The following is a 64,732-nucleotide window of genomic DNA, read 5'->3' as shown; positions in this document are numbered from 1 at the left end:
CCATTATAGTGCACAGAATATATTACACTTAATGTGTTAAACATTATTATTGATACGCAGACCTATATAATCTATTTATATATATATTTATTAAGACAAAAATGTATTAATACATCAATATGAACAACTACAAATAATAATCGTCAACTTATTAGTTTGGTAAAAAAAAGCAAGTCCAGATGATGAAATGTATTTACATTAACAGTTAACCTTAGATATGAAAACTCAATAAACAAAGAAAAAGTAAGAATCCAACATATACCAATAGCATACAATGGATTAGAACTAACCATTGATGTCAGGTTCTTAAGAAAAACTCTATCTGCGTTCATTTTTCGAATATGTTAACGTGTCAACTACCGCGCAATTTGGCGCTTTTTTTAACATCGCTCTGAAAAATACTGGACTTACGGTATGCCGTAAAGTGGCCGCACAGGCTAATGAAGGACGACAATGTCCGCTTAAACTGGATATTCGCTTGGAAGAGACTTTCTTTATACACAAAAAAAATCATACAATATTTGTCCCTGATTGGTACCATAGCTAATCTGGGATGAAACTTTAGGCATATGCATTAAGGTCAAATTTCCCAAAACGAGGCTCTTTAAAAACAATATCAGTCGCGTTCTGAGAAAACCGGACTAAATGCATGTGCGTAAAGTGTCGTCCCAGATAAGCCTGTGCAGTCCGCACAGGCTAATCAGGGACGACACTTTCAAATTTATGACATTTTTTGTTAAAATGAAGCCTCTTTTTAGCAAAAATCCAATTAAGGCGGAAAGTGTCGTCCCTGTTTAGCGTGTGCACACTGCACAGGCTAATCAGGGACGACGCTTCACGCACATGTATTATGCCCAGTTTTCTCAGAACGCGACTCAGTTATTAACTATTTAAGGTTAACACCTAATGGGTCTAGCGGAAGTATTGCATAACCTGCCTCTGTTTTCCGCTTACAGAACGATGAAGTACCGGAAGCTCTTCCGGTTGTTTGACAAGAACGCGGACTGCACGGCATGCAAACAGGAAATCATCCATGGAATTGAGTCAGTACGTAGTGCCTCACCATGTCTTGCTCATAATGTTTTTGTATACCTTGTAAATACTAAACGAGCCGATGGTACTACACCCGAGGCGGCGTAAAGGACCTGACGTGTTTAACCCTTTCCCACTTTGAAGCAAAGTGTAAATGGCTATGTGCAAACAGCATAAAATCAGAATAGCCTGCGAGTAACTCGCATTCTGTTCATGTTTTATGTTGTTTGCTGCTTATCAGTATCTAATAAATAACCTTAAAATATTCAGAATAAAAATGTTTTCACACGGAAGCTCGAGTAGGCTTCATAAAATCATACGTGGACTGTCGATTATGATGTTATTCCTTCATGGCTTGATTAATTATTTGATTAAAATAATTAGAGATTGTATGGACAAATATATTTTTTAACTAAGCTGTTCAGGCCTATCATTTCCTTGTATATTTCTTGAATAGCTAATATAACCCATATATAGCTATGAGGGGTTGGGGATACATAATGATACTGCATGGCTCTGAAGTGTTGATGCTACAAAATGAAACTAGAGTCTACATATAAAGGAATTATGTAAACAAATGTAGAAAGCATTTCAATGTCTCTGGACAAACTCAACAATATGTTGGTTTGGGCGAACTGGTTTTAACTCCGAACTGTGTTCTTATCTGCAATCTCTTTGTCCTAAATATGCGTGGTCTTGTGAAAAAATGTTTCTGTCTTTATGACAGTCACATGACTGATGAGTGTAGTTATGCTTATAAAAAAGTTTATACTTATGAACAAATGTCCAATTTATTAATAATAAACTCTAGAAACTCGACAACACATATTGTATTATTGCAGCAATTCATTCTAAAGTAAAGGCAATATTAGCGCTTTGATAAAGTATTTAAATTATTTATTTGTTTTGCCATATTTAATGATTGTATGAAATATACTCGTATCCATTTTTGTTTCAGATATGCTTAGAGGTAATATGAATGTTCATATGTATTGTTTTCAGTGTCGTGTTTTTGTATTATTTTGTAATGGCATCATACAGTGTTTTGTTCTTCGTAGAAAACAGGACGTTTAATTCGATCAACATTTAGACTGTAACATACATATTTGTCTTTTATATGAATAATTTGTCTTCGACATAAAATGGCGAAGATTCCATTTATGCCTAGCGTGTAGAAAAAAAGGCATTGACAAACAGCGTAGACCCAGATGAGACGCCGCATGATGCGGCGTCTCATCAGGGTCTGCGCTGTTAGCTCAAAGGAATTTCTGTTCGAAATAGTATAAATATAAAAAATAAATATACTAGACATTCCTTATTTTGGAAATAAATTGATCCAATGTAGAAGGATGGGAGAGTCCACTTAGCATAAATGGGTTAATGAGAGCCGCGTCGTTCATAATAATGCAATACCGTAATGCAGAAGCGTAGCTCCATACAGGCCTTCGCATTTTGTCCGCTATCGAGGCCTCCCAGAGTCGTGTTCTGAGAAAACTGGGCATACTGCATGTGCGTAAAGTGTCGTCCCAGATTAGCCTGTGCAGTCAGCACAGGCTAATCAGGGACGATACTGTTCGCATAAATTCGATTTTTGTAAAGGAGATACTTCATTTAAACAAAAAATGTCATAAAAGCGGAAAGTGTCGTCCCTGATTAGCCTGTGCGGACTGCACAGGCAAATCCGGGACGACACTTTACGCAAATGCATTATGCCCAGTTGTCTCAGAACGCGACTCTACCAGCCTTCCGGGACCTTACAGAAGCCATAGTAGCTCGTCTAGAGCTATATTAGTTTGTGTTATATCCATATTCACACGCGGCTCATGTGCAATATGCTTGTTCTTGTGTTAATTTTATTAGCATCATATTAATTGTCAACGCTTGAAAAAAATAATTTTAAAATATTAAACTAACGACTTAACCGCAATATCAGGCAAACTGGACGTTATTACACCGTATGCTATATAAATTAAATGTATTTGATATTCAGTAATCATGTAACAAAATCTTGTTTTACGATTGACATTGAATTCAATGGCAGATTATTATCCCCGCCGAAAAAAACTCGGAGGGGATATAGTAATTGGTCCCGTCCGTCCGTCCGTCCGAAACTTTGTCCGGAGCATAACTCCAAATCTATTGAATGGATTTACTTTAAACATAGAATATAAACAGATGGCAACTAGGAGAAGTGCAGTGACAAAGAACCATAACTCTATCTACCTTAGTTTTTGAATTATCTCCCCTTTTATATAACTTTAAAGTATTTATTTGTCCGGAGCATAACTCTAAATATACTAAAGGGATTTACTTGACACTTGAATTATAAACAGATGGCAAGTAGGAGAAGTGCAGTGACCAAGAACTATAACTCTATCTACCTTAGTTTTTTAATTATCTCCCCTTTTATATAATTTTAAAGAAAATGTTTGTCCGGAGCAAAAATCTAAATCTACCGAAGGGATTTACTTGAAACTTGAGATATCAACAGATGGCAAGTTGGAAAAGTGCAGTGATTAAGAACCATAAATCTATCTACCTTAGTTTTTTAATTATCTCCCTTTTTAATTTAAAAGTAAGTTTTTGTCCGGAGCAAAACTCTAAATCTACTGACGGGATTTACTTGAAACTTTAAATATGAACAGATGGCAAGTAGGAGAAGTGCAGTGACTAAGAACCATAACACTATCTACCTTAGTTTTTAAATTATCTCCCTTTATTTAATTTCAAGGTAAATTTTTGTCCGGCGCATAACTCTAAATCTACTGAAGGGATTTGCTTGAAACTTTAAATCTAAACAGATGGCAAGTAGGAAAAGTGCAGTGACTTAGGACCATAACACTATCTACCTTAGTTTTTGAATTATCTCCCTTTCTTAATTACAAAGTAAATTTTTGTCCGGAGCATAACTCTAAATCTACTGAAGGAATTTACTTGAAACTACAAATATAAACTAATGGCAAGTAGGAGAAGTGCAGTGACTAAAAAACCATAACATTATCTACCTTAGTTTTTGAATTATCTCCCTTTCTTAATTACAAAGTAAATTTTTGTCCGGAGCATAACTCTAAATCTACTGAAGGGATTTACTTGAAACTACAAATATAAACAGATGGCAAGTAGGAGAAGAGCAGTGAACATGAACTATAACTCTTTCAGCCATAGTATTTTAATTATCTCCCTTTATATGTTTAACAACTATTATTATATTCTTTAAAACAAACGTTGTCATACAAACAAACACATTTCGGCTGGGATTTGGCACTACCGTGAACAGCTCTTGTATTGTATTGTAATAGCGGCTGTTATAACAAAATTTACAAATTAAAACTAAAAAAATGTAACGAATCCGGGTTTTGAAACTAAATATCAAAATACTCGATTTCATTTGTTATCTCGCATCAACAACAATTACACCGGCACTGGAATAAACATAAATATTGTTTGAAGTACAATCGAAAGATTTTCATTTCAATGTTGTTGAAATAAAGTTTTGTGTTGTATTTTCGCCGGTTTCAACATTATTTACCCGAAAAGAAACTTTCAACTGCCTTATTCGAATCAGAGATAATGGTGGAATGGCCCTAAAAAGACATTTTGGCCAATGCTGACACAAGTTATGTCGCTTGACATGACGATCGTACCCGCCTTTCACGGATAAGTAGTCCAAAGCTTCACCAAATTAAGCCGAATGTGTACCCTTTTGAGAGCAGAGGAATTATTTAAGAATTGTTAACCGCATTTTAACTTCGTGGATGTGTTGCTGTATTTCATTCACGTTATTTTTACCTATACAGAATAACAGGTTACAGTCTTATCTTTTTGTAATATATCAGGCAATGCTCAAAATAATCTAACGGCGAGGTTTGCCTCGATTTTTTTTCGCGTTATTCTCTAATCCCATGACCATCTAGTACGCTTCGCATATACATGTTTATGACAATATGTCATACCCGTATTTTCTCCTCGCTCCAATAAAGACCCTTACAAATTAATTGCCATCTTTTTAAGAGGGGGTAATCACGTGACAAACAAGATGCCGACGTCCATGCCGAGGCAGGTATTTTTCGTCGTTTTAAACCCTTTATTACTTGTATTATTATTTTTAATTCCGCTCACTTTCCAGCCATATTAAGAAGAAAGTTACTGACTTTCATTGTATAGTAATATGCGCTCTAAATCTCGACATTACTGGGTGCGAAATTTTTTAGCGGATGACCTAATTAGGGCTCCACTCAGAAAATTTGCGTGGAGTAAAGTCGAGATATCAAGCGAATTTAAATACGAAATAAACGTCATAACCGTTTTACTGATTTGGCTGGAAAGTGAGCGTCATTCAAAAAATAAACAGAAGTTATAAAGGGCATACAACTTCGAAAAATGACTGTCTCGGTATGGACGTCGCCATCATGACTATCACTGTCAAATAAGTTGATTATATGTGAGTTTTGAGACACGCTGTGTGCCCACGCATAATGCAACATATGGCGCGGAAGGAATTTATTAAATTCAAAATACACAACTTTACTTCGCAAAAAAATAATCTATGAGAAGTAAATCCGAACTATTACACAAATTGTCATGTTTTCCATTGCTTTGCGGATGGCCAACAAAAAATGATCGACTCCAGAGAACAGCTTATCGATATGGTTTTCATTTTAGCAACTGGATTTCGAGGTCGACGGCGACATTTTGAAGATTGTCGAGCAGATGCTACCAGACGCCGACGGCCGAATCACGTACAAGGATTTCATAAAGAAGAGGTTCAAAACGTATAGCGAGAGAGGACCCTCTAACGGTGTGAACGGCAACCTCGCCGGGAGTAAGGCTTCAATTGCAACCGTCAGTGGCAACGTTTATGACGGAACTCGCGTTGAATAGAAGTTGCCGTTGTTTCTATGTTGTTGTTTTTTTAATCTTGTTTATGGTGTGTGATTTTATTAACTTTTCCTGCCTTATATGCCCGTCTTAGTGTAGTCGGATGAATAATTAGGTTTGAAATGTGCAAGAGATTGCTGAAACACATCGGTTGCTTCTTTTTCTGTCTACATAAGAAAAAATAAACTTTTTGGTAGCTTTGTTAAGAATATCTACATTAAATTTTGAATATTAAAATTCATTGTTTGCTTCGTTTTATATTTCTAAATTTGATAATTGAAATTTATTGGTGGCTTTGTTTGCAATTTCTGCATTTAAATATTAAAACGAATACATTGCTTCTTTTGCCATTTCTATATTTGTATTTCGAAATGTATCGTTTGAATTTTTAAGATTTTTACATTCATACATTGAAATTTTCCTGCTGCTTTGTTTTCGATGTCTACATTTTAATATTGATATGTATTTGATGCCTCGTTTGCAATTTCTTAATTTGTATAAGGAAATATATCTGTTGCTACGTTTGCAATTTCTGCATGCGTATATTGAGATTCATCTCTTGCTTCATCTGCAATTTTTGCATTTGTTGTTTATTGAAGTATAACGCTGGCTTCGTTTGCAATTTGTTGTTTTATATATTTAAAATATCACCTGCTTTGTTTGCGATTTTTGTATTTTAGATTCCAAATTTATCGCTCGCTTCTTTTGCAATTTCTAAATTTGAAAATAAAAATTAATCGCTTGCTTCTTTTTCAATATATATATTTTTATATTGAAATTTATCGCTTGCTTCGTGAGAAAAAGTCTTAATTGTAATATGGAAATTTATCGCCGGCTTTATTCAATTGATATAAATGTTAAAATGTATCGCTTGCTTTGTTTGCAATTTTAGGCATTTTATTGCTGAAATCTTTCGGTGGCTTCGTTTACAATATATACATTTGATTATTAAAATATCGCTGTTTCTTCGTTTGCAATTCCTATATTTGAATATTGAAATGTATCGTTTGCAAATTCTACATGTGAATGGTAAAATTGGTTGATTCGTTTACAACGTCATACAAAAGAACGCGGGAACAATAATACTAATAATAACAATCTTTATTTAAAGAAGATAGACTTGTTGAGAAAGACATCAGATTAAATTACATTATATGCAATTTATAGAATACTTTTTTCTATTTTTCAACAAGGTCTCCTAACACAATACAATTTATAACAAATACATAATATTTCATCTTGAGCAATAAGAACAAAACATGAATAATCATACATGCATGCAAACTTACAATGATGCATATCATAACAAATGACAGAAATAAAACTACAATTACCAGTTATGCAAGAACAGTATTCAAACATTAAACTAACTAAAGGTTATTTACTAAAAAAACACGAAGCATGTTCAGTTTATTTCATAAAGTGTGGTAGAAAGATAAGCTTTTAATTTTTGCTTTAATGTCATTAAATTGTTTGTTTGACGTATAGATTGGGGTAAAGCATTCCAAATTTTTGTGCTAGAAAATTCAAACGATCGTTTGAAATAGTTTGTTTTGGGTAGTCGTACCGGGAGGCGGAAAACTACAACGGGCGAGGCATGGTCAGGGGTGATGACCCCAAAAAAGGGTAAGGGTAAGGGTTAGGGTTAGGGGTCGGGTTAGGGTTAGGGTTGGGTTTAGGCTAACCCAAACCCTAACCCGACCCCTAACACTAACCCTTACCCTAACCCTAACCATCTAACCACCCCCCCCCCTTGCGCAATACCATACCATGCCTCGCCCGTTGTCGTTTTCCGCCTACCATTCGTACCAGCTTTAAATCCCCCTATTCGCAAGATCGCAAGTTATAGTGATTATTTTTTGAAGATGTAAAAAGGTCACGTATGTATGTTGGGGTTTGATTGTGAAATGCTTTAAATACCATAACTGACGTGAAATATTGATTACGCTGTTCGAAAGTCAACCATTTTATATATTTAAATAGCGTTTTTAAATTGGTGTTGTACTTTTTATTTAAAATATGTGCACCACAACGCGTTTGTAGTTTGACTATTCTATTAATTTCCGTTGTGGCGGCTGAACGCCAGGTAACGCATGCGTAGTCGGATATAGGTGAGATATAACCATTATAGAAGAGCTTACGCATATCAAGGGTTAAATATGGTTTTATTTGTTTGCAGAAGAAACATTCGAGACGACATTTGGAACAAACGTTGTTAATGTGTAGTTTCCAGGATAGAGTATTGTCAATATAAAGGCAAAGAAGTTTTTGACAATTTACTGTTTTGATCACCGTATGTGAAATTTTAAGTCCTAGATTTGTTAAGTTTTGAGCTTTCCGTTCGACCCTAATACATACAAGTAGTTTAGTGGATTAATAATCAATAACGTTATTAGTTTGGCAACATTCATTTACAATCGAAAGATTTGTTTGTAGCTTATTTTGAATTATTTGAATATGTGTTCCCACTGTGTGCAATGTTGTATCATCAGGATACATTGCAGAATTACATGTAAGATTTAGCGAAAGATCATTAACGTAAATAAGAAATACAAGAGGTCCTAAAATAGATCCTTCGGGAATACCAGCAATGATGAGTTTACAAGTACAGGTAGTTTTTTCTGCTTAGATATACTGAACTCGATTGCGGAGATATGAACAAAATAGGTCGCATGACCTATGATTAAAATGATAAAGTTTTAATTTGTATAAAAGAACGCTATGGTCCACAAGATCAAATGCTTTTTTTTAATCCAAGAAAATTGTACCTACCGGATTACCATTATCAATTTGTTTAAGCCATGAATCAACTATATTAATCAATGCTGTTTGACAAGAATGATATTTGCGAAAACCCGACCGAGTTTTGTTTAATAGACCTGTAGATTCTAGATATATATGCAATTGTTTAGCTATATGCTTTTCAAATATTTTAGATATAGCAAGTAAAAGTGATATTATATAGTCTATAATTATATGGATCTTCTACCGATCCCCCCTTGTATAAGGGTATAACGTTTGCAATTTTAAGCATGTCTGGAAAGGTTCCATGTGATATACAGTTATTTATAAGAGCAGTGATTGGTTGTATTATGAATTATTTGCAAAGTTTAATAATGCTGCGCCCTATACCATCAGCCCAAGCAGATTTGTTTGAATGTAGATGATCACTTAAAGTACTAACTTGTAATGAAGTAATAAACTGAACAGAGAAATGCTTAAAATCTAGCTGAGCATCTAGATATATATTTAGTTAGTTGAAATTGTGTTCAGTAAATTCAGTCTTTTTAATACGATTCGAGATGTCAACAAAGTGGTCATTAAGTGCATTAGCTACATTTGTTTTGCCAGATATTATCTGATCATCCTTCCTTATTACGTTTGGCAAAATAGTGGATTCTTCGTGTTCATTTGATGCTAATTTAATAGTTTTCCAGAGCGATTTCGCACTTGTTTTGTTATGTACCGCATTCGTAAAATATTCTTTTTTAGCCATTTTGATTGCACTGTTACATTTATTACGCCACAGCCTATATTATAATTAATGTTAATTTATAAACAAAAATGTCGACATATGAACCTCGAAACGCCAATGTTGATTCATCAACAATTCTCTACATTTATGAACTCCGAAAACGAATGTTCATTTCTTAATAATGCCTACATTTAAACGATGAATCACTAATGTTACTTTATTTATAATGTCTACATTTGAACGCTAAAATACAAATGTTGATTAACTTACAATGTCTTGTTATACATTTGAACGCTGAATTACTAATTTTGATGCATTTACAATATCTACAAGCTGCTCAAATAAGATTGATTTATCTTTAATAAATGCATAATGCTGATTGACATTTATTCGTTATTTATGACATAATTATATTGGTATAAATATATGAAAAAGCCGAAGCATAAATGGTGCTCTACCTATTTGTATTGCTATTTTATTCAAATGTATAGTGCATGTCTTTTATGGTTCATAATATTTTATTCTTTTTATGAAAACATACAAAGATGCAAACTAGAATGGCCTGCTTTGATTTGTAAGACATTCTAGAATGGTGAAAGACATACTTTTTAGAGCTGAAAATGCAGCATTTTACGACTTAAAAGACTGATGGAACTAGTTCAATACATCGATCGAAAACGCTTTTTAAAACGTTTTAGTTTTTACCAATAATACAATGCCAGGATATATCAGAATGTCTTTGCAGACAAGACAATTTCAATTGAGAAAAAGCAGGTAATGTATCGCTCAATTGCTGATCAATCATTGATATGGCTATAGCATACCACGCAAAATGAATTTTTTCACACATATTGATAGATAGATAGATGTAAAAGCAATATGATTCAAACTATTCGTATTGATTTCTTACGAACATCAAAGCGATGCTTCTGGGAAATTATAGAGTGATATCGATTCATTATTATAAAAAAGGTGTTTCATGTTGTTTAGATAGCTTTAAACAAATATATTTGATACGTGCATATTAAAATTAAATATACTTCTTCTACTTCGCACTTCCTTCAGTCAATTGCTGCCTATTACAGGAAGGCAGATATGGACACTGTCGAGTGCGTTTCCTGGGAAGAACCAGTTCTTGGTGTCTATGGAGGAGATAATGAGAACGCTTGCCGAGTAGAGAGCGAACCCACGAACTCCCGATCGCTAGGCGGACACCTCATCCACTACATTCGATTAAAAAACAAACATTGCAATTACATTTAGAAGTAAAAGGTTGTATCTATTCCAAAACGTGGCGGTATAGATCATTTTCACAGTACATGTATTGCATAATTATAATTATGATAGTTCAACATCTGCTGGTCATTAAGTGCATTAGCTACATGTGTGATACCAGATATTATCTGATCATCCTTCCTTATTACGTTTGGCAAAATAGTGGAATCTTCGTGTTCATTTGATGCTAATTTAAAAGTTTTCCAGAGCGATTTCGCACTTGTTTTGTTTTGTACCGCATTCGTAAAATATTCCTTTTCAGCCATTTTGATTGCACTGTTACATTTATTACGCCACAGCTTATATTATAATTAATGTTAATTCATAAACAAAAATGTCGACATATGAACCTAGAAACGCCAATGTTGATTTATTACATTAAACATTACAACTAAACATAAGCAATAAATAAACATGTAATGCTTAAATAACACATTTGTGAAAGCTATTGTAAAAGCAATAATTGGAAATCAGAAAATCTGTTCACAGTAATTAAAAAAATTGTGCCAATCATAAAATATATAAATAACGCACACCAATAAATCAAAGAAACATGTTTATATATAATATAACACTATAAAAAAAACATCATCCAAAAAGCCAGGAAACAGCATTGTTAAAGATAATGTAGGGGAAAAAGATGCCCACATTAGCTTTTTTTTTAAAGATTTCAAGAATCAGACTTTAACAATTGGATATTACTAAATATAATTCAAATAAATACAAATAAAAAAGAAGAAAAACCGAGTTCACACATCTTGAAAGACGTTGTATTATTGTTTAAGATGCACGAAAAAACGTATAGAAGCACATACTTTTCCTTGAGCAGATACAATAATATAATTAAATCACCGGTATATACGAATTCTTTAATTGTATTGCACCTGCAAAGAAAAATACCAAACTATATAAATCATTCCAAAAAATGCGTTTAGTTTATTTATATAGCGGGGGGAGGATACATTCGATTGATATATTTACCAACAAATTTGGATTGACAAATATTGATATTTAACAAACTGGGGAAAATTTCATAAAAAAAGGATTAGATCAATAGGCAACAATATCAAAACATCCTGTATCATAAATAGTGACTTTTCATAGGATGTGATCGTAAGCGAACGAAAAATGTAAAATAAAATGTTAGAAAAAAATTAGCTTACGTGGTATGTAAACTTTTACATCAGAGATATACTTATACAATATGTATACAGTAAGCGGTTAAAAATTATTATGATTATAATTATTCACCAACTTCGAGTACGTACGACGACGAAAAATATGTGCATTAACCTCCGGTGTGTTTCGCTTTAATCTGGAACAAAGAGGAATAACTTTGAGACATTTCCGATGCCCTCGTATTAACCCATTAAAGCATAGTAGACTCTCCCATCCTTCTCAATTGGATCAATTTATTTCCATAATTAGGGATGTCTAGTATATTTATTTCTATATAAAGCATACTTCTTTCAGAAAGTCTATTAAGCAAACAGCGCAGATCATGATGAGACGCCGCATCATGCGGTGTCTCATCTGGTTCTACGCTGTTTGCCAATGCCTTTTTCTAGACGTTCGGCATAAATCGGTTAACATGTATACAAATTAGAATAAATTATCAAAGATATTGTCAGTTACGTCACATTTAGCATTTGAATGCAATTCTACGAGAACACAACCATGGCAAAACTTATCCAATTACTATTGATACGTTTTCCCAATAAATGTGTGTGTTTTAATGACATTATGTTTTTGTAATTAAAACAGTTTTTGTTATTCATATATAAAGTGTGAAATATGGTTCGGTATAAACTCTTGTCATTCACAGTACATATATGAACAAAATAAGGAACAGGCAAGACAAAGGATCTATAATCACTTTCATGAGCTATTGTGGTCTATATGTCATGCATCCGTCGTCATGTTTCGTTGGTCGTGTAATGTAAACTTTACCCCACTACCACTCGTATGGCCACATGTTCACCAAAACTTGACGATATTGCGTCAGAATGCTTAGCTCGACAATATCTTGGAGAAGTTCGAGTCTGGGTTGAATGTTTTTACAAACGATGTTACAATGTAAAATCTCAGAGAAAAAAAACATACTTCTACTCTAGAAGTAACATAATAATTATATCACTAAATGTCCATTAAAGTGTAATTATCGGAATATATATCTCATAAAATGAAAGTCTTCGACGATATGTGTCTCTAAAACGTCATCAAAGCAAAAGACCTTTTGCACTTTGTTTATCTTTAACGTTGCATCTTCATCGCATAGTTGTTCGCACTTGTCAATTTATCGTAGACCTATTCGTGCTTATCAAAGTAAAGATCTGACAAAAACATCGATCGCTTAGAATTCAATCTACCATTTGACTGTGGGGTCAGACTTTAAATTCCGAGTTTTGACACGATAATTTGTTTAAGCCTTGTAAGCATGCTGGTCCCTTCTTATAAATTAATGGCAACAGAATCCGTGCTGGACAAAGATTTTCTACGGACTACCACTGTGTGGTTTAATTTATTATAATTGAAATATACAATGTCACATAACCGTTTGCCAAATTAACTTGATTCGTCGTGTAATTTATTGTGCATTTGGCACAACATCACGAAGTGCCCTTCGTTTAAGTCTATGTTTTCTGTCGCATTCAGAGATGCATTGGTTTGATGTAAAGTGCGTTTCAAACAGTGAAAAGAAACAATACAACTACTCAGTAACATTTTTCTTTTATTGTTTCTCATCCGTTCACATACTAATATTCAAAATAAATTTTTAAAATTCATTTCAGTGCTATTTGACATTCGAATGACGTGTTATCCAATTTGAAAGTGTTAAGTCTGCAACGAGTTGTCGTTGGGGATGCAGCGTCTAGATCATGTTTGTGTTTAAAAAACGATTTAATTGAAGCAAACAATTCCATCAACGCGGAGCGTGCTCTCCCAAATTGCACTTGTAGGACTGCATTGGTAATTGTGTCGTTTATCAAGGGCGCAGCCTGATTGTTTATACAGGACTAGACAGTTTTAAATAGTCAGAGAAATCTACTGGGTGAGTACGTTTCATATTGAGGTTTTGCAATACATTTTTAAAACTTTTAAAAATCGGACAATGTATTGCTTCGCAGCGAAGATTCATGCATCCACATAGATGTAGAACATACAATCACAACAAATTTGGTAACATGGGATCTTTACATGGTGTTACAATGTGGAGTTTTAAATAGCAAATCAATGTGGTTTGCCTGTGTGACTTTCAACCTATTAAATTGCTAACGAGATTAAAATATCGCATTCAGCATAAATTATACAAAGTGCTGCATCAAAACAGACACTGGCTTATTGTCGATATAATATATACTTCTGAATTCTTCCAAAAGAGACGGAGCCATTGCCTTAAATTTGATAGATAATTTTCCATTTGTTGACATTAAATTATTTATTGCCTAAACAAGCAATATGTTTCAATTGAACGGTTTTGACATAATAGTGATCAAATGCATTTTCGCTACTGGAATATAATGAATAAAGTGCTACAATTATTTTATTTTAATGATCATGTCGGTAATCGAATGGTTCATTCTATAATTTATTGTTCCTTTAAATGCATGAATCAAACCAAACTCGGACGTTTAAATTTCCCCAAATATCATTAAGCATCAAAGGCCTGTGCCTTTATTCAAATAAAGAACATGTCTGACATAGAAATACTGATATTAAGTTCACCCAATTAAGTAAGAAAAAGGGAGGAACGGTGTGCATCTCCTGACTCGTTAACATATTTTCGTCATATAGACATATTTTGTATTAATACTAAATTATAAATGTATATTTTTCTTCATATGACACTCTTCGGCATTATTTCGTTGTAAATGTCATCACTTAAGGAAATATTAATTTAGCAGTTTATGAAAAACTTTAACTTGTTTAGTTCATAATGAACTGTTCAATATGCGTTCAAATACTGGTTGATTACTCTACATATTAATCGATTTATGCCTAGCGTCTAGCAAAAAGGCCTTGGCAAACAGCGTAGACCCAGATGAGACGCCGCATAATGCGGCGTCTCATCTGGGTCTGCGCTGTTTGCTTAAAGGAATTTTGTAAGAGATATTCTTAATATAGAAATGAATATACCAGACATCCCCAATTTTGGAAATAAATTGATCCAATTTTGAAGGATGGGAGAGTCCACTAGGCATAAATGGGTTAATCTCACGCACTTCGCGCGTCAAGGTGTGTTCGCTATTGTTTGTTGCTTCATACGTCATAAGCTTCTATTTATATTCATATTATCAGTTGATTACATCGTGGATTACATTTCCTATTGTAACATCTTGTCATATAGATTATGTTTTGAGGATCGGTTCTTGCTAATGAATTCGACATTTGGACCGTTCGGCAAATCAATATTATAATTATTGTATCAGCCTTTGTATACGTTAATTTGACAGAAAATAAAAGTCTTGATTGTTTCTGGCTGAAAAGAAAATGTTTCAAGTAAATGCGAATATTTTTTTCATCCCCAACTGTTTAATCTGTATCATACATACACATTACCAACAGTTTTTATTATATTTTACAGGCTGGATATAGATCTTATTGACGAAAATGTATATATTGTTTGTTTTTAGGAAACACTTGTTTCAGATATAGAACAATCACACGCGTGACAGCAGAGGTTCATTCTTGGTCGATTACCCGAATAATATTTCTTTTAATGTAGTTTATTATGTTTTTAAATAAGATGATCTGCTTATATATGTGAATATCCTTATACAGTCGTGAAAATTGTAAATGAAATTGAGCAAAATTACGGAGACTACTAAAAGGTTGTAAAGCTGTAAACGTAGCGGACGTATTAAAGAAAGCAATCAAGTTTTTTTAATAACAAAAAAACTAAACTTAAAGAAAATAGGAAAATAAAAATCATAAAAACTTATCATTATAATATAAAACTTACGTCTTTTATTTATCCTAACATCTCAATTATTATTTATAGCGAAAGGACGGGTCAAAGAAAGCGTAAAAAAATAGTTTATAATAGTCAATCGATAATTCACGTCAGATGCGTTGTAAACATATCGTCTATTTCACTTGTTGATAGTTTTTGTGTTGGAATCACAAAATCTGCATGTTTGTCTCTTTTGTCTCATTTCGTCCCTGTAATAGAAAAAAATGGATTTTATAAGGAATAAAAGGCATTGTATAATAAACGGCACTGTATCGTATTTATTAGGCATTGAATCGCGATATATACATTGTTGTGGTATTATATGCGATGGTTTTACACACGTGTGTTTCCGTTAATATTAATAGTGATTTAGTTTGCTAGATGCTGCAACTCGTTATCATTATAAGGTATGATTCTTTACATTCGGACCAATACAAGCTACACGTAAAAATAATTTTAAAAATCAAAATAACTGACCCTGTATGAACAACATCAAAACGAACAGGATCTTGCAAAAGGTCGTGACTGGTATCAGTCAGGGCGTCATCTTGCTCAAAACCTAATTTTAATTATATAAGAGAGTATAAACGATTTCAGTGTCGACGTTTTATAATTGCAATCTTTACATGTGAATGTGAACGATATACTTACAACGAATTGTATCGTATATGGCATTATATATCAAATATGTAGTTAAATTAATAACTAACAACTGTACCAGGGTGCAGGATCAATGGGGTTTACACACGGGCTGGATAGAATAAAAAACTACAGTTAAGAACTTTGTAACTTTTAACAATTGTTGACAATATTTTATGAACGAGTAGGTTTTTATGATTTAGAGTGAGTTTTATTTATCAGATTTCATCAATTATTCACACAACATTGTACGGAACCAATATACACATACATGAAATGTGGATTAATCCTCGAGACAACACCAGAAAACACAAGTATATTACAACGCCCCGCATAGTTGCACAGTGAACCTTTCCAGAAACAATAGGTACAGGATTCCTCATTAATCGATGCGTATGATTATATACCATTTAAAACGAAGGATTGTCCCAACTTTACTCAAATTGTTTTTGCGTTATATGATATATTTATCTTATAGGAAAATAATTTCAAACAAAGAAACTATAGATATAGATTCCATCACTTCACAATGTTATCGATTTTTCAAATAACCTGTAAAAAAGGAATTGCGTTTGAAAACTTTGAGCGTGATAGTTATAGTTAATGACCTTACTTAGGTAATTTCAATTGCATGTTCGACTCTAAGGAAATGCTGTTGTTTCTATACAAACGTTTTTAAACACTTCATCAAATTATTAAATGAACGAGATTGCCAAACTATCACAAGATACGCCCGTTTGAAGGTTTCGGACAACTTGATACAATGGTGATTGTTTTAAACGCTCTAAGTGACCCTGTGACCTATTTTTTGAACCAGCATGACCTATATTTGAACTTGACCTAGATATCATCTAGACACAACTTCTGACCATATTTGGTAAAGATCGGATGAAAACTACTTCAATTAGAGAGCGGACGACATCCGAAATCCTTGAGATGCACAAAGTGACCCCCGTGACCGAGATTTTGACCCAGCATGACCCATATTCGAGCTTGACCTAAATATCGTCTCAATACAACTTCTGACCAAATTTGGTAACGATCGGGTGAAAACTACTTCAATTAGAGAGCGGACACCATGCTAAATCCTTGAAATGCACTAAGTGACCTCGTGACCTAGTTTTTGACCCTCATGACCCATATTTGAACCTGACCTACTTATCATCCTGACACAACATCTAATCAAATTTGGTGAAGATTGGATGAAAACTAATTGAATTAGAGAGCGGACACCATGCTAAATGCTTGAAATGCACTAAGTGACCTCGTGTCCTAGTTTTTGACCCAGTATGACCCATAATTAAACTTTACCTAGATATCATTTAGACATAAATTCTAACCAAATTTGGTGAAGATCGGATGGGATGAAAACTACTTCAATTAGAGAGCGGACACCATTCTTAATCCTTAAATGCACTACGTGACCCCGTGACCTAATTTTTGACCCGGCATGACCCATATTCAAACTTAAACTAGACTTTTGTCTAGATACAACTTCTGACCAAGTTTGGTGAAGATCGGATGAAAACTATTTGAATTAGAGAGCGGACACTGCTGTGGACACCGACGCCACCGCCCGCCGCCGCCGACCGCTCGCCGCCCGCCAAGGGTGAATCTATAAAACGTCCCGTTTTGAAAACGGGCGTTTAAAAATGATCGTCTTAAATGTCTCTGAAAAGTTTGGATTTCGTACAACTAACTCATATAGGTTTTGAAGCAGGTTGATACCTTGAAGTACGTCAAAAAATTGACCGTGCTCTGTGAAAAGGGTTTTTATGCAAGTACGTAATGTGTTGTCCCATATTAGCCTGTGCAGTCCACACTAGCTGATCATGGACGACACTTTCCGCTTTTATAATATATTTCGTTTAAAGAAAGTCTCTGGTTAGAAAATATGTAGTTTAGGCGGAAAGTGTCGTTCCTGATTAGCCTGTGTGCACTGCGTTAAACCCATTTTCACAAAGCGCGGCTAATTAAAAATGTATTTAGAATATGCTTTCATTTAAATCATCCCCCTTTAAGGTGATGATTAAGTTTCACTGTTTCGTAAATGATGCCCCAATCGCTAACGTATTAATGTCGTTTTACAAAAGGAACTTCGAATTATGTAAATTTCGTCTTAAAGCCAATTAATAATTGCGTTCATTAAAAAAATTAAAGGATGGTTTAAATATTTCATTCACAATTTATAATCAATATATTTAGTGTAAGGAAAATTTATAAATTGCGTAGTTCTTATAATTATTACCACGGCTTTATTAGAAAATATGTATATACGCGTTTAATATTAATTCCGTGATTGACTTTGATGATAAGTTGCAATTTCTGAAGATTCATTTTGATATGAGTGTAATTAAATTCATTTTATATAATCACCAGAAAAAAGATCAACGATATTTTGTGTCATCCCTCGTATAAGGCACTCCATATAGCGCGACTGGTCGATACGTGTATCTTTATTAATCTCTTGTAATATGTATAGTGTTCTGCTGAACAACTATTGTTTGCACATATGTTTCCACATAATAAGTTATATATTTGTTGCAAAACAACAAAGACATTGTGTTTTAGAATATAAGAACAGCTTTTTGGTACGCATATCTGCGCTTTAAATTGGTAACATTTTGAAATTACAAAATTTTGCCACAAAACCTTTAAATTAAAAGTTTACTACTGAAGTCGATTCAAGTATTTTTCAATTAACTATATAATGGTCACGCGTACATGTAAACGGATATAAACCAAGCAGATATCGGGATATATTATATGTTCTGCAGGGGGTTCTAATGGATGATTTCTGCAGTGCATGATGATTTCTTAACTGACAGGGTGTTTGCTCTGACTGATGATTTCTTCTCTGACTGATGACTTCTTCTCTGACTGATGATTTCTTCTCTGACTGATTATTTCTTCTCTGACTGATGATTTCTGCTCTTACTGATTTCCTCTCTGACTGATGATTTCTGCTCTGACTGATGATTTCTTCTCCGACTGATGATTTCTTCTCTGACTGATGATTTCTGCTCTGACTGATGATTTCTGCTCTGACCGATGATTTCTGCTCTGACTGATGATTTCTCCTTTGACTGATGCTTTCAGCTCTGACTGATGGTTTCTTCTCCGACTGATGATTTCTTCTCTGACCAATGATTTCTGCTGACTGATTTCCTCTCTTACTGATGATTTCAGCTCTGACTGATAATTTCTGCTCTGACTGATGATTTCTTCTCCGACTGATGATTTCTTCTCTGACCGATGATTTCTGCTCTGACTGATTTCCTCTCTGACTGATGATTTCTGCTCTGACTGATAATTTCTGCTCTGACTGATGATTTCTTCTCTAACCGATGATTTATTCTCTGACTGATGATTTTCTGCTCTGACGAATTTCTTCTCTGACTGATGCTTTCTGCTCTGATTGATAATTTCTGCTCTGTCTGAGAATTTCTTTTCTGACTGATGATTTCTCCTCTGACTGATGATTTCAGCTCTTACTGATAATTTCTTCTCTGTCTGATGCTTTCAGCTCTGACTGATGCTTTCAGCTCTGACTGATGATTTCTTCTCTGACTGATGATTTCTTTTCTGACTGATGCTTTCAGCTCTGACTGATGATTTCTTCTATGACTGATGATTTCTTTTCTGACTGATGCTTTCAGCTCTGATTGATGCTTTCAGCTCTGACTGATGATTTCTTCTCTGACTGATGATTTCTTTTCTGACTGATGCTTCCTACTCTGACTGATGATTTCTTCTCTGACTGATGATTTTTCCTCTGACTGATGATTTCTGATCTCACAGGTGCTTTCAGCTCTGACTGGTGATTTCTGCTCTGATTGATAATTTCTCCTCTGACTGATAATTTCTGCTCTGACTGATAATTTCTTCTCTGACTGATGATTTCTACTCTGACTGATGATTTCTGCTCTGTCTGATAATTTCTGGTCTGACTGATAATTTCTGCTCTGACTGATGATTTCTGCTCTGACTGATAATTTCAGCTCGGATGATTTCTTCTCTGACTGATAAGTTCTGCTCTAACTGATGCTTTCATCTCTGACTGATGATTTCTTCTCTGACTGATGATTTCTCCTCTGACTAATGATTTCTGCTCTAACTGATGATTTCAGCTCTGACTTATTAGTTCTTCTCTGACTGATGATTTCTTCTCTAACTGATGATTTCTCCTTTGACTAATGATTTCTGCTCTAACTGATGCTTTCAGCTCTGACTTATGATTTCTTCTCTGACTGATGATTTCTTCTCTGACTGATGATTTCTGATCTTACGGATGTGTTCTGCTCCGATTGATGATTTATGTTCTGACAAATGAAGATGCATTACATTTGTTTTGACGGACTGCAACTTAATTTTTTCTCAGTTTTGTTTGTTGTCATTTTTCGGAAAAATAAAACGACTTCAAACAAAAGTTTACTTACAAATATTTATATTTTGCTAAATATGTGAAATATACATTTGCATTGCGAACAGTACAGAAATATGCGTAAGCCAATTTCTGAAAATCGAAGATGATGTTTCTAAGCATGCATGATTCAGCAGATAAGCTATGTAATAATAATACATCACGTTTTCAACTCGATTAAAATAGTATGTTGCACTGCAGCTTATTTCAGGCAAATTATCTTAATATAAATCAATGCAAATCAAAGTTTAAGACCACACGATGTCAAGATGACTGTAACAGTTCAATGCGTTAAACAAGTCTTTATATTTAGCAAGTAATCACTTGCATTGGAACGAGCAGTTTAGCGTCTTGTAAATCATGACAAATACGTGTATTTTAACCCATGTATGCCTAGTAGACTATCCCGACCTTCGTAATTGGATCAATGTATTTCCAAAATTAGGGATGTATAGTATATTTATTTCTATATATGGAATATTTTTTACAGAAATTCCTTTAAGCAAACAGCGCAGACCCTGATGAGACGCCGCATCATGCGGCGTTTCATCTGAGTCTACGATGTTTGCCAATGCCTTTTTTTCTAGACGATAGGCATAAATGGGTTAAAAGCAATTCCGTCTATTTTCATTGTACGAAAGTCACACTCCAACATGAATGATAAAAAAATGACCATGACGGCTGTAAATAACGTATTTTTCCATTTCCGGCTCAGAAGCAAACTGTAAATTGCTAAATGAAGCAAGCGCAAAACCTAAACAGCAAGCGAGTTATTATATTTGCTGCTAATCAGTATGCTTTTTTTGGAAATGAAGCCTTTATAACTTGAATACATAAATAAGTCATTGAATTGTTTAATCTGCTTAGGGACTATACATGGGTCAAAGTGCGTATCTCAAAAATTAAGGGTTAAGTGTTCCTACTTGACGATTTTGGTCAAGAAGTGTGTGGACAATAATTAAACAACACAATGAATACATAATTCCAACGTCATTTCTTTCGTGAAAACCTTGGCTCAGTACCGCCGTCAAGCAAATCTGACGCGCTGTGTATCTGGCGTCTTCCGTCCATACTCAACGCCTTCAGCAGCTTCCGGTTGAAACCCTTCGGATCAGACACCATTCGGTGGAACAAATTCCGGCGCTCGCACGCACGACGAAGGTTTACCCTCTGCTGGTCGAAGATAAGATCGGTGTTAAACAACTCGCGGTCAAATACCTCGTCTTCGCTTTCGGTTTCCGACAGTTCCAGCGTCTCCATTCGTTCCAGACCGCCTGGTCTCTCTAGTTCAAATTTGGATGACATCAGCGTCTCGGTGGCCTCTGTTATCACCTCCCAGGCGTATTTGATGTCATTTTCGTCGGCGTTTTCGGCGCAAATGGCGAATCTGATAACGAAGTTCTCGTTTACCAGAGCCGGTACCATGTGCAACTTTCTTGATTCGTTTATTTTCTTCAACAGCCTTTGGGTGAGCGCGTTTGGTCCCTGTAAAGACATATGCGAATGGTTAGGTAATATGTTGTATTGTTGATATATAGGGACCCAGAGAAACGGGTTGCAGAAACATGTTGTTTCAATCTGCATGTTTTGTCAGTTTAAAGTCGCATGAATAAGCACATGAAAAGTATAAGTGACATGTAAGAACGATTTACATTGTACATTAAATTAAAAAAGAAAGCTAATGAATGAATGGAGTGTACATACTCTGTCGAATTTAACCCATTTATGCCTAGCGTCTAGAAAAAAGATATTTGCAAACAGCGTAGACCCTGATGCGGCGTCTAATCAGGGTCTGCGCTGTTTTCTTAAAGGAATTTTTGTGATAAATATTCTAAATATAGAAATAAATGTACTAGACATCCCTAATTTTGGAAATGAATTGATCCAATTTAGAAGGATGGGAGAGTCCACTAGACATAAATGGGTTAAGTTCATCCATGGTTTACCTTTATCCTGAAGCATACCAGACCCATCGTCACTTTTCCGATGACCTCAAACAAATCGTCATTTCGTACATACTCTTCGAAAATTTTCGCAAGCTGCACATGCTGAAATTATATATGGGCCGTGCTCTGTGAAATGGGGGTTTAATGTATGTGCGTAAAGTGTCGTCCCATGCCCAGATTAGCCTGTGCAGTCCTCACAGGCTTATTAGGGACGACACTTTACGCCTAAATTGGATTTTTGCTAAGAAGATACTTCATTTAAACGAAAAATGTCATACAAGCGTAAAGTGTCGTCCCTGATTATCCGGTGCGGACTGCACAGGCTAATCTGGGACGACACTTTAAGCACATGCATTATGTCCCAATAACTTGCACGACACTTGTCAAATTAATCAGAAACGTGCGTTAATTAAGTGTCAACAACTCTTGCATAAATTGAATAGAGCACGTAAGCATAAAGCCGAAAGGTTATGATTATGAAAAAGACAATGGCAACAAAAAGCTGGTTTTCTTCTGAAGTATGTATTAATATGAATAAATACATGTTTATGTGACATAACACATAATTTTATACAAAAGTATAAATGTGTCGTGTTCTGAGAAAACTGGGCATAATACATGTGCGTGAAGTGTCGTCCCATATTAGCCTGTGAAGTCCGCACAGGCTAATCAGGGACGACACTGTCCGCTTTTATGACAGTTTTCGTTTAAATGAAGTCTCTTCTTAGCTACAAAATCCAGTTTAGGCGGAAAGTTATGGCGCACCAAAGGGGTCGAAACTTTAACTTCTGCTCGAGCAGAAAAAAATGCTGCTCGAGCAGCATTAAAATGCTGCTCGAGCAGGATATTGCTGCTCGAGCAGCAATTTACTGGTCGAGCAGCATTTCAATGCTGCTTGAGCAGCAAAATTCCTGCTCGAGCAGCAATATGCTGCTCGAGCAGCATTTATTTTTAGAATAAGCCATTGAACCCGTCAGCCAATCAAATTTGAGCTTACAAACGGACGACATTAGCTATCTCTACGGAAACGAAATAGACCGGTGAAGCGTCAATAACAGTCAATATTGTCAGATCGTGAGATTTGACGATTTTCACAGTACCCTCGTGATATTGCTCCGATCAGTTGCCGTGAAAAATGTCAGATTGATGAAAAATAATATTTAACGCATTGTTGTTTCAATTCAACTTAATTTCGCGTTTTAACAGCTCGCAGTTATTTTCGGACATCTTTTTTTTCGGACGTTGAACCTAAACACATTGTTCACAACAAAGATATCAAAACAGTAGTTCTAACACCATGCAAACATTTGAATTTTAAAACGATTTTCGTTTTAAATGCTATATATATCGATGATGTACATGCATTACGTTGTAAAGAAATATGGTAATGCTTAATTTACAGTCATGAGTGTTGCAGTTTTTTAATACAAAGATATAGCATTGATTTAAGAAAATACTTTCAGATTATATATATATATATATATATATATATATATATATATATATATATATATATATATATATATATATTATTTCACCTTAAAAAAGTTAAAAACTGATTATGAACCAAATTCAGTTCCACAAATGTTTAATCCCAATCGGTGTTTTTATCATTATTTTAGCTAATTCACATGTACACTCAATTCAGGAAAACTATTGTATTATATTTCACACAATCATATTTACCACTATCATCATTTATTTAACATGTCAATAAGCTCGATTGGTAATTGTCGGTTCGGCTTGGGCAATGCTTTAAAGTACCCCGTGTACTCTTAAGTATACTTTAATGTACCCCGGGTACGCTAAATATTCTTAAACGTACCGTTGGTCTGTCTGTCAGTGCAGTCACTCACAAACTTTTCAGTGCTTTATCTCAGAAATTCAATATAAGTTTTCAACATGAAACTTTATGGGTGTATAAATATAGCTGAGGAGAGGTGCCATGCACAAGAACCATAACCCGTCGCTTTCTGAAATAAGAGTTATTTCGCTTTGTTGTTTTTGTATGATGTAACTAGGGCTATATCTCAGATACTATACAAGATTTTAACATGAAACTTCATGGGTGTATAATTATCAATGCACAAGAACCATAACCGTATACTTTCTTACGTAACTGTTATTGCCCTTTCTTGTTATTGTTATTTTATGATGTAACTTTTTAGGGCTATATCTCATTTATAGAACCATGCATAAGAACTACAACCCTTCACTTTCTTATATAAGAGTTATTGCCCTTTGTTGTTTTTATATGATGAAACTTTTCAGGGCTTTATCTCAGAAACTATAAATACAAGATTTCAACATGAAATTTCATGGGTGTATAATTGTCAATGAGAATAAGTGCCATGCACAAAAAACATAACCCTAGTACATATGTACATGTCTGATGTTACTTTACAGGACTATATCACAGATACTATACACGATTTAAAGATGAAATTTAATGGATGTTAAGATATCAATGAGATGAGGTGTCATGCACAAAATCTATAACCCTACACTTTCTTAAATAAGAGTTATTGCCAATTGTTTTTTTTATGTTGTTACTTTTAAATAAGTGAGATAAGGGTACAACCCTTCAAATAAACTTTTCTGTTAGTTCTGCACCCATCAATAATCAAAATTTATTTGGCGGGGGATATCAATTAAACGAATTTGCTTATTATTAGTCTCAACGTTGAAAAAGACTTAATATTTTAAGTAGCAATGAGAATATAAGACACAACAGACTCATCAGTCATCAGTATTATGTTAACATATCTTTAGTCAGTTACTTAACTAGGGCAAATAAAGTTGAAGTTTATCAGGTGGTCTAAAAGTCCTCACCGCCTAGCAGATAAGTCTACAAAGTATTTTAAAACCGGTTCATGAACATGAAATGATAAGTCATTTACGCCATCGGGATTATTTATTTTAAGTCAATATGTTTTTGGAATCTTAAGGCACTCATTGAAAAATACACCACTACATAAATAAATATCTAGGTCAATTGTGATTCTGTCAAGCAATGATTATCATATCAATTATTATCTCCAGAGTTATTCTTTTTTTGTTGCACTTATCATAATCTAACCATCTGCATTATTTTTGCCAAACAGGTGGTTTTGCAATCTGAGCACCACAATCATCAATATTTTTGTGTGGATATAAAGATGTTATAAAAATGTAGGATTTAAAACCTTCAGTTTTATTGTGCTGTACTTGTTTAGGAGATGTGTAATACCAACTGGCTACTTCTGTTTTCAGAACTAAAAGGCACAGAAGGATTTTATTAATATTTTGTTGAGTTCTCAGATTAATCGAGCCCAAAGCACTTCCTGCTACAAAACATATTTTCGAGCAACAACACATATTGATAATATCCATTTTAATGCCGTGCGGGTCTTTACAGTGGAGTGATCGAGTCACACAGATATGTTTGCCGCACTCCATGAATCAGAAGTCTGCGTCTCACGACTAGTCTTGATAAGCTGAATCATGGGCCTGTCGCAACATTGTGGGATGCTTTTTCATGACCATACATTTGGCAGTCTGGAAATAAAGTAAAAGTCATTCATACTTAGCTTAAAAAACAACAACATTTGTTTGCAATAAGAAAAGCATATATTCACTAGATTAAGTGTTCACAAAAAATACTATTTCTGAAAATAAAATTGCAAGAACGATAGTTTTACAGTGAAAAGTATTCATGTTTTATGCATCATAAATATACAATCACATGAAGACACTGAAAAACAACTTTTCATACAAAATAATATAATGGAGCAAAGAGAATGCTATTTTTCATTATATGACACATTAATAAATTAAAATATGAGTAATCTTCTTGTTTAACCTTTTTTCAGGGTTATTTGACAAAAGTGGGACTCTATAACACAGTTTGATATTACATATGAAATATCGTGTCCTTTATAAATTAAAAGAAAATGCAAGGCTCTAAAAACCAATGCACCAACAGAAAGGTACGATGATTATATTCTACATTCTCCCATTATTTTGTTGAATAAACGTTAATGCAAATCTTTACTAAGCAAACTATAGCTTTGTCACAGACGTGACAAATACCCCCACATGCCGCATTGACACAGACTATTTTGAATGCTGTCTTCACAAAACAAGAGAATCAAATTTATGGCGATTTTTAAGAATGATAATGCCATTATCATTTATGGCCATTTCGACCTTTGAACTCTTGAATTCTTTAGCATGACATGCAGTCCAAATTTATGGCCATTTTTTTTACTTTTGAACTCCAAGTGTGACCTAGACCTTGGAGTCATCAACATAATTCTTTCGCATGACACATCGTCAATCACTGTGAACAAATGAACCATGTATTTTTAAAATCTCACAATAAATGACATAGTTATGGCTCGAACAAGATCATTTATGGCCAATTTTGACCTTTGAACTCACAGTGTGACCTTGACGTTGCAGATATAGACTTAATTCTTTTGCGCGACACACCGTCCAATAATGGTGAACAAATGTGCCAAATGATTTTAAAATCTCACAAGAACAACATAGTTATGGCCTGGACAAGCTCATTTATGGCCTTTTTTAACCTTTGAACTCAAAGTGTGACCTTGATCTTGGAGTTATCGACGTAATTCTTTCGCGCCACACACCGTCCAATGATGGTGAACAAATGTGCCAAATGATTTTAAAATCTCACAATGAATGACATAGTTATTGCCCAGACAAGCTCATTTATGGCCATTTTTAATCTTTGAACTCAAAGTGTGACCTTGACCTTCGAGATATTGAAGTAATTCTTTCGCGCGACACACCGTCACATGATGGTGAACAAATTTGCCAAATGATTTTAAAATCTCACAATAAATGATAAAGTTATGGCCCGGACAAGCATTTGACCCTTGAACTCCAAGTGTGACCTTGATCTTGGAGATATCAACATACTTTTTCACGCAACACACCGTTCCATGATGGTGAACAAATGTACCAAGTTATTTAAAAATCTAACGATTAATGACATAGTTATGGTCCGGACAAACTTTCGGTTTAAAACACACTAAGTGACCTCGTGACCTAGTTTTTGACCCAGCATGACCCATATTCAAACTTGGCCTAAACATCATCAAGATACAACTTGTGACCAAGTTTGGTGAAGATCGGATGAAATTTCGGGACAGACCGACAAACCGACCGACAGTACGACAAAGTGACTCCTATATAGAAATATAAAGCTAATTTATTACCATCAATGCAAACACTCCACAGCTGTTTCCATGGCGCTGTTTGTTGCAAGGTGGCGCTTTGAACTCTGAACTGAATTTTTTCCAAGCCATCGTTCACAATTTGCGCTCGTTGACACATGAACTGGCTGCAACAAATATTTTGTTGGTAAAAATCAACAAAAATCATGTGCCTATATACTTAAGTGGTACTTTATCTATACCAAATTGTTTTGGTAATCAGTTTTCAAACATATATATATATATATATGTGAATCTCTTAACACATTATTGGAAACACATAAGTGTGAGAGATAGGACACAATAATAAATAAGAATGAACTAAGAAAGCAAGCTTAAATTTATATATAGCCTATCATTTTTAAAGTGTTGGTGGTCATAACAATTTAATATTTAAGATAAAGATCCAAATATAGAAAACAAATAAGATTTACAAAGTTTTTTGAATATCTTGTTTGGTATATTGCCTGATGAATGATAACTGGAACTGGCCAAAAAAGCTCCCTAAATGTGACCTTTGATCTCTTGTTAACGCATGCGCTGCAGCTTCTCAACATGGAGAACATATGTGGTAAGCTATATTAAAAATGGCATATTCAATTATCGAATCACAGTTTGGATAAGCTCAGAGACACACATAAAATGCACATACACCAGCTGCTACTGTGACTGCTATATCAAGCAGGTAAGACAAACAAGATGCGTTTGTGAAACACAATGTCCCCCTATATGACGTTTGACCTTGAAGGATGACCTTGACCTTAACCCTTCACCACTCAAAATGTGCAGCTCCATGAGATACACATGCATTTAAAATATAAAATTGCTAGCTTCAATATTGCAGAAGTGACATTGCATGAGCAATTTTGACCATATATTTGACCTTGAAGGATGACCTTGACCTTGACCTTTCACCACTCAAAATGTGCAGCTCCATGAGATACACATGCGTGCCAAATATCAAGTTGCTATCTTCAATATTGCAAAAGTATTCATAAAATAAGCGATTTGGGCCACATATATTTGACCTCTGACCTTGAAGGATGACCTTAACTTTGACCTTTCACCACTCAAAATGTGCAGCTCCATGAGATACATATGCATGCCAAATATCAAGTTGCTATCTTCAATATTGCAAAAGTTATTGCAAATGTTAAAGTTGGCGCAAACAGACCAACCAACCAACAGACAGGGCAAAAAGAATATGTCCCCCACTACTATAGTGGGGGACATAAAAATGAATTACAGCTTTGAACCTTACCAGAACAAATCGAACAATGCCTTGTTGTTACCACCCAACGAGTCGTAAATGGTTACAGTCCTGGACATAACACTTGCAAACAGCAAAACCCAGTGATTGTTGCCTTTACATTGTGGCAGCATAAGTAGATCATACATATTGAAGTCCACCTACAAAATGTGAAATTATAATGTACCTTAAACAATGTATACATTACTAAACAGTGAGAAATTTGCTCAAATTACTTCAAAGAAGTATAGTGGCATGCTAGAATCAAGTACAGTTTAAGTTAACAATAAAACAAAAGATTGTCAGGCAATATGGTACTCCTGGAACAACTTTGTAGAGGTCATCATTTGAAAAGAACATGTAGAATTTATGAAGAACCACCACTTTTACATAAAAATTCATGTCATGTAAAACGAAGACTTTGGCATTCATATCTCACAGACATATCAAGTCATTACCACTGCCACCTTCATCAACATAATTATTGGACACATAGAGAACTACTATATCTCACTACATACAAAATGTGGTAGCCCTAGATCCTACAGTTAAGGACAAGGACGCACGCAGGCACGGACGGACGCACGCATGACGGACACAGGACTATGACATACGCCTCGCTGGCCTTTGGCCAGTGGAGCTAAAAATCAATTAAGGAAGGGAGGGAGCACCCCTCACTAACCCAACCATAAAGGCCCCTGGGCATCTGAAATATGACCACAAGCACTAATAATCATATAATAATGATAAAACCCGGTCACCACTACAATTGTTATGATTGCGAGATATAATGTAAACATTTGCATTACAGGTCAATCTTTTTTCTTCAAGCCCAACACAAAATAACAATGCAAAATTAAAGTTTTAAAGGTTTTCAATGGGTACAAATAGGGTATTTATCTGGACATTGGAAACGTTGAAATACATGAAAATATCATCAAACAACTTAAATGTATTTCATTGTTAAAATATGTTTTTCTTGATTTTTCTCCAAACTTTACACAAATATGGGTGATTTCAAAAATATAAACTAGAAATGGCGCGGTTGAGGCCGACGTGTATCCCCACGCCGCATGTTTGACCCAGGGCTCCCCCAGGGTTGGTAATGGTTTTATGCATAGTTGAGATTGAACGTATTGTCATAAGAGAAGTTCGGTATCAATTAGATGTGAATCGGTGTAGAAATGAAGATATTATAGTAAAAGGCAATTTTGGGTGGGCGTGGCCTATGTGGGCGGGTGCCCCAGGGTTGGTTATGGGGCCATGCATAGTTGAGATTAACCATAATGTCATAAGAGAGGTTCAGTATCAATTTGAAGTGAATCGGTGTAGAAATGAAGAAATTATAGTAAAAGGCAATTTTGGGTGGGCGTGGTCTATGTGGGCGTGGCCAATGTGGGCGGGGCACCCCAGGGTTGGTAATGGGGCCATGTATAGTTGAGATTATCCGTATTGCCATAAGAGAGCTTCAGTATCAATTTGAAGACATTCGGTGTAGTCTCCGGTGCACTCAAAATATGCAGCTCCATGAGATACACATGCATGCCAAATATCAAGTTGCTATCTTGAATATTGCAAAAGTTATGACCAAGGTTAAAGTTTTGGGACACACACACATACAATGACAGACAGGCGAAAAACAATATACCCCCGATCTTTTGATCCAGGGGCATAAAAATGAGTAAAAATCTCTGACCCGGCCCCACCCCAACCCACATAACTTTTGACCCAGGGGTCAGATCAAAATTCCAAATAGTGCAGGGTCGCACATATGCTCATAGCTACCATGTGTGTAAGTTTCAAGGTTCTAGTGCTTATAGTGTAGGAGGAGAAAGTGGCCAGGACGGACAGAAGACGGAGATAACCACAATATCCCCACTTTTTCTCCGAAAAGCGTTAGGATATTGAAGCCTAAATGAAAAAATTTCTCAAATTTTAGATGTTAAGTTATGGCAACAGTTTTGTTTGTATTGCATAGGGAAAGGGTTCAAGTTTTATAAATGAGTAGGGCCGTTCTGTCAGATGTAATCACTTTTTCACAACAAAAGATGTTAACCAAATGTTTTGATTTTTTTTTTATAAATGTACATGTCTTTTGCACTTAATAAAATCCCATTAAAACATGTTATCAATATTTTGTGTGTTTTGTCAACATGCAGTATGTTCTTAAGCAAAATTTAAATACAAAATCAGAAGTGTTCTAAAAAAAAAATATGGAAAAATTAAATTTTCATGTTTTTTAACACATATTTTTCAAAACTATACTCCTAAAAGTTTTTTACCTGGCCTCAAAGCAGTGTATCTTAAAGGAAAAACTCAGATTTATCAAAATATAGGATGACCTTCAAATATATGTGAAGTTTTTTTTTATTATATAAGAAAATCTGCAAAAACTAGCTTTTGCCAAAACTGTATACAATTTTCAAACATGTGTACACTTGGGACACTTACATGACTTTTGTATACAAGTTAAATAAGCAAACCATTCAACATATATAAATACTTTTTAAATTTGTATTACATTTGACTATACAAACAGGCTTTTTCCGCCCTATGCCACGGGTCCGAAATTCGGCCCCATTCCCAATGCAAATCTGGTTGTTTTTTTCCCAATTGAAAAAAAAATTCCCAATTAAAAAAAAAAAAAAAAAAAAAAATTTTTTTTTTTTTTTTTTTTTTTTTTTTTTACCCTTTAAATATATAAGTTGACCTGATCTGGTGTAGAAAATAGAAAGTATTGCATAATTAAATTATCTGTTGCCTTGAATTTGTTTTAAGAACTGTAAAATATGTTAATGATTATTTAAGACTTAACTTTTTATCCTCAAAATCCGGCGCTTCCCGCGATTTTTTTCACCTCAAAAAGGCCAAGCCTTTTCCCCAAATTCACATTAAAAAACCTGCACTAATCACACATGTTCATAATATTTTGTAAAATTTTAATAATAAGTTATCAAAATAGTCGTTATTTACCAGTTAACGGCTTCTTTGAAATATAAGAAACACTGTTTTAAATAATTTACATGCGATAATTTTTCCCAATTGAGCCAATTTTGCGATTAATTTTTTTCCCAAAATGGGGGTTTTCACGACGCGAAATTCCCAAAATTCCAGTGTGGCGTTTTCCCAAAATGGAGCGGAAAAAGCCTGACAAATTAATGTTTCCCCAAATAATGTTCTGTGTCCGTTTGATGATTTAAGGTTGATGTTTAGAGATTTAAGGTTATTTGTACTCGACAACTTTAGTTATCATTTATTCTAAGAAATACCCAAACAGTCAGTAATATAGAATACAAATTAAATTTGCATAAAATATTCTTATAAAATTATAAGATAAGTTACAGGGAACTTGAATTGTTTGCTGAAACGATCTAGCATGATTTTAGGCCAAATCTGTACACTTGGGACATTTTCAAAATGGATGAAAATCTGAAGAAAAATAGCATAACTTTTATATGTATTTCATTTGAGGTATTTTTGTGGCCCTAAATATGTTTATAACCGATGGGATATCAGAGGCATAAGGAATCTCCATAATTATGCAGTCTGTCATAGATCTGTATTTTCAATAAAACAACACATATATTTCACAAATTGTAGATACATTTGACCTGGTTTTAAATATTTTTCACATAGTTGTATATATTTTACTTTGGTTTCATAATTTATCTTGTTCTATATAATAAAGATCTATTATAAATTGCTCTCTATATGCTGGAGATCTATATGCTGGGCATTGTTCTCTATACAAATGGGTAGCATACCTTGTTCTCTACATATCAAATGATGTTCTCTACATATTAAACATTGTTCTCTATGGCATTGACCTTGATCTTTAAATATAAGACATTATGCCTCTTCTATATGTTGGAATTTGATATATATATAAGACATTGCTCTCTATACTTGAAGTTGATCTAATATTGTGTTCTCTATATATTGGACGCTTTTCTATAAATATTGAACATGGTTCTGTATACAAATACATGTTTATATTTTTTCATAACAGTTGACCTCGTTTTCTATAATATGTGTCTTGTTCTGATAAAACTGGGCTAAATTCATGTGCGTAAAGTGTCGTCCCAGATAAACCTTTGCAGTCCGCACCGGCTTATCAGGGACGACACTTTCCGCTTAAACTTGATTTTTGGTAAGAAGGGACTTCCTTCAAACTAAAAATACCATAAAAGCGGAAAGTCTCGGCTCTGATTAGCCTGTGCAGTCTGCACAGGCTAATCAGGGACGAGACTTTACGCACATGAATTAAGCCCAGTTTTCTCAGAACAAGACACATATAATTCACTGTTCTATATTTAGACCTTGCTCTCTATATATTAAACATTATATTCTCTATATATCGGACCTTGTTCTTTATAAATTAGACCTTGTTCTTTTTATACTTTATACATTAAACACGATGTCCTCTTACTTGACCTTCCTCTGTAATACAATATATCCTCTATATATTTTGGTAATGTGTCATTAAAAATGAATGAAATAATAATAAGTGCTGTACCGTTGTTTATCGAAGGTTTTAACATGGTTTTTAGTTTAGATGTGTAGGAATTGTACCACAAGGGTGACAGTCTGCGTGGTTTAATTATAAGTGTCTGAAAGACTTTTTCATCCATCATATTTGACATTTGACCATGTTCAACTTTTATATTGGCTTTTTTTCAGTTGCTTTTGAATGCTTTATTAAATCAAAATTTAATCATTAATTCCGCTATAATGTAAGTTTGTTTTCACTTTCTTGAGGTTTATAAGAAAAACATTCATTTTGTGTCCCAAGTGTACATGTACAACATTTAATAACCAACTTCAGGCTAACATTGAAGATAATTGGAGAAACATTTTGATTAAAATTGACATTAATTTGAGAAGAGGAAACGTGTTTTTGTAATAATGTTATGGTAAAGTCAAATATAATTCCCACACATTATCATTTATATGCTTATATTTTTCTTCTGAAGACAAAATATGGAGACATACCCATATAATAAGAGTAGTTAACCCCCAGAGTGAAGACAACACCTTTTTCTCTTGGAGATTACATCTTCTGTGTACTTCTTTCCAGAAAATTAGTGCCTTTGTTTATTTTTTAAAAGCTATCACCTGTCCATCAAACATGATAAAAAATTCGTACACTTGGTACAATGCAATATTTGTCTTGCAAAAAAAGTTCACAAGGTTTTGGCATCAAATTTTCAGTACATCTAGTGATAAGCATTAATGGTTTGAAGAAAATGATGTAAAACCTTGAAAATTCTATCTTATGAAAAATTTAAAATAACTTTCTTGCAAAATGTACACTTGTGACAGGGACAAATTCTGACCACATTTAGTATTCAGCTGTTCAAAATTTACATGAACAAATAATTGTATAAATACCTGTACAAATGTGTAGAAAAAACATGTGACAGGTTAAAAGGACACTTTTTGCCTATAAATATTGAAGCACTTTATGATCCCATCTCTTAATATACATGAAGAGAGTTGAAAATTGTGGCACAAAATTGACAAGAACATCATTGCTTTGAACACTTGCTACAAAAGATATCAACCTAAGTAAGAAGCATTGTTTTATTTTTCTTAAAGCATATGAATTTTTATATTCATTAAATGATGGCAATACCTAATATTTCTGAAAGTTTTATTGAAGTATAGAATTGAAAATTGCCTTTTACATAAAATGTCACGCAAAACCAGTACACTTGGGGCAATTTTAAGGATATTTTTCAATATATTTTGTTAATGAAGAAAGTTATTGAGAAGAATTTTCACATTTAAGTTAATCACATGGAAACACTTCTGTAAGATAGAAAAAGAACTCAAACATGCTTAATGGTAAGAAAATAAATGCATGTTTTATTTAGGCTTCATTAATTTTTAAATCACCCATAGGATATGATGCGGCATTTGTCTTTACGGAATATAAAAAAAATCAATCATTTTTACCCGTAAGTTGGCGCTGTAATAAATTTGCTATTCTGTGTGCTCTTTTACCAAGCTTGATTAGGAATTTTTGAAAACGCGTCATGGAGATTTTCTTTCACCATTAAAAATAATAGTTCACGGATTCAAACCATAATTCCTGATTAATATGTTGCTACAGTGGAATCCTGTTCTTAGCATACCATGTCAGCCAAAATTATGCTAATAACAGGAATATGCTATTAACCGGAACACACATTTTAGCATAAATATAGCAACTGGGGGCATACAATAAGTCAAATCTGTTAATAATTGATCGTCAAAGTGAAATTTAAATTCAACATTGTATATGATTGATGTTTAAGATAACTATTTATCAAATGGAATTGTATTCTTAGGTATTTGCATTTGCATTTGAGCATATTTTTGCAAATTTAAAGCATATTTTCTTGGCATTCTGAGAATGTTCTATGCTATAAAGACTTTAAGTGAATTCTGAATATTGGGGTTAAAAATTATGCTATTAATAGAAGAAAAATACATTAAAATTTAAGAATTAATCTGTGCTTTGACATTCTATATGCTAATAACAGAAATATGCTATTATCAGGTATGTTAATAAGCGGAATCCAGAAATTATCCTTCAGTCTGACAGAATTTCGTAGCCTGTCAGACCAAACATCTGACAGATTATTTTACATTTTGCGGTGTCTGACTTGGCTTCTCACTTTTGAGTACATGATGCTAAATGTTTTAGATTCAACACTAGTTTCCTCAACCTCAGGACACCAGAGCTCCTGTGATGCAAATATACTTAAAGAAATATTTTTTTTTCCTGCAAATTGTGTTTAGTTCCTCACTTCTTGTAAAAAAAAAAAACCTGTTACCCTCCGATTGACTGTCAATTTAAAAAGCAAACTTCAATACATATTCCTGTTTGTATTCTTGTATGAAAATGTCCACAACATATGGGCGTAGTTATATGGGGACTGAATATTCAAATACTGGTTCTAGGCCCAGGAAACGGACTCGAAAGCATTTAAAATAAGTAGGAATTACTTTCTATGCAATCGAGCTAAAATAAATAGGTTTAAACTAATATTCAAATACATGTAGGTTAAGAAGTACAGTAAATGACATGACAAAATGCTGTTAGAACATATCATCATTCTTAATTCTAAACCAGCTATACATGACATTATTCTTAAGAGGGGCATTTCAGAATAAAGATAAAAAGATACAAACGATTCGCAATAGAAAAATTATTTACTGCAAATATTTTTTATCGAAATTATTTCCGTCAAGACATGTTGTACAATAGCATGCCATGGTTAAAATGAGTGTGTAATACAATGCCTAAACTCTTTCTGCAAAGTTTGGGAAGTCTGCTTAAGGGACATTTAAATGGAAGGACAGATGAAAGGTAACTCATTATAGTGCCACCAATGTAATTATTATGCAATTTTTTCGCAGTTCAGAGCTGAAAATAACATCCCAGATTTTAATTATGCACTGCCAAGTTATTCAATAAATAGTAAATTGTAAACATTTCAATTATGAAAAATTAAACAACTTGTAATTCAGACACAACTCACATTTTACCTGTTGTTAGCTTTGAACAAGCTTATTGGCCTCGGTGAAAAATAATTTACACTGAAGTTGAGAAAAGTCCTCGCGAACTCAGTGCCCCAGATAATTATTTGGGAAATAGGGTTTTCAACCATTGATTTTGAAAAATAGGGTGATTCCATTCTTCATATAGGGTAAAATGAGTAATAAAAATGCATACCTTAAAATAATTGCTGATTTACTTCCGTTGACGCTGCACACTTGTATTGATTCAATAGAACTGTAAACTATCATCATAAATTTTAAAAAACTGATGTTTCGTAATATGTTTAATCCTTGAAACTGTCCATGATATAAACTTTAAAAAATGTCGACAATTTCTAACTTCTTTTTATACTTTTGACAGGTTTGTTAAGTCACAGACTTTCCATCATGTTTTTTGGATGTCAACTCATTTGCTGTATACACAGTTTTTAACAAAATCGATAACACGAATGATTCGGCACTGATTGCCTCTTGCTTTCTTGATTCGAAAAAGTTTGCGATCGGCTGATATTTTGGCGCAACAATCTCGGACGTCTATCGACCTCTCTTAGCTATTTTTATTTCGCATTGTAATAGAAACTGAAAGTACAGACGCTTTACAAATACATGCACAATGAGCGACGAATTAGGTCAGATTGAAAACGCATAGCGTTTGAATAACTAATTACTATGACCGTTTGCTGAGCTTGCTGAATGTAAGCGTCACCGCATTACGATAACAATTCCAAAGAGAAAAAAACTAAAATGAGCAAAGCATTTTTAATCGAAGTTTTGTATTGTTAATTTGACGAATTTGCGTAAAAGTCAAATTGGTTGCGTTTTCAATACTCATGATATTGTATTTCTTTGCATTTTTAAACATTTTAATAGGGTGAAAGAAGCAGATACGCAGCTTATCTGGGGCACTGAGAACTGGTTAACAGACATAATATTTTGGATAATTGTAAAAGTTAGGACAGCAGATATACATGTATGGGGAGAACGAGAAACGTAAACAATGTTAACCAGAAAGGCACAATCACAGGCAATCGGCACCTGTGTCGGAAGCAATTATTAAGAATCATTAAGAAAGTAAATCGATAGACACAGAGAACCTACACTTGCGCACCCATTGAGCAATTCTTATCAGTCATCGTCGTGATTTTCGCAAAAGTTTTAACAGCCGTTAGACATTTATGGTCGATTTTCTTATTAAGCGAATGGCAACAATTTTTTGATCGACTAGTTTGCAGACAAAATATAAAGCACTTACCGCGTGTCACTGTTAAACTTTAAACAGGTCGTCACATAAACTTGCAGAAGATGTGAAAAAGGCACCATAATGGTGGCAGCCATTTTTTCAAAACAAACCAGTTTCGCACCATGTGGCAAATATAACAAGAGCTCTGATTGGCTAATGCCATATTCTAAAAATAAATGCTGGTCGAGCAGGATTTTTCTGCTCGAGCAGAAAAAATGCTGGTCGAGCAGTAAATTTGCTGCTCGAGCAGCATTTTGCTGGTCGAGCAGCATTTAAATGCTGCTCAAGCAGCATTTTTTCCTGCTCGAGCAGAAGTTAAAGTTTCGACCCCTTTGGTATCCCATAGAAAGTGTCGTCCCTGATTTGCCTGTGCGGACTGCACAGGCTAATCTGGGACGACACTTTACGCACATGCATTGTGGCCAGTTTTTTCAGAACGCGACTCATATGTTCATGATAAAGATGTATTCTATAATATGAGTTAGATAAAACAAACATTCTAGTTGTTTCGCCAAGTTCCCCAAAGCGTATGGAAGTCATGGCTTGTACACATTGCCTATAAATGGTAGAGGACACGTTAACACTTCTACTGACTGCTTTATATTGATGCGTTATTAATCCTGTGCAGATATGACAGGTGCACAATTCATCCCAATACGTACGTCAACATGTTTATAAATTATGGTCAATCAAATGCGATTCAAATACTATTGATTTAGATTATTTTTATTTATTTATCTGCGATATCTAGATAATGGTATGCGTGCCTTTGTTTCAAACGTTTTTATATTCTTACATTATTTCTTAAAGTTCGTATGTTTAAAGGGACATTTTTCACGTTTTGATAAATTTACAAAAGTGAAATAAAAGGTTTTTCGTTGCAGTTATGTTTTTTTTTTAAATATTTAAACTTAACATTTACCGTGCTCTGAAATATCCATTATATGAATCTGTTGACGATTTTAAAAAAAACTTAAAATTATCAAGCGCTTAAAACGCGAAACGGTTGTATTATTCGGATTGTTCTGTTGTTGACGTTATATTGTGTGACATTACGTGGATTGCTTATGTAAAATACATAACAAAGTGCTGATCATGTGATAGCGGATCACCGAGTGGTTTAAGTGATAGACTTTTACGCCAAGGGTCAGTGGTACGAGTCCATGTGAGGATAACTTGTTTTCTTCCTTCAATTTATTTGTTGTTTTATACTGAAACTCGTTTGTTCCGATGTTTACATTTATCAATTTAAAGCATGTAATGACAAACTTAAAACAATGCCAAAATCTGTGAAAAGGTACCTTTAAAACACAAATCAATTTCAAGTATATTAATAAACACAGTCTCGTTTGCTTGTTAAATATTTCCCGCTCAGACGCAATGTGAAAGTGGCTATATGCAACTAGCATAAAACCAAAACAGTCTACGAGTAACTCGTACGCTATTCAGATAGTAAGCTGTTTGTTGCTTATCAGTAACTTAGGGTTGGATTGGAAGCCATTAAAACTTTAATATATTAAGAAACGTATTTAATTTTATCGTATTTGAGAAACTAAAAATGGGTCAAAATGCCTATCTAAGTGGTAAAGGGTAAAGCAGATTACCGTACCCGTCTGATATACTTTCGCAGTCCTTCAACGCCGTAACATCGCAACACAAACCACAACTTCAAGGAGCGAAACCTGCGACTCAGTGGGATTCCCCAGTGCTAAAAATAGTTTAAAAACTCTATGTAATTCCCTAGTGCGATAACAAGTTTCATATTCATGAAAACTTGATACGTGTTCTGGTTAAAGTGGGTTAAAGGCTGGTTCGTAAAGTATCGTCGCAGATTTGCATGGGTAATCCGCACAGGCGAATCAGGAACAACACTTTCCACTTACACTGGATTTTCGTTAGGAAGAGACCTCCTTCAAACGAAAAAAAACATAAACTCATAAAGCGGTGTAGCCGATAAGCCTGTGCGGACCGGACAATTTATTTTATTGGTTTAAACCTTCAAACACCTTCTTTTAAGCGAAAATATTTCTCACTTTTTTTCGCTTTTTCGAACGACAAGATTTTCTCCTCAGATTAATTAGTATATAAATATTTAAATGGGTACATTTTTACACTGTAATATTATTTTGCGTTATTCCGTTATCAATTGTTGTACTATGTCGTGCACAACAATGAAATGGAATGAAACGGGCATTGTATATACTACACTAAAAGTATGCTGACTAATGTTTGTAAGTGGTATGTAGTTTACAAACTTAGATATTTTGATTTTTTCCTCAAGACGCTATTTGTTTTTAAAACACAAAATTATATTAAATACGACATGGTCCATTGATACAGATGTGGACAATAATATACAAACTGCGATATACAGAGATCCTGTCTTACAAGCGTTAAAGATTTACGAATGCCAAGTGTAAATTGTTTCAAGAAAGCAAGCAATAAGTCGGTAACCGTTATTGATTTTGGTATACGAACCCGAAAATCCAGTTCTTTATCTGAAATGAAATATTAATGTTAATGGAATTTCATTTACTGATGGGGTCCAAACGTACACAAAATAGTTCATACATGTACAAGAGTAACTATGGATAAATGTAATCATTATTATTACTAGGAAAAAGAAATAAAAACAATACAAAAAATATATCACATATATAATAGATATTATTTGTTCGATACAATTTTGTTAAAGTACTGTTTGTCGAACGTTAAGCATTCACACACTACAATATGCTATTTCTATTAAGGCATGTCTAAATTGTGAAAAATATTAAGAGATACTTCTAAATTGGTAATTGTTTGCTCAGGTACTACTCAAAGTACCGCGGGTACTCTTAAGTATACTATACAGTATCCTAAGTACGGAACATATACTTACAAGTACCCAGTAGTATGGCCTGGTGTCTGTAAGCGTATTTATCATACAAGGGGTATATTGTTGTATACTTAAGAGTACCTGGGGTACTTTAGAGTAGTACATGTAGCTAGGCCGACAACGACCAATCGAGCGTTACTTACCGTCATGTTCATGTTGTAGATACACAGGGTCCACGTTGAGGGCCGTGGTTAGCAACTTTCTGTCCTTTACCCTTGGTGAATTAATTATAGTGATACTGTGACGATATGGTATCAACAATATGCTTGTTTCATGTTAAACAAACACTAGGGTATGAATGGTTACGATTTTATATCTAAATTGGGTAAACTTTAAATCACAATTAAACTGACAGAAACTTTCAGAATACACTTTGCACCAGTACCTTCTTATTCATTAAAAAAGTAATATGAAATAGAGGATATTTGTTCATGTCAGTGTAAGATCTTTGGTTATTTCACTAGTGGTCATAGGAAATATTATTTTTCTATGATCAAGAATGAAATAACAAACGATCTTACACTGACATAAACACATTTTCTGTTTCCTTAATGCCCCTTTTTCAAGAAAATAATTAATAGCTGCCTCCCTTCCGCTGAAAAGTTACCCTTTTCTCCCGTGGCGTGCCTCAATTCATTTCAATACAAAATATGACGTCATTATACCAACGAAATTCTCCGGTTAAACTCTTTTACAATGCAAATAAACGGTGAAAAAAGCATATAATATAAAAAAAATGTTGGATTCGATGGAATATCGATTTTAATTATCTCGTGATCATAAATATATAATATATATAACTTGAAGTAAATATTGATATGATAATCTAAAAATAGAAAAAGTAGTTCCGAAAATTTGTTATTTTCACCTGAGAAAATAACAATTTGTTTATTATACTGCTGTTAAATTACTGCAAAATGTCATATTTTATCATTAGGTATAATAGAAATCATCACACTGTTGTCGCACGTCAACTACACAATACGCTCGAGACACAAAGTTTCACAAACTGCCGTGTTTTCTTTCAGTACCTTTCCATACTCTAATATGTTATACAATTGAAAAATATTGGTCGTATCATTAATGAAATATTTTACATAACTTCAAGAAATGTAAAATGTACATCAGAAATTAACATTATATACTTACCACATAAGGGAGCAGTCAAAATTGACAAGCATCCATTTGTTGGGATTAAAGTTTATAGAAGAGGCGTTCTGAAAATATACGAATGTGTGTAACGTGTATGTGGCAGTTGATTAACTGACGCCAATGTGAATTTGATTCAAATATGAAACCATTTAAAGGGATCTTTTCACGCTTTGGTAAATTGACAAAATTGAAAAAAGTTGTTTCAGATTCGCAAATTTTCGTTTTAGTTATGATATTTGTGTGGAAACAGTAATACTGAACATTTATCATGGTCTAATATAGCCATTATATGCATCTTTTGACGATTTTAAAACCTAAAAATTATAAAGCGTTGCAACGCGAAACGATTGAATAATTTGGAGAGTTCTGTTTTTGTCGTTAAATTTTGTGAAACCACGAAGATTGCTTATATAAGGTATAAAATACGTCAAGTATGTGTACTTGGCGGAATAGCTCAGTAGGCTAAAGCGTTTTTACTTCAGGACTCTGGCAGGACTCCAGGGGTCACTGGTTCGAAACCTGGTCCGGGCAATGTTCTTTTCCTTTTTTTAATTTTATTCTTGATTTTTTACTGGAGCTTTTACGATCCAATGTTTACATTTATCGATATAAAGCATTTAATGAATAAGTTAAAAAATGCCAAAATCTGTGAAAAGGCCCCTTTAAAAGTTGAAATCGTTGATATATTTAAGGAATGATGTTCGAGTTTATTGTTATTTAATGGTCATTTTTGAATTGGGTATCAGACAAACCTATACTCTTACAAATTTCAATGTTAACTTTAATCCATAGTTTGACGTGGTAAAAAAGTTATAGTTTAACATATTTTATAATCTAATTCTTAATTTTGCATGGTCTGTATTGATATTTTGCGATTATTAAAACTCTGACGTATTTGTCTTGGGTCTTAATCTGCTGAAGATTTAATATTATAAGACTGGAGGCATTAAATTACTTAAAATTGAATAAAATAAGAGCCAGTGTTACAGCCTATTTTATAATATTAACCCTTTCAGCGCTGGAACCGAATTTAAAAGGCCTTAGCAAACAGTTTGGATCCAGGTGAGACGCCACAGAACGTGGCGTCTCATCTGGATCCAAACTGTTTGCTATGGATCCAGATGAGACGCCACAGAACGTGGCGTCTCATCTGGATCCAAACTGTTTGCTATTCCGATAGTATTGTTTGAAAAAAATCAAAGAAAATGCTAATTTTAGAAATTAAGCAGACGACATTTTAGCAGACGACAAATTTCCCAGCATGCAAAGGGTTAACAAGCCACACGGACTCACATGCACCCCACTGAGGAGATGCTGAAACTCCGGGCAGATCAGCGCGTTTCCAGCGTACGCCGCGTCAATATGGAGCCACACGTTCTCCTTGTCACACACCTCGCCGAGTTCAGCGATGTTGTCGAAGGAGCAACAGCCCGTGGTTCCCAGCGTGGCACAAACCTGCATCGTATCGAAGAGCCAACGTCCAAACCGATGACTGCATACTACGTGCATGTATGTATATATTTGCCTCGTTCTGAGAAAGTAGGACTGAATGCATGTGCGTAAAGTGTCGCCCCAGATTAGCCTGTGCAGTCCGCACTGGCCTATCAAGGATAACTCTTTCCGCGTTAATTTTATTTTCCACTAAAGGAAGTCTCTTATATAGCAAAATCTAGTTAAGGCGAAAAGTGTCGACCCTTATTAGACTTTGCGGACTACACAGGCTAGTCTATAACGACACTTTACGCACGTGTTTTAAGCCCCGTTTTACCAGAGCGAGGCTCATAGTTATATACTGCCTCCGACTACATACGCGTATTCCTGAGATGTAAATGCAGAAATGTTCAATTGAATTTGAATACACAAACATATAATGGAGAAAACTTATTTAATTGTAAATCTTTGAAACCTTGATTTTAGCACCACTACGGCAAAAAATTGTCGTAACAATAATGCATATATAACGTCTATAAGAGGCAATAATCAGTACGCGGTAAAGCAAAAAAAACACTGTCAAATGAATTAATAGCGTTTACAATAAAAAGCACTTACATAAAATGGAATGAGCCCGTTTCGTCTGTCTTCCTACAAAAAGAGAGCATAAATATTAATGATGAAATGAAAGCAATATGTAACTCAAAACTTATTTGATACACACAATAGGCACAATAGGGAAGCGGACAACGACAACGAGCGAGGCATGGTCGTGTAATACGCAGCATGGGAGGTAAGGGTTAGGGTTAGGGGTCGGGTTTGGGTTAGGGCAAGCCTTAACCCATACCTTAACCCTAACCCGACCCCTTACCCTAACTTACCATAACCCAGTGTTATCTCGCCTATACCATGCCTCGCTCGTTGGAATTGTCCTATTCCCCACACAATATGGTTACACTATTCATTTATGTTTGCATAAATACATGTATTATATCGCACATACAATGGTGCAATTGATCAATTCAGAATACAGAAATCATAATAAATATATTTAAGTCAAAATACAGAAAAACGTCGTTTTTAATGTCTTAATTCCTGAGCATGTTTATCCTAGAAAAACATGCATGACTACATGCGCATATACCTGATTCTATGGTCCGTTTGATTGCTTATCCTGACACACTTCCTTACCAAACAAAACTACAAGCGCGTGTTCGTACATGTACTTTTATTGCCCTCTTCAGTCTATATCCTAACACAAATACGTTCTTATCAGACAAGAATACATGTACATACGCACTTGTGTGGCCCTCTCGAGTGCTTTTCCTCGCATGACTACGTTCTTACCAGACAAGAATACATGTACATACGCACTTGTGTGGCCCTCTCGAGTGCGTTTCCTCGCATGACTACGTTCTTACCAGACAATACTAAACGTGCATATACGTAATTATATGGCCCTAGAGTGTGTACCCTTTCATAAATACTTTCTAACCAAACTAGATTACGTCTGTATGTATACGTACTTCTAAGGCCCTCTGTTTCCTTGCATGAATACTTTCTAACCAAACTAGATTACGTCTGTATGTATACGTACTTTTAAGGCCCTCTGTTTCCTTGCATAAATACTTTCTAACCAAACTAGATTACGTCTGTATGTATACGTACTTCTAAGGCCCTCTGTTTCCTTGCATGAATACTTTCTAACCAAACTAGATTACGTCTGTATGTATACGTACTTCTAAGGCCCTCTGTTTCCTTGCATGAATACTTTCTTACCAAACAAAACTACATGTGCATATGAACGTACTTCTATGGCGATCTCGAGTGTGTTTCCTCGCATGAATACTTTCTTACCAAACTAGACAACATGTGCATATATACGTACTTCTATGGCCCTCTCGAGAGTGTATCCTCGCAAGGAGAAGTTCTCGTCTACATCAAGCTGTCGCATCTTTACAAGGCCGATCATTCCAGCCTTCTCTACGCACGAATGTGCCTATAGGGAATAGCAGTGTTTGGTATTCAGGGCTCAAGACTTAGGTATGTGTCCGTTAATGAATATGTGTTGTAGTTTGTGATAATTTTGAGAGGCAGTACACATTACTAGTAAAAAAGGAATGTCATTAACTGACAAAAATAATTATAATTTAGTTAACGGACCTTGTTTCTTTGTTCGGTAAAACTGTTATTTATATGTGAAATTATCCGCGATTTTCGCCGTGTATTATATCCAACTAAATACAAAATCACATTTAATAAACAACAGAAAAGAAAAGTGAATATTATTATGATTCCTCTCTAGACGTCATTATCGACAATTAGAAAGCGAATTGATTTATTTCAATTCTTGAAACTACTAAAATTACTGTTTGAACATTTATTCAGATCGGACTTGTTTCGTTTCAGTCGTAACAAAATACTACATGTAGAACCTGATCTGACCAGATCCTATAAATGTAGGACCTTTTGGTACGCACTACGTCAGTGCATAATTATTTATATTAAGTGCCAATTGTAATAACTATTTACTTATTTAGACCCCAGCAGTTGTGTTCATAGTGGTACGCCATAAAAGGTAAATATTAATATGAGTGATGTACTGGGAAGCTGGGTTAATTGCATGTGCGTACAGTGTCGTCCCAGATTAGCCTGTGCGGACAGGAATGACACTATCCGCTTATGGTATTTTTCGTATAAAGGAAGTTTCAATCGATTCAAGCGACAATCCAGTTTAGGCGAAAAGTGTCTCCCCAGATGAACATTTGCGGACTGCACAGGCTGCAAACATGCATTAAGCCCAATTTTGCCAGCGCGGGGCCAATATACTAAGCATAGTTACCAGTTTGGACGAGTAGGCCACAAGTTTGGATAGCACGTATCCGTCGTCTATGTAAGGATACGGCTTGACGGCTTGAATGACTGCGTGACGTGACGCCAGCAACGTGACGAGCACGCACTCGCTCGCTGAGCCCTGAAAAACGGAACCAATAGTGAAAAATCGACTATCTCCAGAATATTCTGCAATGTTTATTCCAAAGTTCGACTGCTGATTCAGAGTAAAACGGAACACGAAAAGATGATGCTGACAAGCACAAATTTAATAATCATGGTATTGTGTTGTGTGTTATAACTTTGGTGATTGCGCAAATCGAAACATATATTTGAGATTACTAATGCGTAGTGACAAACGATGTCAAGCGCAAACCCTTTAATCTTATTGCACCAGAGCAGATTATAAAATTGTAGAGAACCGCTATAATCAGCGGACTGATCTACTTTGATTAATTGACTTCATCTGCATAAAGCTGACCGTAATGCACGAATATATTAAATTAAAGCGGTACGATGAACGCATTAGTTTCCGTCTGCAAGCGATTTGAATCGATTCAAGCGTACCTCATTAAGAATACTATTAAGGCCTCATTACATACATGCGTCACGTGCACATAAAGCTTAAACCCGAATGCAAATATAAGTGAAAAAATCCTACGTTTTGTTAATGCTAATGCAGTTCATGATTGCAATTTTAATGTCGTCGATATATAGCTCTCAAATATGTCCGTGGAACTGACATTGATGAGTGAATATAAATTTAGTATTAATATGATGAATAACTTGTTTTCGTACTGAACTCTGCGATTATAGAGCCGAGAATAAACATAGCGCACAACTAACGCGTGCACATATACGTCGAATGTGGAATTTTATAAATGTATTATTCAACTATTAAATACGAAACAAACGTTTTGCACTTATAAAGGAATTAATTGCATAAGTTTGAAGCATGTTTTATTCAGAACGAAATCTGTTTAAATGTGACAATATATCGACTTTAAACTTAATTTATGACAAACTGTAGTATTTTAGCGTTTACATCTTAGTTGACACAGTGTAAGAAGAATGATAAGGTTAGAGTCGTTTAACGAGTCTTGCCTGTATGACACCTCCTCCACGACCCCCTTCGTGCAGAAACACTGGTGGCAGGTTAATCAGTTTGCCTGCGAAAGACAAGAAAAAATAGGTCGCGTTCTGAGAACACTGGGCATAATGCATGTCCGGAAAGTGTCGTCCCAGATTAGCCTGTGTAGTCCGCACAGGCTAATCAGGGACGACACTTTCCGCCTAAATTGGATTTTAGCTAAGAAGAGACTTCATTTAAAAGAAAAATGTCATCATAAGAGCGTTAAGTGTCGTCCCTGATTAGCCTGTTCGGACTGCACAGTCTAATCTGGGACGACACTTAACGCACATGCATTATGCCCAGTTTTCTCTGAACACGACTCAAGTATGAGCCGCTCTGAGAAAACGGGGTTTAATGCACGTCCTCAAAGTGTAGTCCCACATAAACCTGTGAAGTTCTCACTGGCTAATCACAGACGACACTTTCCGCCTTATGGAATTTTAAAAAGTATAAACTATATCAAAAGCCAATCTAGGCAGAAAATGTCGCCCCTGATTAGCCTAAGCGGACTGCACAGGCTAATCTAGGATGTCATATAACGCACATGCATTAAGCCTAGTTTTCCAAGAACATCCAATATAGTTGTAGAGGGAAAATACGCTATTTATTTTCTTCGAGGATTTTGTTACCACACCGTTGTGGTATGTCGGAGTGTCAAACGTGCACGCGTTACTTTAAAGAAACTTGTCATAACTATAGGAATGCCCGCCAAGAAACATCAATAATATAGGCAACTGCTATTTTACCGGAAATGTGTTACTATGATGGGATGAAGACTTTGACACTGGAACAGATAGTAAGGGCGGTTGGCCAGTAACCAGAAAATACGCATTGATATATTGTTTAGTTAAACAAAACTTATAAGTCCTAAATAGACCTGCTTTTTTGGACAGGAAAATATGAAGGCCAAAGGTGGTTCGAGTATTAGAGTTAGTCGAGTTATGACAATAGGTAAACATATTTTCTTATAACCTGTGATGTACGACTAATCACAAAAGGTTTGCTAACACTATATGACATTTATTGTGACATCTCAAAATTCCTGATCTTAATTTTAAATATAAACCATAATTTAAAAAGAAAAAAAATGTTTTAAAATCATTAATTTTAACCAGAGCATATAATTTAATGAGCCGCGCTATGGGAAAACGGAGTTTAATGCATGTGCGAAATTGTCTTCTCAGATTAGTCTGTGCAGTCCGCACAGGCCAATCAGATACGCAATTATCGTTTTTTTTTTATAAATATTTTTCGTTTAAAGAAGAGTTGTTCATAGCATAAAAAAGTGCATGCGGAAAATACAATTCCTGATTAGCCTGTGTGGACTTAACAGGCTTAGCTGGAACAACGCTTTACGCACATACATTCATTGTCACATAGCGAGGCTAACGTGTAACGGTACTTTACGTGCCTATCCAATCAAGGACGATTATCTCGAGCTCCGTGCACGCTGGACTCGCCGCCTGTAATAATCAACAGCAGTTTGTTACCATTTACTTCTTAAATGAACTTGTTCACAGATTCTCTAAATAACAATTTGCCAACTTTAAGTCACATACACAATAAATAAAAGAAAACTGTCCACCAAGGAGCTAAATAACATTAAACGACTGAATAATTCGAATTATGATGTTGGTTTTGTTTGATTTTGTTAGACCACGTGATTTTGTTTACGTTTTTAAATTCTATTCTTATATAATGCAGCTTTACAGTTCCGTGTTTAAAATATAGTAATTTAAGACATTTACTAACGCACTTCAAAAAATGTCCCACATTTTAACTACCCCCTTTAAATATAAAGACTAGCAGACACGAATTTCTCAAATTATAATGTTTCTGGAGTTTAACTATTTCTAATAGTTAGAGTTAACATATACGGAACTTAGGATAAATTAGCTATATAAATAACTATATAGTTAAGAACACAATAGTGTATATAATACACAGGCAGGGGCTTATATAAGTTATATACCCAGTCAGAGATTGCCCGTTTCCTTTTATAGTTATTTTTGTTTTAATTGCTATCACGTAAAATTATCAACAGAAATGCGCGTTTAATGAAGTCATGAACACAAACGAAGTCATCTGTATTATATGTAACATTACTTTGAGGGATGTATGCATATACTTGAACTCAGTTTTTTTAAGTAGGATTAAGGAATTTATGTCAAAAGTGAACAGATCTATAATAACGCCTCGTTCTAGGAAAACGGGGTTTATTGCATGTGCGTAAGGTATCGTACCACATTAGCCTGTGTAATTCGCACGGGCTAATAATGGACGAAACCTTCCGCCTAGACCTGATTTTTGTAAAGAAGAGACTTTCTTTGAGCGTAAAAGCAGAAAGTATCGTCCTTAATAAGCCTGTGCAGAATGCACAGGCTAACCCGAGACGACGCTTTACGCGCATGCATTTAGCTCCGTTTTTCCAGAACTTTTATACTAACTGACCCAGGAAAATCCCACGCAGCCGATGGCGTCCGAGAGCATGTCGCCCAGTATAGATGGATAGGAATTGCCGGCGGGAAAGTAGGCGTGGAACTGTGGGTGCTGCCAGTGCGTTACCTGGAAGGTAGAAACCAAACACATCGCGGCGGTGAGCTCCAGTTTAGGATAAATGGTGGCCACTTCGGTCAGAGGTACAAAATCCTTTCTGGGCTAGTTGCTCACAACTTTAACCCATTTATGCCAAGCGTCTAGAAAAAGACATTGGTCCACTAGGCATACATGGGTTAACTAACAGCCAGTTCAGCTAACAGCCGTATATATTTAGACATGTTTATGAATATGAAGACTTTATACCATTTTTGCCTAGTGGGCTCTTCCATCCTTCTAAAATGAATCAATTTATTTCCCAAATTAGGGATGTTAGTATGCTTATTTCTATATTTAGAATATTTCTTGCAGAAATTCCTTTAAGCAAACAGCGCAGACCCTGATGATGCGGCGTCTCATCTGGGTCTACGCTGTTTGCCAAGGTCTTTTTTCTAGACGATAGGCATAATGGGTTAATATAGGTGTTAATTGTAAACAAAATTGAATGATCGAATGAAATGAAAATGTCTGATAATAACATTGTTTTTTTCCATTGATTTTATTTGGGTCTGAAGTTAACAGGCTATTACCTTAATTTGCCGTTAACGGTTTTAGCAACCGGTTACAGATCCGAAAGGATTTTTAAAAAAATGTCTAATTTAAATGGAAATTATTATTGTGTTATGTCCTATCGAGCTGGTTACAAACATTGTTTGCCGGGAATAGTAAAAATGGATAGAAAACAATTAAAAATCAATTTATAATTATACATAAATTTGAAAGTAATCATCAGCACGTGGTTTGAAATGACGGCCTTTGATTAAAAGCTATGCATGGATCCATTGTACGGATGTTGGTTTGAAACTGATTTCTATTAATGTTTGATAAATCCTTAAGCCAGGCGGTATGTTCGAAACATGGCCATTTTGAAAATAAGCTGAAATTCTGTACTCAATATCAGAACTAAAATACTTACAAGCATACCTTAAAAAGGATGATTGTCTTCGGCGTAGCTGTATAATCCAGCTTTTCATCTTAGATGACCTTTGTAAGTGTCCAATTAAATTTGAATAAAATTTCCTACTAGTAGGCCAGAATGAATGCATGGACTTTTCGTACTCACTAAATATACCAAAACTATACGAAATACAAAACGAGCAATCTACAAAAAGCTATTCAATTTGCATTAACATGTAATTTAATTGACTTTCTTTTTTGCGAAGTAAAGAGTTAACATTATTCCAATTATGCGTGCACTGTTATGAAACGGGATACTGCAGTGCGTTTTGCAGCGATGCTCGTGTTTAGCGTGCAACAATTGCATCTCTAATAAAACATAGTAAAGGGATACAGCAGTTTCAATCTAAACTCTCGACGTCATTAAAATGTGTTTGATCTTTCATATTTAGCAGATTGTTAACGCAAGAGCGTTTGGATCTAAAGGCTATGCTCTTTTATTTAAGAAATTACTACCATACTGTATACTGTGCACTATTATATTTTATATCATAAACACATTGTTTTCCTTATCCTGATATTCGTTTTGACCGAAATAATTAAAATTGTTTCTAAAATTGATCTTAATATATGTTTTAAACAATGCGTCGTTCCAGCAGTGGAATCGTGACCTCATGCATCGTAGTCCATCCCGAAAGGTATCACGGTCTGATCAAGGTAGATACAAAAATGTTATATAAACGGTATTGCGTTAACTAGTTGAACTGGAATTATATTTTGGCGAGGATTTAAAATGAAGATATTCGGCTAATGTTATAACGGTATGTCAATAAAAGTTTCTAAATCTGTTTTCAATAATTCCATGATAAAAACTGCGATTAATTTAATTAGAATTATTCCACCATATGGATTGATTGATTTATTAATATTCGGTTTACTTATCGAGATATAGAGCGAACATTTATACAAAATAAACGCTTTTAGTGATTTTCTGGCTGATATGGCTAAAATGTTAGCGGCATTTAAACATTTAAGAAAAGTGATAAAAGGTAACCGTATAAAACGGTGAATAATACCTGTCTCGGCATGGACGTCGCCATCTTGACTATCACGTGATTACCCTTCTGATAATCAACTGTGCTTTTTTTTGCATTAGCTCTGACAGAGCATATATATTTTACATAAGCCTCACATGCCAACTTGTAAGCGTTTTAATTGTACACAGAACACAATTTAACAAGAGCTGTGTTTGTGAAAAGCAATGCCCCCTACTGCGCTTTGAAGCCGCACGGCAGCTATTGTAGAAAAAAAATGACCGTTGACCTTGAAAGATGACCTTGACCTTTCACTACTCAAAATGTGCAGCTCCACGAGATACACATGCATGCCAAATATTAAGTTTCTATCTTCAATTTTGAAAAAGTTATTACCAACCATAAAGTTTTGGACAGACACACGCAAACAATCACAGACAGGCGGACAGACAGGCCAAAAACAATAAACCCAAGATCATTCGATCCGGGGGCATAAAAATAAATACGTAATTGTACAAAAATGTATGTACCCGCCTTTTGTTCCTAAGAACATGTCATGTTCACCGACACTAAAGGTTAAAGCTGCGTCAGCTGAGAGACTTTAATTGCGAAATCAAATACATAAATCATATATTTTGTTCAGGAAACTTTTGTTTTGCAGGAATGAATCGTTCTTTCTTTCAACGGCCCCGTATAAAACCTTTCATTTTAACTATTGGGTTAATAATAACCATCTTAATATCAATATTGAAAGCAAAATATAATAATTTTGTATGGGCAATGGATATCAACAACAAAGTAACTATTGTGTATCCTAACCCATTAATGCCTAGCGTCAAGAAAAAAGGCCTTTGCAAACAGCGTAGACCCAGATAAGACGCCGCATGATGCGGCGTCTCATCTGGGTCTGCGCTGTTTGCTTAAAGGAATTTCTGTAAGAAATATTCTAAATATATAAATACTTATACTAGACATCCCTAAATTTGGAAATAAATCGATCCAGTTAAGAATGATGGGAAAGTCCATAAATGGGTTAAATAATATTTGCGGTATCTAGTGTAATTTTCAGGCTGCGTTTTGATTATGTAGTTGCTAGAAAATAAGCAAGGCAGCTGTAATGGAAAACGAAACAACGCGTTCAACATTTGCTAGTATTATTCTTGGGTCACGACCCTACCCCTGGCATGATGACTTTTTCCACATCTTTCAGAATGTCTTCGAAATTCTCCCCCGTTTCCGGTGCCTGCGCGGGTAACAAATTGCGCATGTAGCCGGGTTCTACGTCAGCTGACACGGTGCGCGTGTGTAGAGTGCGCATGTAGTTGGCAATGTAGCGCACCATCTCAATGCCATGTTTTTCGAATTCGTCAGCGTTCATCTAAAGTATTAAAGAAAAATATTTAAGTAACATTATTATATTTATTTATTTGAAAAAGAAGAATAGAGGGGTACATACCTGTGTAAAAAAAAGATCCTGTATAAAACAGTGTGCGTTATTTAAAACTTTGAATAAAGAAATGAGTACCGGCAATACAAAGTGGTAGAAAATTCATGCTGAACAGTTTTTTTAAATATTTAAAGAACTGTCATTTATAGATAGAACAACCATTGGGCATGCATCGCAGTCTTAAAGACGGGTGTTGTCTGAAAAACAATTGTAACTAAGTTACTGCAATTTTAATGACGTGTTCTGACTTAAGAAAATGAATGAACGAAAGTTTGAACATTCATGTATTTAAAATATTAATAGGCCCTCAAAAAACGATGCTGAATAACACACGGTAGATCTACGAACACAAACTTAGCTGCTTTCAAACGTGGCACCACAAAATACCATCAATAATACGTTTATACCTGTAAGCACATGTTATGAAAGAAGCATACGATGCTTTCAATTTAAGTTGAAACAATATTTTCATAAGTTTAATAATAATATTAATAGACAAGTAATATAACTTAAAAAAAATACTTGAAATTCGGTTGCTGGAAATACGAAATTAGTTATCAAGTTATATGTGCTTATATTCATGTATTACACATATTGTTCTTACCCTTAGGCCAGCATTTTTTTATTTGTTTTACGGGAAATTTTTCAAAAATTGAGTCGGGGGGGATAAATTAAAATAAAAATAAAAGCATGAAAAATGAGCAGTCGACCAAAAAATAAAAATAAAACTGTCTAAGCCGATTATTTATTTTTTTGAAAATTTAAAATTCAGCCAATTTAACCTTATGTATACTTGCATTAACCTTTACGTGTTTTATATATCTCATTACACTGTTGTAGAAGCTTTTATTAATAACAGTAAACATATTTATATCTATATATATTTATAGGTAAAAGCACCTTTCGCATGTATTATACTAAATTGCTTTAATAGAGACTATTAAACACGCCAGGTGTGTAGTGTATTATAGTGATCGTTAAACTTTTGTTGAGTGTATATCATATGTATGTTTATAACAAATATAGCATGCATTTGACTTAAATAAAAAAGACTTGAAAACTTTTTACACTGTTTAATAGCTTTAACAACCAACTTTGTAACTTTCATCCATGGGTGGAATATGCACTTTAATATACAACAGACTTGCTTTATATCATGATAATTTGTATCAATCATGAGAAAAAATGAGCCACGTAACAGGAAAATGGACCTTAGGGCGATTGCGACCATTTTGGCTTCAAAAGAGCAGTCTGATCAGGATCCAAACTGTTCAACATTTAGTCAGTACTTCTAAAGATGTTTATAAGCAAACACTTTGGATCCTTTGGACTCTTAAGTATACTTACATGTACCCCGGGCACGGTACATATACTAAAACGTACCAGGAATTTAAACGCTAAATCGGTCATTGTCGGCTATATTTTTTTTAATAAATTATATTCACATTTATGTCAATTTTCTGTAAAATGGCCTCTATATAATCGAAACACATACTTAAAAAGCATGATGATGTAGTTGTTTTTTAAATAGAAGTTTGTTTAAGATAATCGGTAGCGCGTTTTACGACATCGGACTTTGGGCGGGAATACAACTCGGATACAGTCTAATATCGACAAGGTGTTCTTAAGATTAACTTTTCTAATTGAAAAAGATTAACTTTTCTAATTGAAATTGTTTCTGCTCCGTTTTTAATTAATTTGATTTTAAAATATGCTACATTTGTCTCGTTGTTGTTAATGTCCGCCATTTCGGAAATGCAATATGAAAATCATTTGTTAAATACTCACCGATTGGCTAAATAGCGTGTGGTATTGGCTGCAATAGCCAATGAAAATCTCTGACGCTTTACAAGTCGACGTGGCACAACGAAACAACCCGTATTATGAACAAATTTTGAACAACACTTTCGGCAATCTGCGCATTTTTTTTCTAGTTTCGGATAAAATACGAGGTCGGCGGGTGAAATATAAATAATAAAAAAAACGAAAGTGACTTTTATTTTTATTTGGATTTGTCAAAAAATAGGGTCGGGCGCTTCCGTAAAACAAATAACAAAAAAATGCTGGCCTTATTGTATAATTATGCGGGATTTTAATGTACCAGTAACAAGAGAAATGTGTATAGACCGTCTGACACAAGAGTATTAAAATGTAATACTTGAACAATTGACATTTAAATAACGATTATATATACTTTTAAAAAGATCCTTTCACATCGACAAATAATCTAACATATTCATATATTGTAAGCCCTGAGTTTAAAAGCTTTGATGCAAAAATAAGGTAAACGAATTAATACCGTTTTTTTAAGTTTCATTCAGTAATTGCACAAATTTAAACATACTTGGTCTTCTTTTGTCAAAGTTAGGCAAATACGTATTTCTCAAATTGTCATCAAAGGGACATATCAGTACAAACTGGTATTCATCTTCAATTTCGTTTAATGAACAGTGTTTACAAATTCGTTCATTTCTGGGAATATGTTGATGTCTACAAGTTTCAATAAAAAGGCTATGGAATGATAACATTAACGTCCGTTCTCCGATTTGAAATAAACATCTTTTAAACGGTTTCGAACAATTGGAATAAAGGCGTTTATATGAACAGATTCTGAATACAACCAAACGTCGTTAAAACCAGATTCTTGTAAGAGGTTTTGAACTTTGCATGCCCAAGATTTAGAACGTGTAGCGCTTCTTGCTTCTCCGTAATGTTTACGAATAATATTGTTTAAAATACAGTTGGCAGATTAAAAGTCTAAAAGTCTTAAAATAAAAAATATTTTACTTTTCGCAAATAACGGCAAATATGCAACGGATATCTTTCAACTTCGGAATACAATGCATTTGATTGTGTAGAGGATTTTACATTAAGCAGCCATTTACAAAATTTACGCTGTACACGCTCAATATTATCCGCCTTAGTAAATCCCCAAATCTCGCAACCATAATTAAGAATCGAAGCATCATACAAGTTAAACATTATTTTGGTTGGTACATTTGGCGATTTCGTATAACTATATAATGAGTTCATCGCCCGAAGCGCTTTTGACGACAGCGTTTTTGTAACCTGTAGATGGGCACCGCTATTCGACAGTACTATATCAAGGTAATTGAAAAATTTTACGACTTCAATTGGATTGTTATTACCGGTATATAAACAACTGTACCTGGCTGGCAAACAACCAATATGAAAGATAACAATCTTTGTCTTGTCAATATTTACAGTTTTATTCCACTGATTGCAATATTCGTTCAAATTATTCAACGATGATTGTAATCCCTCCGCTGATTCAGAGAATAATACTTCATCATCGGCAAATAACAAAAGATAAATTGATTGCTGGTAGATAGTTATGCCGGCATTTATATCACTTTGTAAATGCAGTTCAATATCATTTAAGAACAGAGAAAACATAATTGATGAACATGTTTCCCCTTTGCAATAAACGTATGTCGGATTTAAAGAAATCTGAGATACTATTCAAGTGTTTAACACCTAATTTAATTTGGTCATATAATGACATTATTACTGCCAATAATTCACCGTCAATACCGGACTGAATAAGTTTAAGCCAAAGATGCATGCGATCCGTAATATCATAAGCCTTTAAGTAATCGACAAAATAGCAGAATAGTTTTTGACGATGCTGCGAAGCAGCTCGTCAAAGTTATCATACCATGAAAAAGACCGAGCCAGTCCGATTGAGATAGCTCGATTTTTCTAATCGGCATACCTCGCTGATTATCATTGATAAAGGTATAGAAAGCTCAGCTATAAATAGGACAGCATATTCTGGGAAAAAAGATTTACTAATACATGTAGTTTGAAAACGTTAATTTTAAATCAGTTATATTTAATCCATTATATGTTTATAGATCAATGAAATAACTATGCATTTTCTGTAATCTATTTTACATGTGTCGTGATTCAGTAAATAAATTGCGAATTAAAATGTGTATAATTAACTTTCAACGCGATCATGAGTTCAAAGAAAACGAATTATTTCGAACCTGCCACTTGTAAACGTTGTAGCGACTATGGTATATAACAGCATAATAGCCGCTTGACAGCTGTGAAACTCGCTCTTATGCGTGCTATCACATTTTGCATATTTAATAAACTTTTCAAACAGAAATTACAGAGCCACATCAGTGCACATACTATGTTTGTTAATTCATTCGTTTGTTGGATATTGTTTTCTGTTTTAAACACATAATGTATTAGGTCATATCTCGGAGATTTAGTGAACCTTACCATGTGTTCATGGGCGAACCCACCTCTTCAATTGCTCTTTCGACTATGTGTTCATACCTACTTTCGGGAATCATAATGAAATTATTGCCGTTTTTAACATACAACATGCCTTAGCTTATTGGATTAGAGAAAAAAAAACAATAATCAAAAAAGAAAAATTATATGTTCATGCACATTGGCATGTGAAATCACGTCCGTACACATAGCATCATTAACTTAGGAAAGGAAACTACAATATATAAAGTTTGGTATGATATACATGTGAAATTAAAGAGCATGGTGTAATTAAAGAGCATGTCAAGTTTTGAATTTATATGCTGAAACGTAATGTTATAACCCACAAACGTTTTACTGTAACAAAACGTTTTTTTTTTAGATGAGTGGTTCAGAAAATACACGTCGAATATCTTTTTTTAAAGATATTTCTTGTTATATATGATCGAGAATGTAACCCGCCTCCCAGTTTTGCTGAATGGATCAAGTTTTCCCAGGGGTAATACTTACCCGTACCCCCATTTTTTTTCGTACCCTAATTTTTGCTCGTACCTACATTTTATTTCGTACCCAATTTTTTATCCTACCCAAATTTTTTTCGTAACCAAATCTTTTGTCGTACCCATTGTTTTTGGCATAATTTTTGTACCCACAATTTTCGTACCCATTTTTTTCCTACCCAAAATTTTCGTACCCACACACACAATTGTGGTGATGTAGACAAATTTAAATAGATGCTTTTATATCAATCCTCTTCAAAAGCATCGTCACACCAGTACTGTCAGTACTTTGATTTTAAGTCGAGCTTGATTTATCTTACGGAATAATACAATAAAAACAAAATGAAAACATCCCGTACTGCAATTTGAAGGGATAGTTAACTTCATAGTACATGTATAGTAACGGTAAATTACCATGCAATACATATCTTTAGATTGCATCAAAGGCTATCAACAAGTTAAACATTGTAAGTCGTTGCTTACCTTTTATCAAAACGAAACCAAAGACAGACATAAAAGTAAAACAATATAAATTGATATTTTATTTCATGTTAACATAAATCAAATAATGGAAAATGCGTTTACCTTTCACAGACAATGAAGACAATTCAATAATTCCAAATCGCTTTATAATTTGTATCAAACGCTACTGAACATATGATAACGCCAAATACCAAACGGTATCTGGATATTTATGCTGCAAACAACTACACCCACTTGCAAGTCCTTCCAAAAACTGTCAAGTTACATTCCGGACAAGCTCTTTACTTTCGACGACATCCACTTCCATTTACTGCCGAGCCACAAACAGACAAGTGACCTGAGTTTGACAGGAAGTCAAATCGAGCGCGCGCAAACTCCGAGGTAAACGTAATCCCGCGGAAAATCTCGCTTCTGATTGGATAATTTAGTCGTCTGCTGCTGAATTTTATAATTGTCACTGGGAATGTTGATGTCAATCCCCGACATCGTTGCGTTATCAATGAATAGACCTATTTCAAATATAGCAGCGCGATTAATTCTTGATTTAGGATGACGCGCTGGATGTGAAGTGAAAATGCTCGTCTGCTTTCTTTAAGAGAAACGTAATGATAGAGTTTATTTCTTGGTTTCGGTAGATAATTGATTTAAATAGACTAGTGGTCTGAGGAATTCAATTGTTGACGAGTGATATTTTCTATGAAAAAGAGTGAATACAAATCGATAAGCATCTTCAAAATAAAAATACAATATTTTGTAAAAATGCTTTTTCCACCATTTGTTTACACTTTAAATTTAGTTTAATTGGTGAATTTCGCTGGAATACTTAGCAATGACGTCGAGACGTCGAAACCACGTCATTTAACCATTTAAAATCGAACACTTTCACTGTTAATTTTCACTTTTTCAAACAGTGAAATATCGTTTTTTAAATCAATGATACGTCCCTGAAAACCAAAAGAAACATTAAATAAGTGAGAATGTATGTCAGCTTACTTTCAAACAAGCGTGTCTCGATCTGTTACAGCTATTATCCGTGCTTGCGGACTTAAATTAGTACACAAAGTTACACAACAAGTAACTTTAAAAGCCACGAATGCTAAATTCGTATAAGTTATAATAGATGTCAAAATATGAATTACCATTTTTACTGTTTCCCTTCTCAAAGCCACTTTATGGCTGAACGGCGTGGCATTTTCTTTTGAGTTCTGCGCTTGTTTAATTATAAAGATGAATGGTGGTTATTGCATAAAGAAATGTTCGTGAAGCCTTTGTGGGAACGAGGATTATTTAAAGTTCACTATTAACTACAAGTGCATCTTATTTAAGTTGATAATCCGCTTGTGTAGCACAAACGCAGTCCTTTAATCATGGAGGCGAATATACATCTGCTAAATTAAACATTATTTTAATTTGTTTTCAAATTGAATGTATGTATATTGATTAGAGCTACACGATCAAGGCTAAACTGAATTTAATTAATGTTTCTGTAAGTATCGAGTAAACCTGCTATATGCTGGGTTCCCACTGCCGATCAGATCAACACGATCAAGCCCGACCAAACGGTCGGGTACTGGTCTGGTTCGGTCGGCATGAGTGGTTGAGGACGGTCGGGTAGGTCGGCATTGGTCGGGCTTCCTACCCGATATTTTTGACATGTCAAACAATATCGAGTAGCGGTCGAGTAGAAAATTGATCGAGAAGCGCTCGGGAAGTGGTCGTGTATTAGTCGAGTAGAAGATCGAGTTGATCCGCTCGACCTCTACCCGAGTTATTTTAGATCGCAACACGATCCACTCGACCTCTATTCGATTTGATGTACAGATTAACTAGACTGCTTGCTATCCAACGGCTACTCGACCTTACACGATCACTTCCTTATTGCTATTCGACTATACACGAGCTCTGAACCCGATCCGCTCGACCTCTACCCGAGTTATTTTAGATCGATTTGTACGACTGTAGTACGACCATCACGATCTGGTCGTGTGAAGCTCTGGTGGCGATCGAGTTGAGGTCCACTTGGTCGAGCTGAGATCGTATAGGACTCGCGTATAGGTCGAGATGATCGAGCGGAAATCGGAAAGATGGTTGAGTGGACGTCGTTAATGAGTCGTGTGGGTGTCGTGTCAATCGGGACACCTCGGACAATTCCGCCATATCGGCGATCGTCTCTCGGGTGTATTTGGTGGAAGAATATGTCTAACGCCTCTAGGCGGAAGATATTACACCGAAAATATAGTTCGGGTTACACACCAACAAATTTGCACTAAATCAACCGATAATATAGATATATAATGACCAATATCTGTAAAGAGTAATATAATAGAATATTTATTAATGATATTGTTTAAAATTAGATATTATTGCATGCAAAATATTCAAATTTTAATAAAATGTTAAGAAAGCAAAATAGTTGTTTATTGAAGTGAAAACATCAACATTATTCAAACTTAAGAGAATCAGTATTTCTTAAATTATATTCATTGCAACATTGCTGATGTTCGGCTCCAGGCGACAAACTTTGAGATTTAATCAATATGTTTATGTTCTATACCATAAACAATCGTACAACACTGTACAGTGGTACAGAGAAAACTCTTGGATGTAATATAAGAAATAGTAGACTCCACATTGGTCCCAATGGCATTATAGTGACCAGCCAGGCAGTCACAAACTGTATATGGACTATAGCCATACAGCCCTCAGTGGGGCTATAATCAGTATTGAGACACCTGAAAGGTTTCATGGAATGGAATGAGTGGGGCTTGATTGAATTTGAAAAACGATTATTTCTGTACATTTGATGATTGCAACCATACAGTACTTCTGGCAGATATTGTTTATATTTTATCCTAGGCATTTTAATTCCAGATGTTGTTATAATCCCGGCCAGGCAACTAGCTTTTCAAAGCCTTAAACAATCCAGTGCCATTAAAATTAGGGACAGCCTGTTACAATGTTCAGTTTGGTAATATTATTAAATTAAGACATAAATTTGCCCTTGGAAATGAACTCAATTCAGAATGGCCTCTCAAAATAAGACATACTGTATTGGAAATGTTAAAACTGAGCAGTGGTGTTGTAAAAATTTATATTATTTATCTTTTAAGAATCTTTAAGATACATATCACAGGCATGCCCATGGTTTTGGGTCAGTACTCTTTAGATGGGAAACAAAAACACTAAATATGGTTGACAGTGCCGGCAACAATTGTAAAAAGATATTTTCCATCCCTGACTGCCATTACTGACATGAAGTAATTTAACTGTAATATGTCTGGAAACAGTGTCTATCACACTTTTCTAAATATTGATTTATTCATGCATATGTATATATATGTCATACAAGTACAGATCATACAATACAGTCAATTTACAACATTTAATAATTGGAAAACAATGGAGCGATACAGGGCAATCGTGGCCCTCTTGTTTATAAGAATATGTCAAAATGGGCAAAAGTCAGGGACAATACTGTCTAAATGCCCTTTTAACAACTCTGGTGACATGCGGCTGTAGTATATTTTCTCTGTAAATTTACAGCCAAACACAAAATGTCATCATCATAAATGTATACCGGGTAGCTTACATGTATATAAATATGATACGAGGTCTTATACAAATTAACCTGGATATTTATGAAAAACACCATCTCCCTGTAAAGTGTAAAGAGAGAAGGCATTTATTCACCAGTAACATTATGTTTAGTACTGGTAAATTGCAAGCAACGAACATGAAAAATTCAGTTCCCAATTCGAGTTTTTAAAAAGTTCAACTTTGCTTAGGTAATAATGCATCAATGTTGATTCTAAAGAAAAAGAGTAATCATTTATGCCTAAACTGTTCTGCTGTCCAGAAGCAAGGACGTCATACACAAGCTTTACAACATTAATAGTTTTAGTTACTAAACAATCTAAAATGAATGTCCATTCTAAGTTTGCTGTCTTATTCTTCCCTCAAATCATACATGTTTCTTGCATAATTGAATGTTCATGTCCATGGATCACAATGTATATTGTAACAAACATTATTTTGAATTATCTTTCACAGTTATATATTTAATATTAGGTTAATTTTGGGATACACTCAAGCAAATATTAACATTTGTCTCAAAATGAATCATCCTCTGAAGCCCCCGATGGGATTCAAACCCACACCTCTTTCCTCTGGAGAGGAAAGTATTCTATCTTAAAATACAAGGGCATGTAAGAGGAAAACTAGCAATTTCAAAGGGACATTTTCACAAATTAGACATGTATTGAAGTTTGTTATTAAATACTTTAAATTGATAAGTAAACATTTTAGCAAAATAACTCAAAGAAAAAGAAAAAAAGAAAGGAAATCTCCCTTAACTGGGCTCGATCCACTGACCCTTGGAGTAAAAGCTTAAACAAATGGGCCATCAGTGCTCCCATATAGTCAGTGGTTTATTTTATACTTTATTAATATATAAGCAATCCTTGTAATGTCACAAAATCTAACTATACCATAAGAACTCCCCAAATTATTTTTGTCATTATAGACTCTATGCTATATTGATAAATGCAAACATTGAATCTAAAAAGCTGCAATAAAAAAAGAATAAAATTGAATAAAAATATAAAAGTAACCCTCAAATGGGCTCGAACCATTGACCCCATGGAGTAAAAGTCTACCGTTTGGATCAATCGGCCATCCATGCTCATACAATGAGTGATGTGTTTCATACTTTATCAAGTTTATGTAAGCAATCCTCGTATCTCACAAAATATAACAAAAACAGTCGATTTAATTTTTAAATTTACTCGATGTCAATATTATAAGTACTCCTATCAGTATGTCAGTAATGGCATCTTTAAATTTTAACAAGTTTTTAAGTACGTTGTGGGAATTTTAAGATCTACATTAAATAAGTACTTAAAGAATGTAATCTTGAAAAAGACGAGCTAAAACACACATTTCAATTTTTCCTCTTTACGAGGGGGCCTCCATCTTGTTTTCTAAAGTAGTTCCAAATCCAATATGACGGCCGCCTACGTACATCAAAGAGACGGTGTGGTGTAGCCCACTGTCCGATGCGTTCAGATTGGGTGTCGTGTGTTATCGACAAGAGGTCGAGAAGAAGTCGTGTATACCCATTGTGTCACACCGGTCTTACTGACCCCATGGAGTGTAGTGACGTCACCATCTATGTATAGAATGCGTGTATACCCTTTTAAGTCGAGCTTGATCGGGTTTGGTCGGGAAATTTCGGTGATCGGGATGAACGAGTTGATCGGATCGGCAGTGGGAACCCACCTTTAAATAAGTTTATTCTGATAACTAGAAAACTAAAATAATAATTCTTGTTTATTTAAGAATTAAATTCATAACATTTATGTATATACCTTACCTTTTGTGTTGGAGTGAGTCAACATATATTAATTAAATGGCTTAAATTACATAGTATATCATTTACGTTTCAAGCATATATCAATTATACATTGATGTAATACAATGGATCTCCTCTTAACCGGACACCCCCGGGACCGAGAAGACATTCCGGTTTAGAGAGGATTCCTGTTTACGGGGGAAATTAACTATTTTACTTTCAGAAAGTCAATTACATAGCCTAATGTTAAAATACTTTTGAGAAAAATATAATATGTATAATATTTTAAATCACATAAAACTACCTCTTGATCAAACATTCATAGGTACGCTAACAAAAATTAAGATTCAATCAATAGTTGCTATAACTTTTAACCCATTTATGCCTAGAGCGTCTAGAAAAAAGGCCTTGGCAAACAGCGTAGATGCATGATGCGGCGTCTCATCAGGGTCTGCGCTGTTTGGTTACAGGAATTTATGTAAGAACTATTCTAAATATAGAAATACATGTACTAGACATCAATAAATGTTATTATACTTTGACTACGCTGTACCTCATTTTCCTTCATTGTCATTTTATGTTGTGACTCGGAGGCTTGAAAATTGAAATACATGTACTTCTTTCCACTAGATTTATAACTTAGTATCCTTCCACACACTTCACGAAAAGCGATCCCCACGATGACGGCTTTTTTTAACCACATTCCCCATTTTTTCTCTTTTGCCGATAACTTGCCACCGCCACTTATGTTTCACGCTTGCCTTGATTTCTTTTGTATTATACCCAGGGATTAAGTACTTAATTTTGTCAAACAAGATGTTGGCAACTAGGTATGCACTTTCGATTGTATGCAAACAAATAGATTTTCG

The 64,732-nt window shown here is 34.6% G+C and overlaps 2 protein-coding genes and 1 pseudogene across 2 annotated transcripts; 1 reads left to right on the top strand and 2 right to left on the bottom strand.

Annotated features, from left to right (window-relative positions):
- LOC127881447 (polycystic kidney disease protein 1-like 3) overlaps window positions 1-2,094 on the top strand; it is a 24,731-nt pseudogene extending 22,637 nt beyond the window's left edge.
- A 17,093-nt stretch (window positions 2,095-19,187) lies between these two features.
- LOC127881445 (arginine/serine-rich coiled-coil protein 2-like) lies at window positions 19,188-20,307 on the bottom strand. The gene is made up of 2 exons (XM_052429340.1): window positions 20,296-20,307; window positions 19,188-19,766 (listed from the first exon to the last, which is right to left on the bottom strand). Exons 1-2 carry the CDS (start codon window positions 20,305-20,307, stop codon window positions 19,188-19,190), a joined length of 591 nt encoding a protein of 196 aa, XP_052285300.1.
- Window positions 20,308-20,683: 376 nt separating this feature from the next.
- On the bottom strand, window positions 20,684-59,298 carry LOC127881846 (aromatic-L-amino-acid decarboxylase-like). The gene is made up of 15 exons (XM_052429996.1): window positions 58,616-59,298; window positions 53,010-53,210; window positions 49,758-49,871; window positions 48,718-48,769; window positions 47,279-47,343; window positions 46,185-46,316; window positions 45,231-45,341; window positions 43,961-43,993; window positions 43,205-43,366; window positions 41,909-41,976; window positions 40,903-40,973; window positions 40,360-40,379; window positions 39,491-39,589; window positions 22,623-22,724; window positions 20,684-22,161 (listed from the first exon to the last, which is right to left on the bottom strand). The coding sequence occupies exons 2-15, from the start codon at window positions 53,208-53,210 to the stop codon at window positions 21,667-21,669; spliced, it is 1,725 nt and encodes a 574-aa protein (XP_052285956.1). The 5' UTR covers window positions 58,616-59,298; the 3' UTR covers window positions 20,684-21,666.
- Window positions 59,299-64,732: the final 5,434 nt, after the last annotated feature.

Source organism: Dreissena polymorpha, chromosome 5 (genome assembly GCF_020536995.1).
Source record: "Dreissena polymorpha isolate Duluth1 chromosome 5, UMN_Dpol_1.0, whole genome shotgun sequence".
NCBI lineage: Eukaryota > Metazoa > Mollusca > Bivalvia > Myida > Dreissenidae > Dreissena > Dreissena polymorpha.
The sequence above is the reverse complement of the archived record's forward strand: the minus strand, read 5'-3'. Positions and strand labels throughout refer to the sequence as shown.

Excerpts from the sequence above, each read along its gene's own strand:
- LOC127881846 (XM_052429996.1), bottom strand. The coding sequence starts at position 53,210 with ATGAACGCTGACGAATTCGAAAAACATGGCATTGAGATGGTGCGCTAC. Across the intron at positions 41,977-43,204 it reads ATCTCCTCAGTGGGGTGCAT|AACGCCTCTTCTATAAACTT; the intron begins GTGAGTCCGTGT and ends GTATATTTTCAG. Across the intron at positions 40,974-41,908 it reads TTTGACTGCTCCCTTATGTG|GGTAAAGGACAGAAAGTTGC; the intron begins GTAAGTATATAA and ends TAATTCACCAAG.